Source organism: Triticum aestivum, chromosome 2D (genome assembly GCF_018294505.1).
Source record: "Triticum aestivum cultivar Chinese Spring chromosome 2D, IWGSC CS RefSeq v2.1, whole genome shotgun sequence".
Classification (NCBI taxonomy): domain Eukaryota; kingdom Viridiplantae; phylum Streptophyta; class Magnoliopsida; order Poales; family Poaceae; genus Triticum; species Triticum aestivum.
In genome coordinates, this window is record NC_057799.1 from 383,330,688 (window position 1) to 383,402,776 (window position 72,089).

The 72,089-nt window shown below is 44.7% G+C and overlaps 2 pseudogenes; one reads left to right on the forward strand and one right to left on the reverse strand.

Annotated features, from left to right (window-relative positions):
- The first annotated feature begins 8,404 nt into the window (after positions 1–8,404).
- LOC123055796 (probable methyltransferase PMT26) lies at positions 8,405–42,169 on the forward strand (annotated as a pseudogene).
- A 592-nt stretch (positions 42,170–42,761) lies between these two features.
- Positions 42,762–50,706, reverse strand: LOC123053290 (uncharacterized; annotated as a pseudogene).
- Positions 50,707–72,089: the final 21,383 nt, after the last annotated feature.

Sequence of the window (72,089 nt, forward strand, 5' to 3'; positions counted from 1 at the left end):
CGCCCTCACTCTGTCTTCCCCCTCTCTGTCTCCCTCTCTCTCGCGCGCGCCTTCCTCTCCGATGGCGGCGGCGGCGAAACCAGGCGATGGCGGCCATTCAACGGGTGGAGGTGGAAGGGGGGATGGAGGCGGCGAGTTCTCAGGGGTTGATAACTGGCTGGGGAGCGGTAGCTTTGCAACCCAGCCGGCGGCGCCGCCGCCGCCGCAGTGGACACCATAGGCTGCAGCTCTGATGCATGCTCCTACGCCACAGGCTACACCACCGTCGCCTGATGATTGCCAGTTCTCGCTTGAGTACAGAGCAGCGAGGTCTCTTGCTAGCGTTGTGTAGGCAGATCCGGCCAACTCCCAGCACTGGGCCTCTGCATTTGGAGGGGTGGAGTAAGTTTTTTTCTCTTATGAGCTCCTTCAACAGTTTCTGCATTTCTGCTTGTTCATTTCAAACAACATAGCATAATTTAGTTAGTTTTTTGACCAAACCCTAGGTTGATGTTGCTGTGATTCATCTTAGAACATGAACATGCACTGAATAAAAGTTGAGCAAACACTCTGTGGCATATTTTGGATGCAACGGTATCACTTAGCACTGAAGGATTAGTTAGATTTAGTAGAAACGCATGGTGGATTCAGAGAAGCATTTGTTGGATTCAGATTCCTTACTGTACTTTATAGTTAGTGTGCACTGAATTTTGTAGCAAAAAACACTTAGTTAGTTGGGCTTTTCAAATAACATATTATGTAATGCAGGCTGGATGAGGAAATTTGGGAGGTTAGGCTGCATTTCCAGGGCAGAGATAACATGGAAAGGAGGTTTTTTGTTTCAGACATCACTTTCCTGAACTTGATAGCACTTACTGAGACTGAAGGCTATGGGTCAGATGACTACATGTACTGGGTAAAAGAACAAGGGATTGAACAGGAAGGTTTATTGCTTCTGGACAGTCAAGATGCAGTTGAAGAAATGATAGACCACTCAGATTTCACAGTGCTCAATATCATTGTTTCCAAGGCAAATGAAGATAGAGGTGTTGAATGTAACAGGGCTCACAATGTTTGTGAAGAACAAATTCCAATAGGCAATCCAGTGGGGGGTCCTGGTTTTGTGTTAAGTCTGTCACAAGATGGAGTGGTCCACCCTCTTGAAGTTAATTTGAACACACAGCAAAGTTGCAACTTGAACATTTCAGAAGCTCATGATGGAGATGATGATGGACAGGCTGCTGGTGAAGAGGATGATGATATTGACAAATCATCCTCAGACTTTGAGATCGATAGGGGTGACTATAGAGGGATAAAGATGTCTTACAACGCTTGGAAGAGAGGTGAAGAAAATATTGGAAATGAAGAAGAAAGATATGTTGCAGAAGACAGACCACAGTTTGAAGGTGGCAGTGATGTTTCAGAGTTTTGGCAGGAGGAGAAAGAGGCTGACAGTGGAGAGGAAATAGTTGTGGAAAAATGCAAGCCTGAGAAACTCAAGCCTGTGAGAAGAGCAGCAGCAAATCCAGATCCAACTTCTAGAGCTCACAATCAGCCAGAGATCCCAAAGTTTCGAGATTTTTTACCTGAAGCTGATGAGTATTGCTTCCCTGGTGATGTGGGCATTTCTGACTCAGATGGAGAGACTCCAAGACTACCTTCTGGAAGGAAGAGAAGATTGAAGAAGAAGAAAGAGAGGAAATGGTATGACCCAAAGTTACTTGATGCACATGAGCAGCTGTGCAAGGACCTTTGCTTCACCAATGTGTATGAATTTAGAAAGGCATTGAGAAATTTTCATGTTAGGACTTTGACAAACTTTCAGTACCATAGGAATGAACCATCAAGGGTTATTGTTTGGTGCCCAGAGAGGAAGAATGGATGTGAATTTTTCATGACTGCATCCAAAGTAGCCCATGAAGATACATTCACAATCAAGAAGTTCCACATGGATCATAGTTGTGGAGCTTGTGGAGAGAGTACAAAGGTTACTGCTGAATGGGTTGCAGAAGCTGTGGAGGACACAGTTAGATCAAATGTAAAGGCTGATATAGAGACAGTTCTCAAACATACTAAGAAGAAGTTTGGGGTGCATGTACCTAGGAGTTTGGCATATAGGGCAAGACTGATGGCTGTTGATGTTGTGCAAGGTGATCATAGAAAGCAGTATCTGAGGTTGAGGGACTACGTACCTACAATGTGTGCTTGACACAAACCCTGGAAGCAGGTGCATAGTGACAACTTTTGAGGATCCTTTGAACCCAGCCCCCACACCAAGGTTCAAGTACATGTTCTATTGCCTCCAGGCATCAAAAGATGGATTTCTTGCTGGTTGTAGGCCTTTCATAGGTACAAATCAGTGATGTAATCATGTTTGAAATGTAAGCATGTTATTCAATTTGGCCCTAACTATCTCTGTTTATGCAGGACTTGATGGTTGCTTCATCAAGTTATCCACAGGCCAGCAGATATTGGCAGCAACTGGGAGAGATGGGAACAACAATGTGTTCCCAATTGCTTTTGGGGTGGTTGACAAAGAGGATGGGCCTAGCTGGACCTGGTTTCTAAACCAACTTAGAGTCTGCATTGGCACCAGCAACCAGTTTGGGAACTACACCATCATGTCTGACAGGCAGAAGGTATTTTCTCTAAATCTGTATTATTCTTATGCACATAGCAATGCTGCTATAGTTATCTCATTACTAGCTTATGTAATCAAACAACAGGTCCTTCTTAAAGCAATTAATGAAATATTTCCTCAATCCCCACAAAGATATTGCCTAAGACACATATATGCCAACTTCCAGTCAGCTGGCTTTAGAGCAGAAGAACTTAAGAAATGGGTTGACAAAGCTGGCTATTCCTTCACCGAACATGGTCACAAAGAAGGAATGGCAGGTTTGAAAGCAGCATGTGAACCAGCCTACATGTGGTTGAATGGCATCCCTAAGGAGTGTTGGGCTAGATATGCAATGGATCATGTGTGCAAGACTGACTTGGTAGTGAACAACCTTAGTGAGGTTTTCAACAAAATGATTCTAGATGTTAGGTCAAAACCAATTAAGACCATGTTTGAAGGGTTGAGGACCAAACTAATGGTTAAGTACCATGGCATCAGAGAGAAAACAGAGAGCTGTTGGTGGGAAATAACCCCACATTACATGGAGAAGCTTGAAGAGAGCAAGAAGTGGGCTAAATACTGTGAAGCAAACATGGCTAGTCCCAACATCTGGCAAGTAACTAGTGGAGAGAACACATATTGTGTGAAGCTTGATGAAGGGAGCTGCTCTTGCAGGAGGTGGGACATGACTGGATCACCTTGCCACCATGCAATATCTGCAATGCAGAAGATAAAAGTTCACCCAGAAGATTATGTGCATCCGTTCTTTAAGAAGCCAATGTATAAGGCTGGATACCAGCACATCATCTACCCTGTCCCTGGTCCTGAATTCTGGCCAAACACCAACACACCAGACATAGAACCACCAGTTTTTAGGGAGAAGAAAGGCAAGAAGCAGACAGCTAGGAGAAAGGGTGAATTTGAGGTGCCAGCTCCAAAGGATACATCAAGGATGGGCACAATAACATGCAGTAACTGTGGTCTGCAAGGCCACAGGTGGACAATGTGTGGAGATAGACTTAAGGCCAATTTTATGACAAGGAAAAACAACCACCAGGTAACTAAGCCAATTCAACAAGGAAAATCTGCTACTTGTTTTTAATGCATACATCTTGTGAGCTGCAACTTGTTTTTAATTGTAGGAAAATAGGGCATCCTACCCAGCAACTTCAGCACCACCCAGGCCACCTCCAGCTAGGGCCACATCATCAGGTCCAGCTCCAGCTTCAGGTCCAGCTCCAGCTTCAGGACCAGTTAGGGGCAGGAAACCAGCAACAGCTTCAAGTCTGCTTCAACAAGGGCAACCACATCTTCTGCAGTTTCAACAGGTGGATCAAGAAAGAGAAAGAACCCACCACCTGCTTCAGCACCAGCCAACAACACCAGGTCAAGTGCATCATCTCCAGCAAAGAACACCAGATCATCAAGAGTTGCAAGAGGTTTCAATGCTCCAAGGGCAGCATCAACATCAGGTCAAGCTGATGTTGGTTCTAAGAGGAAGAGGAAGGCCCCAAGCAAATTTGCTTTGTATTTCACAGCCAGTGGCAACCACTGAATGTGTTGCACTCAACTATGCTTTATGCCTTGAACTCTGCTTGTTAGGCATGCTTGCTATCTGTGTTATTTGCAGTGAACTCTGTTTTCATTTGAACAATTAAGTTATGTGGTCTGTGTTTGAACTGCTTGGAACAATTAAGTTATCTGCTGTCAAGCTCTATTTTGATTTGATATGTCCTAGGTTATGAATTGTTTCATATGAAATTATTTCTTATGCTGGTCATTGTTATGTAGATCAAGTGATTTATTTTGTTGATAATTGATTGATATGATTAGGTCAATTTGGTCACTTTGGGGGGGCAACTTGTCGACCAACCCCAAAGTGGCCAAATTTGGCCACTTTGGGTGGCTACTTGTCGACCAACCCCAAAAGTGGCTAGTTGTGGACCAACCCCCAAAGGTGCCAAATGTGGCCACTTTGGGTGGCTACTTGTCGACCAACCCCAAAAGTGGCTAGTTGTCGACCAACCCTAAAGCCACCCACATTTGGCCACTTTGGGTGGCTAGTTTTCGACCAACCCTAAAGCCACCCACATTTGGCCACTTTGGGTGGCTACTTGTCGACCAACCCCAAAAGTCGCTAGTTGTCGACCAACCCCAAAGTGGCCACATTTGGCCACTTTGGGGGGCAACTTGTCGACCAACCCTAAAGCCACCCAAATTTGGCCACTTTAGGTGGCTACTTGTCGACCAACCCCAAAGTGGCTATCTAGGACCAAAACCTAACATATCAAAGCTAAAACATCAAGATTTGCCCATCTAGGCACCAAACCCTAAGAGATCACACCTAAAACAACAAGATTTGGCCATCTGACCAAACCATAACATATCTAACTTCAAACATCAAGATCACCAGATCAATTCATTCATACATACAAATATAGATAAAAGATTCACTCATAAATTGCATCATAGACAGATTGATTCATCACATAGATAGATCATTCAACATTTTTCTTTCACCAGCTTCATACATTGCATTGCATCATAGTCAACTTGATTCATCACATACATAACTCATTCAACATTGTTCTTACACCAACTTCAAACATCACATAGATAGAAAGACAGATCTAGGAACATAGAAACATAACAGCAGCATCATGGGTACAGAATCCTAGTCCACCTCTGCCTAGTGACCTGAAAAGGATGGAAATTTGCCCTCCTCCTTGCCCAGTAGATGATATCATCATCACTAGGGTTGGAGCCAGGGGGAATGCCTCCAGGAACTGATCTATGTCCTTGCGGTTGCGTGCTACAAGGATCATCTCAGCAAGTAGCCTTCTCGCCCTCCTCCTTGCATCTTTGCGCCTGGCTTGCCTGGGCAACTCTTCTTCTCCATCTATGACCTCTCCAGGATCCATCTCTCCCTGGGATTCTAGGGTTTCTTTGGCGGCTGGGGGTGGAGAAGGGTGGGGATGGGGGGATTGACTGCGGTTTCACCCAAGGGGTGGGCTTTTACAGACTACTAATGGTTGGTGGTAGGTAGGTGGAGTATTAAAACAGCCCAGTCTAGGCCCACAATGTGTACATAATGGTTTTAGGCCCAAAAATATACTAGTTTAGCATTGCTAGTTTCAGGAAAACAACCTAAAGAAATAAAAAAAAGTTCTTCACTGCATTACTTAAGATAGATAGGTTCTTAACAGTACAATAACATAAGCCAGACTTAGCAAAGGTTCTCTACCACTCTAGTTACCATAACTTAAACAGTTCATATAGGACTGCACAAAATATACTCCTACCATCATCTTGCAAGGCCTGTTATATGTGTAGGCCACCTTACTTACTTAACCACCATTGTCCAAATCTTCAAGCCTCCGGTATGGCCTTGATTTTCTCAAGCTTTTCCTTGCTCCCATGGCCAGCATTCAGTAGATCAGCAACTACTTTCTCAAGCTCTGTCTTCTCTTGTGCAAGAAGATCCCTGTCCACCTTTATCTCTTTCATTGCCTTCCTGGTGTTGTGAATTATGTCTGCCTGGGCCTGAAGGATACACCTCTGTTCTTTTGCTAGTCTTAGCTTCTCCATCTTCATCTCCAGCTCTAGCTCTTCCTTCTGCTTCTCAAATTTCTCAGCATCCATTGCTTTCTGGTAGTCAATCTTGCCAACACCATCCTGCCAGTCAAACATCTTGCTAACATCATCAACCATTTTATGATACTCAGTGCAGAGATGATCATAGTCCTTCTTCAACTTGGCAACCTCATCCTCATATGCATGCTTGTCTTGAATCCTTCCAAGGTTTTTCTCGTGAAACATTTCCCACAACTTGATGAGGCAGTTCTTAAGTACATCAGGCCAGGCAGGATCAACCCATTGAACTACACCACAATTCACACCTCCCTGTAGTTTGATCAGAGAACACATACTTCAGAAAATGCATAAATTCAGTTCTAACTTCAATTCAAAAAGAGGATTGGTACACAAGGAGGACATGTAACCATAAATTCAGTACTAAATTCAGTTCAAACAGAGTTAATGTACAAATTCAGTAACCACTAGGCATAACTGAATCCACTAGGCATAACTGATTCCACTAGGCATAACTGAATCTAGACAGTAACTGAATCCACCCAACATACTCAATTACTCACCTGAACAGGGCATCCATAGAACCTCCTCCCAGCGTTAGCACCTTCAAAAGCAACACACTTCCTAGGCTTCATATCGTGTAGAGTACACTTGGCAACTTCCTCCATGGGAACACCACACCAGAGTGGCTCAGGGATGGTGTCAGGTGTGTCCTACATGCAGTAAAAGGTAGATCAGAACCAATGCATCAACTAGTTCAACTTGAGTCAAGCTTTGCCTTGCTCAAGGTCGGATCATACATCACAGTGCCATCCATACCCTAGATCAAAACTAATAGATAACCAAACCAAATGAATCCATCCATACAAATATGCAGCTCATCAACCCTCATTCCCAAATCGATTCAACCCTAACCCTAGATAATGACAGAGAGGAAGAGGATGAGGCTTACAAAGTACTCCATGTCCATCAGGTTGCCCCCCATGCTGTCGTCGGAGCTCTCATCCCCATCACTCCAAGAAGGCATCCTGGCCGGCACGAGGAACTGAGGTGGTCGGCGACGATGGCGAGCTCGGCCAGGGGAAACAGAGCGAGGGGGGAGAGTGAGAGTGAGTGAGCGCGAGGGAGACAGAGTGAGGGCCGGATCCGTTTTTACCTGGTCGGGACGGCCCGTGCGCCCTAACGGCCGTCACCCGTGCGCCATGAGCACTGTGGCCGACAAAACCCTGACGGGCGGGCCCCACATGTCATAACCCCAGTTAAAACTTAACCATTCGGCCACTTGGGTTTTTTGGAACAGCCAGCCACTTTTGTGGTAAATTTTTTTGAAAAATAAAAAAATGATAGTTTTTCAGAACGATAGCCGGTAATGTGGTAGTTTTTTGCTATTCACTCAAGAAAAGAGAAAAGGAAAACATCATGGAATGGTCAAAAGAATGCGATGTGCTTCCTTTTACACAACAATTAGTCTAATTGAGCTGGTTAGTAAGTGTTTCATGTCAGCTGCTTGGTGTGGGTTCGAATCCCATATTCAGCATCAATATTTTGACTAAAAAATCCCTGTAAATAGGGTCCACCAATAGATCTAGCGCACAGAAAAAATCATGATCGATCCAATCCAGAGAGAAAATCACGGACATCAACGTTTCAGGAAATCTTTCCACTAAATGCGTCATCAAATAAGCAACTTCTTCAGATTTTCAATCTCAAACAAAGATCCACTACGCATTAAATCAAAGTATTTGCGTCTTTAACAACGACGAAGTCTGGGTGAGATGGTTAGTTTGGTGGCGTGCCTACAGGACGTCGGGGGTTCGATTCTCATCCATTCCGAATGAGATCCAGATCGTTCGGATCTGTTACAAACTGCCAGTCGGCACGAATTTAGCATTCTCGTTATTTATTTTTGTTATTGGGCACGGTTTGTATGGGCGAGTGCTGCGGGAGGGTGCCTGACAGGCGGCGGCGGTCGCGTCCGAACACGAAGAAATCTGGATCTGTCCGCGATTCCATTCCATCGCTCACAGCAAAAAGGCCGGATTTTTCTCCCTTTGCTACTCGATTCCCTGGTGATTCTTCTTCCTTCTCGTGGCGAAATCAGTCCTATTTTGGTATCTTCTGAGCCTTCCTGGATCCACTCAATCAATCATTCGCCACTCTCCAGTCCAGATCTTCCCTCTCTCCGGATTGGATGCGATAAGGAGCCGCCGACCAATGGCGCCCGGGCACACGTGCCTCCACGTCCGGCGGCATCAGCAGCAGCACGCCTCCTCCTTCTCCTGCTCCGCCCCCGCCGTCGCCGCCTTCGTCGGGCTCTGCCTGGTCGCCGTCTGGATGGCCTCCTCGACCCTCGTCACCCTCGCCGAGTTCTCCCCGTTCCAGGCCCCATTGTTGCGCCGCCCCGCCGCTCCGGTGGAGGGGACCGCGGGCGCCGACAAGCCCCCGGTCGGCGTCAGAGAGGAGAGCGCCGACGAGCAGGAGCCCCCTATGACAGAGCGGCAGCAGGCGGATCATTCCACAGAGAAAGCAAAGGGGCTGATGAACAACAGAGTGTCCCGGAGCTCATGGGGAAGCCGGATGAGGATCCCGGCGAGAAGCCACAGGCAAAGAAGGACGAGGCCGAGGTGTTCCCGGACGCGAAGGACGCCGAGCTCCTCAACAGACGGCGATGGGCCAGGCCCGTGGCGCACCCAGGCCGCAGAGTCCAACAAGGAGCGAACCACGGCGCCAGGTGTTCCAGCGAGCCACAGCTGGAAGCTCTGCGACGTTGAGGCCGGAGCCGATTACATCCTACCTCGACAATGTGGAGGCTATGAGAAAGCTCCAGGGCGACAAGCACTACGAGCACCTGGAGAGGCATTGCCCTGAGGAACCTCTGACCTGCCGCCGGGTCACCGGAGTCCGATAAGGTGGCCGACGAGCAGAGACCAGGTTCTTTCTAGCTGGACACTGAACTGAATTATCTGTGTTGATGCTTGAGTTCAGATATCTTCAGACATGGTTTTGGTTTGTTTACCCGACTGACTAAGGTTTTGTTGGTGCAGATATGGTATAGAACGTTCCTCATACCAAGCTGATGCAGTACAAGGGGCACCATAACTGGTTTCATGTCTCCGGCGAGCACTGTTAGAGTTGTGTCGAATATTATTATACAAGGTAGGTTACAGTTGGACTTGATTTTGGACTGTGTGTAGACAGGATAGGAGTTGTGTCCTAATAGGACACGTGTATCCTAGGCCTCTCATATATATCGGGGGTAGACACATGATGTAACATACGCCAACATAATAGCACGGGCACGCGAGGGAGCCGGCGGCGTGTGCCGGCACCCGGGCGGCCGGGGTGCGGTATTGTGACGGTGTCATGGGGAGGAGCGCCCGTAGTCATGCCCCGGGAATGTAGCCATATCGGTGAACCTCGTTAACAAATCTCGGTGTCGTTCTTGTGTGATTGCTTGGTCCTCAGTAGATCGACGGAGCGCCTCGGATTTATTCTAACAAGTAGTATCATGAGCAAGGTTGCAAGGTCTGGAGGTTGCGGATCCTTGATTTAGAGGAAAGCGATGAAGACCGGCGCCTGTGGAGGTACGGCGTACGTGCGGCAGCGATCGGAGATCGGCGCGTATAAAGCAATCGGAATAAAAGAGCTATTCACGGTAGAGTCGGCGAGATTAGAAGTTGCAAAAGATCAGAAGCGCGTACGGCGGTAGCTGGGTTCGAGGTGGCAGGATCCGAGCAGAACACGTACAGGCAAATTTGACAAATTTGACCTATTGACGAAATCAAATCACAGAATGAACTGTCCGTGAAACTATTTCACACCCCTAACCCTTTTGTGTAGCGCCCTCCACGCCGGCGCCACACCCTACGATGCAGCGCCTAGCTCCGGGGCGCTGCACCTCTGTCCACCGTGGCAGCCCATGGGCCCGCACCCAGCAGTGCAACGCCTCCGAGCTAGGCGCTGCACCTGTAATGTGCAGCGCCTAGCCGCTAGGCGCTACACGTGTAATGTGCAGCGCCTAGCCGCTAGGCGCTGCACTGTGACTTATCTGCAAACGCGCCAGCCCTCTCCTCCCCCACCCTCCCCATTGGCAGTTACAGAAAAACAGGGCGGCGGCCATCTGCACTCCCCCTCTCAATCCCCTCTCCCAAATCCTTCCGATCCGACGATTTGGTCCGTGCATTTGTTCACCAATCCATCGTAGAAGGTACTCTCCTCCGATCCCCTTCTTTCTATCCATAGAAAATACTATATTTTGAAGATTTGGGGAACCCTTGTTTGAATCTTGCATGTATTAGATTTGGGCAACTTTTGTTTGAATCTTGCATATATTAGATTTGGGGAACCCTTGTTAGATTAGAATGTGGTTTGGATAGATAGGTTGACAGGTTATTTATATAGTTTGGATACATAGAATGACATGTTATTTCTATGGAGAAGTAGATTAACATGTTATTTGTATGGAGAAGTAGATTGACATGTTATAGTTTGGATACATAGATTGACATGTTATAGTTTGGATACATAGATTGACATGTTATTTGTATGGAGAAGTAGATTGACATGTTATTTCTATGGAGAAGTAGATTGACATGTTATAGTTTGGATACATAGATTGACATGTTATTTGTATGAAGTAGGCCCAAGTAGGGGGGAGCACCATATGCTTTGGATCTTGCATGTAGTAGGCCTACTTTAGTTTTTTTGAATTGAAAAGATAATCGTGTTGACAAGAATGCTTTGTTGAAATTGTTAGGATGGTTTGGCTTCTCGATGATCATTGGGACAAACAACACCGGTCGTACGCTATGTCGGTGGAGCAGCGGGTAATACTGAAAGTGGCCGGTGTTATGAATTTCGTATGTTTTTTCAAACACATATGTAATGTTATGATTTGTTTGTTTGTAGGAGCTTGCACCTCTGAAGCTTCGGTCTCACGGGATCAACCTTGGAGGGATGCGCTATGATGAGCGGTACACACCTTATGTTAGGGAGGTAGGACTTCTCCCTTTCATTGAGTTGGTCCGCCGGTCGACGCCACCCAACAATGCTGCAGCACTCACCGCGCTTATTGATCATTGGAGGACGGAGACACACACTTTCCATCTTCGGACTGGGGAGATGACCGTGACGCTGCAGGATATCGCTATGATCACCGGTCTTCCTATCGATGGCAATCCTTTATGTATGAACACCGATTCTGAAGGGTGGCGCGCGCAGATGCATGCCCTTATCGGTATGGTTCCTCCGGAGCCTCGGGAGCCAGAAAGGGAAGATAAGAAGAAGGAAAGAGTCGCAGCGGGCGCTACTTTCACGTGGATATCATCGAACTTCGCTCATTGCCCCGATGATGCTAATGAGGACCTGGTGAAGACTTATGCTCGTGTCTACATGTGGTACGTGATATCGAGGACACTGTTTGCTGATGGCACAGGCAAGAATGCTCCATGGATGTGGCTGAAGGCGTTGACCGTCTTCGATAGCAAATGGAGTTGGGGTTCGGCGACACTAGCTTACTTGTATCGACAGGTATGAAGTTGTTTCCTTTTCACTTCATTGATACATTATCAATGCGCTCTTGCGGCAAATTTGACCATGTTCTTTTTTATGTGCAGTTGGACGATGCCAGTTGTAGGCACACTGGAGGTATTGGTGGTTGTCTGCTCGCACTTTCCATATGGAGCTGGGAGCGTCTGCCGGTTGGACGACCTAAGACCGTGAAGTACGAGGATTGGGACGATAAAGACGACCCACTACGGCTCCCCACTTGGGCTTACAAGTGGGATGTGTTAAATGAGACGACGGATGATCCCTCGGTAATGTACAAGTTGTACAAGAGCGAGTTGGACGCGATCACGCCTGAGCAGGTGAACCGACCTTGCATAAGTGATTATCATGCTTGTATCTTCACTCGATATCAATTTTGCATTCAATCCCATTTTGTAGGTGGAATGGGAGCCGTATGGAAAAGGAGAGAGTTTTGGTAACCCTATAGAGTTCAGGCTTAATCCGATGTGCATTAGGGATAGGGATCTCTGGCATATGCGGTGCCCACTGATATGCAACTGGGCGGTTGAGCTTCACCTGCCACATCGGGTTTTCCGCCAGTTTGGTTTGTTCCAGCCACACCCGCCGGAGTGGGAGGACACGGACAAGTTGCTACACGCGTAAGATATAATTAACCTTGAGCACTTAGCAGCTTCTCGACGGTTTCGATGATGCTAATATTCTGTTTCTAACTTGCAGGTTGGATAGGAAAAAGCAACGGAAGATCAAGGATTGGGCCAGCCATCACAAGAAGTATGTCGTGCAGTTTGCTCTTAGTGTGGAGCAAGCAAGGACTGGAAAACGAGCCCAGCTTCGTGAGCACTGCCCGATCGCGTTCAACAACTATCTCGCATGGTTTCTTGCAAGTACCCGCGTGGAGGTATGCCAGCCGGCGTATGCTGAGGAGATTCTGGAAGAACCCACCATTTTTGATGAGGTAGCCCAGCACCAGTACAACGCATTAGTCAGGAAAGGCAACTCGGTGATCCCTTCAGCTCCAATGATGAACTTTGTGGTTAGCCCTTCTTGCTTTTCCATTCGCACTTTTCACATCTTCACTTGCCTAACACTTTGATACCGTTTCTGTTCATAGCGTGCCCAGATCAAGAAAGCAGCTGACGAGACCGAGACTATTCTGGAAACAACCCCGGCTGGCAAAAGCGATGGGGAAGGTGCACTTCGAGAATTCATTAAGGTTCAAATCTCCTTCAAACTAGCACTTAACATTTGTTGGTACGTTCCATGTCTCATTCACTTGTACATGTTGCAGTGCCAGGGCCAAAAGTTAAGGCGGCTATCAAACCTTTTCGGTTGTCGTGACCCCGAGTATGTATCACCAGAACGGTCTAGGTCGGCGACACCATCAGATCCCGCTTCGGGGCAGAGCCATGGTGAACCTTTCGAGGATGAGGATGTGGGTGCGGTCACCCAAGAGGTATGTCATGACGATATATATCCATTTGTTGATGCATTGCTAACTATATCCTCACACACGGTCTTTCCATATATTTTGTTGATGCATAGGTTGCTGATGATATGACCTTGGGGACGTACCGGGCTCGGTCTGCATACGAGTTGAAGCCTAGGAGGGGAATCAACAAGTACACACCTGAAGACTTCACCCAAAGAGGCAAAAGGACGGTCGGCACCTCGCGGATGGCGGCTTTGGATGACTATTTGGATGACGATGTCGAACCGGAGGCGGAGCCGGAGCCGGAGCGGGTTCCTCTTCCTAGGAAGGTGAAGAAGATAAGCGTCAAGAGGGGGGGAGGACCCAGCAAGCGTGGAAAGCACTAGTCATCTTAGTTTTTTTTATAATGTTGAACTTCGAGTGCGAATTGTTATGTCGTTGAACTTGGAGTGGTCGTACCTTTCGTAGTTCACAACCAAATCGAGGAGGAGACATAGTAGTTCACGGCACATAGTAGTTCACAACCAAATCACATTGGAGACATAGTAGTTCACAACCAAATCACATTGGAGACATAGCTCTATTGCGTAGAGCAAGGCCCCTTTCCCTTCTTCTTCTTCCTCTCTTCTTCCTCTTCCTCCTCCCTTTTTCTTATGAGGTGAGCCTCCTTAACCACCCTCTCCATGAATATCTGATTGTCCCTCTCTTCTTTTTCAGCTGCAATTGCCCAAAGCTTCATGGTTCTTTCTTCAAAATCCTGTTGACGCTTCTTCTGTGCCTCCTCAACTTTCCTCATCAACGCTTGCTCCCTAGCGCGCATCGCATTTGCCACACTCTGTTTCCGCTTCCTCTCCTTCTCAAGCTCCTCTTCCTTCTTCTTCTTTAGCTTGGCTGCATCCTCCTCTCTAAGCTTCTTCGCAGCCTTCTCCCACCATCCGGCCATCTCATCTTCGCCATCCTCCTTCATCGTTGGTTTGTTGGGTTGGGAAGCCGCCATACCTACAATGAGTGGAACATAACGGTTAGTAAGGACAATAAGAACAAATGGAAGCACATATGAAAAAGAAGAACATATGAAAAAACAAGAACATATGATACATTATAGTTAGTGAGGAACATACGGAAACGGTCCATCTAGGTATCCAAACATTCCTCTATAACGAACTTGCGCTTGTCCATCACCACGGCCAAGTCCACCACCAAGGCCAAGACCATCACCAAGGCCGAGACCATCACCACGGCCATTACCACCATGTCGAGCTCTTCCACCACCACGGCCGAGACCACCACCACCACCACCTCTACCACCACCACGGCCTCTTGTAAGTCCAAGTTGCCGACCTCTTTGTTGCCTAGATCCTCTTTGGCTAACACTTGGTTGGCTAGGCACTTGTTGGCTACCACTTGGTTGCCTTGGCACTTGTTGGCTACCACTAGGTTGGCTAACACTTGGTTGGTTAGGCACTTGTTGGCTACCACTTGGTTGCCTTGGCACTTGTTGGCTACCACTTGGTTGGCTACCACTTGGTTGGCTTGGCACTTGTTGGCTACCACTAGGTTGGCTACCACTAGGTTGGCTACCACTTGGTTGGCTCCCTTGTGTAGCTCCATGTTGGCTTGTGCTTGCATCATTTTTCTTGGACCTTTTCCTTGGTTTGGTACATTTTCTTTTGTTGTGGCCATGACCTTTGCACTCCCCACAACGGGAGCTCTCACGAGGCTCTTGGAATTGGTCGTTGCCCGCTTCGCGGCACCCACCATGGCCCCATCCGTCCATGTCGCCTCTAAGACGCTTTGTCTTACGTCTACCCCGTTTAACAACCTTCAACTCCGGATCCGGCCATAGTTGAACTCCATGATACTCCGGCCATTGTGATTGGTCAAAGTATGGGTGATAGCGGGGAGCCCATGTTTTCTTGACCGTCATGATTGAGAACTCCGACTCCCTCATGGTGCGTGGGTGATTGATGTCCACATTCCTAACGCGGCCGGCGGCATACAAATGTGAGCATGGGAGATGAAGCAACAATGGCCCCCCGCAAGTGCAATCACATTGTGTTAACGACACCTTGAAAGCCCGACCTCCATGTTGCCGGCCATCATTTGTGGTTCCTCCTGGCTCTTTCACTTCGTACTTCCACTCTTCATTGTCATATAATATAGCTTCTTCTGAGTCCGCCTTCCGTGATTGAAATAGCAACCATTCATCAACTTTGCGTGGGAACTTGTACTTCCGTGGGTTCTCACCCGCTATCTGTGCATCGGTTTCCATCGAGTACTTTACAAAGTACGCATTCATCTTGTCAAATGTGTATTGAACTATTGCCGTCACGGGTAATCCACGTGCACCTTTGAGCACCCTATTGAAGCATTCGGCCATATTGCTTGTCATTTGACCGTATCTCCGGCCATCTTCATCAAAAGCACGTGCCCACTTGTTCCGGTATTGAATGTGCCTATTGAGAAACTCTTGACCCCCGGGATCAAGTTTTTTGTGTGCGAGCAATTTGTTGTACAAAGTGGCGAAGCGCTTATCGGAGAAAGCGAGACAACAATCTTGAAGATCACCGGCCAACTCCTTAAGGCCACATGCCCTATAGAAGTTCGAACAAAAGTGCCTCATGCACCAGCGATGGTGCAACGGAGCATGCCCGGGAATGTCAATCTCCACGGCGTTAAGAATTCCTTGATTCCGATCCGATATGACACAAATTCCCCTTTGAGCGGGTAACACCTTCGTCCTCAAAAGATGCAGAAACCACTCCCAGTTGTCATTGTTTTCCACCTCAACCAAAGCAAATGCCAATGGCAACACCCGGTTATTGGCATCTCTTGCTATCGCAACCAACAAGGTGCCCTTGTATTGTCCGGTCAAGAACGTGCCATCAATTGCGATGACCGGCCTACAATGTTCGAAAGCCCTCACACATTGTTCGAACGCCCAAAAAGCACGGCCAAATACTCTGACTTTCCTTCCTTCATGAACCGTTGTTTGGTGCCCATGAGGCTCGACCACATGAACCATGCCCGGGTTTGTCGCGGCCATGGCTAACAACAACCTAGGGATTCGGTTGTATGCTTCCTCCCATGTACCATACAACATCTTAAATGCGGCTTGCTTCGCCTTCCATGCCTTGCCGTATTTCACCTTGTAATGAAAGATGGCTTTCACAAGGTCAATGACATGTTGGACGCTCATTGTTGGAAGTGTGGATATTGAGTTGGAGAGCCTGTAAGCGATGAACTCGGACGTGAGTTGTTTGTGGTCTTCGGACACAATCTTGCCATCCACCCTTTTGCCTTGGCACATGTGAGTTGGCACACAACTCACTACATGCCAAGTAGGACCTCCTTTCCATGGTCTTGCACGCACAATCCACGGACAACCGGCACGGCGTCTTGCCACTCCTTGTTGGACCTCCTTTCCACGACCTCTACCACCACCACGGCCTCTTGTAAGTCCAAGTTGGACCTCCTTTTCATCTTCACATGCACATGCAACCGTGTAGCGCACATTGACGTCCGAGTGCACCACCTTGTGTGGACGATAATGCGTAACCGAGTAGTTGTCGAGCCACATCTTCAAATCCAACAAGCTGTCGAACTTAGAACCTTTAGCAATCCGGTTCTTGTCGTCTACCAAATCACGGTGAGAGCTTGGCCTAACCCCAAGAGGTACACATTGGCCACCATCTACCACGGCTTCATCCGCGAGACTAACATCCTTGAACAATGTAGTCCGATGATCCCGACCAAATACCTTCTCGAAAGCTTCGGCCTCCTTCACCGTGAACCCCTCCGCATCAACTTGTTCATCGGGACCATCGTCATCCGAGTCCGATGCATATGCACGGGAAAAAGGGATGGAATGGTCCATTGTCTCTTGCAAATGATATTTGTCGAGATCACCCACATTGTTGTCATGGAGATCAACTTCATTGTCATCGTCCGCATACTCATCATTGTCCTCTTGCAAAGATTCATCTTGGTTGTTTCTATACGGGCTCAATGTTGGCCTCACTTCTTGGGTCAAAAGAGGTTCAACAATTTCATCTCGCTTCAAGGATGGGGGGCTACTAGCAACCAAAGGGGAGGGGTTCCGGTTCAAGTCCAAATTCAAACTTGAATCAACCTTCTTCGTTGCAAATAACTCAAGAGCCTTGTCTAGTGATTCGGCCACCGTCTCCTTGTATGCAACCCAACGTTGCTCCGAGTTTACACGCATTGTCTTCCAACGGATGTGCATTTCAAAACCAACATTATGCCTTCCCTCCAACTCAATGATATCACTAGGGTCCATCCAATTCAAATCTTTCCTAACTTGTTGCAAGAGCTCCGCATAGCTAGGACTACTATCAAACACCATGTCAAACTCATCCGGGTCCGGTTCTTTATTTCCTTTTAAAAAGGCGTCTTTGTCCCCATGATGAACAAACACACATGTTCTTCCCATCCCTATAAGCAATGAACACAAGGTAACATTGCTTCCATGAGTACTAATCCATGGATTAACACCGAATACAAACCCTAATATATATATGAAACAACAACCCTAACCCTAACCATAACCCTAACCCTAACCATAACCCTAACCATAACCCTAGCCCTAAACCTAACCCTAGCACCAACATAAGAACACCCATAAGAATAACCCTAGCATACTAACAAAGCCTAATCATAGAAATTGGCAAAAAAACATCTCACATCTCCATGCAAATCTCTAGATCCAAACAAAACTAGGGTTTCCCCAAACTACCAACAAATGAGCAATGGGAGAACTTTACTTCGATCAAAACAAGGGGATCGGAGATTATTACCTTGAGGGAGGGTTTGACTTCGAAATCCACGGACAAATTCTTCAAATTTGCAAGATTTGGAAGAAGATTTGAGAGGGGGGAGAGTGGGAGAGGGGGCAAAGCTCGGGGAGAGAGTGAAGAGTGTGTGGTGGGGGGGTGGGGGAGGGGGGGCCAGCCAAGTGGCTGGATAAGTCACAGTGCAGCGCCTAGCGGCTAGGCGCTGCACATTACACGTGTAGCGCCTAGCGGCTAGGCGCTGCACATTACATGTGCGGCGCCTAGCTCGGAGGCGTTGCACTGCTGGGTGCGGGCCCATGGGCTGCCACGGTGGACAGAGGTGCAACGCCCCGGAGCTAGGCGCTGCACCGTAGGGTGTGGCGCCGGCGTGGCGGGCGCTACACATAAGGGTCAGGGGTGTGAAATAGTTTTACGGGCAGTTCAGTCTGTGAATTGATTTTGTCAATAGGTCAAAATTGTCAAATTTGCCACACGTACAGCCAGCGGCAGCAGGGAGGCGGCGCGCGAGGCTCGACACACGCGTGGCCGACGAGCTAGCGTGCTTTCCAGGCCGATCGCTCGATGGAGGCTGGGGCTGGGCTGGATGCAGCAGCAGGCCCATGGCACTCAGATGGCCCAGGCGCAGCAAGCTAGGCACGCAGACGGTCGAACAGGGAGCAGCTTTGGTCGCTATAGGTCTACAGAAGAAGCTTCGGTGCATGCAGGCGACAGGAGATTTGCTAAAAGGAAAAGAGCAATCAAAAGTCAAGGGCAGGATTTAGGACACGTTGCGTATTGGGTGCTGTTTGTGCTAGTCGAAAGTACATGGAGTGCATGCATCAGGAAGAACGTCCTACCACAGAGACGACAGTAAATTGGTAACGTGCGTATAAGGCTCGGAGGAGCCTGGAGCGCGTCGTGGATCATGCATACACAGGGCGTTAAGCAAGGCATGGAGATGTGCGAGCGGACACGACGCAGGGTGAAGCATGGTTGCAGTCGGATAATTTTGGCTGGGTCGGACTGGACAGTCTGATGGATCGACATGGATGTTGGTCAAAGTAGAAGACGGCGGTGATTTCAGCGACGACGACATAGGAGTGTGATGCTGATGGTGGACGACTTCTGGGGCGTGGAAACACGTGATGCAGGCCTGAGAGCTTGTGCGGCTTCGACAAGACAATGGCGCAGGGTTGATTCAAGGCAGTGTACACATGAGAGTTTGAAGTTGACAAGGCACAGGGTGGCACGTACAACCACTATGGAGTCATGTTGAAGGTGGAGTTGGGGTCTGGTGGAAGACTTCACTCTGTGCTGACCGAGGGGCTACGGTGTAAGATATCGGAGAATCGAAGCCTATTTCAGCGGGATAGCGAGAGACACGTGGATCGGACTGGGGCCCAATGGTTTGATGGAGACGTGATACTCGGCATAGGTCGGTGATGATCGGTGGTTCTCTGCAGTGGCGGTTGAGGTAGTGTGGGCAAGCTACCCGGGAGACTCGACCAGGACAGTAGAGGCTCGACGCGGTGATAGTGGCGAGGCGTGCGGTAAGCACGGGACACAGCGACAGGCCAAGGCACTGGTCATCAGACATGTGGTCAGATAAAGTGTGCAGAGCGTGCTGAAGCAGTGTTGACGAGTACCAGATTCAAGTTGGTGACTGGGTCTATCAGTGCTAGTTGATGGACAAGAGTTGACTATGGAGAATCTGAGAAAGTGGCGGAAAGTCTGAAATTGTCAAAAGCTGAGAGAGTACACGACCGTATATTCTGTGGTGTTCAGTGCACATGGCAAAGTGCGGATGACAAGTATAGAAGGAGGTGGAGTACTATAGCCATGGGACATGTCAGAGACTATCCGGGAAAACGGTGAGACAACTGTGAATTTGACTCAGGGTGACACAGGGCGGCGGTGAAATTCCTTCAAGTTTCAGACAGGCGGTCAAGAAAGAGCGGTGACATTGAGTTCAGGTAACTCTTATATGTGGCGTCCAACATGTGAGTTGTTCACTTTCACGCAGACAATGGTCGGTGTGTGATAGCGTTGAACGGACTCTCCGGATGTTGGGAGCACAAAGTAGAGTAATGAGGAACTTAATGTTGCTCGAGTGTTGACTGTGAAGAAGACGAGAAGGGACTACAGTTGCAGGTGGAGTCACATGGAGTCTGGGAGTAGCAGCGGGGCTCACGGCGTATCTCAAGTCCAATGTACATGGAGGTTCGGCGCATGGATGAATTCAAGGTGGTGAAGAATATTCGTCAAGGTGGAGTTTGTTAGAGTTGTGTCGAATATTATTGTACAAGGTAGGTTACAGTTGGACTTGATTTTGGACTGTATGTAGACAGGGTAGGAGTTGTGTCCTAATAGGACACTTGTATCCTAGGCCTCTCATATATATCGGGGATAGACACACGATGTAACCTATGCCAACATAATAGCACGGGCACGCGGGGGAGCCGACGGCGTGTGCCGGCGGCCGGGCGGCCGGGTGCGGTATTGTGACGGTGTCATAGGGAAGAGCGCCCGTAGTCATGCCCCGGGATGTAGCCATATCGGTGAACCTCGTTAATAAATCTCGGTGTCGTGCTTGTGTGATTATTTGGTCCTCGGTAGATCGACGGAGCGCCTTGGATTTATTCTAACAAGCACCTCATCTTTCTGGGAGGCAGAACTCAGTTCAAGCATGGTGCTCTGCATCACATTGATATCATTCAGGAGGTAACACTCAGACATGCTACCGTTCCTCAGAGTATCATTCAGAAGTTGACAAGTTCAGAGCCTTTGCACTGTGAAATAATTATTGCAGGAGTTTATACACAATAAGTTACTCTAGTCATGCTATGATCAGATAATGCAAATGATTCGTTGAGTAAGTACCGCGCACAAGTTTTTGTAGAATTAAATTATACTTCCTCCATCCCATAATATTAGAGCGTTTTTGACACAATATTAAGCGACTCAGGGAGTACATAATAGGATTATTCTTTCCTTGTGAAAAAAGCATAATGCATTGGATTTAGGAATTAAATGTAGTTAAAACTTAAATATGAGGTTCTCTGTTTGACATGTCTGATGCTACCACGAAGGCACAGAAAGATGTGGCATGGGGAAAACGGACCCGGGTAGACGTTGGCTGTGGAGTTGTTGCTAGCTTTGGAGGATATCTGTTTGAGAGAGATGTGCTTACGATGTCGTTTGCACCTAAAGATGAGCATGAAGCTCAGGTGCAGTTTGCCGTCGAGAGAGGAATCCCTGCTATATCAGTGGTTATGGGTACGAAAGGCTCCCATTTCCCAGCAGGGTCTTTGATGCTGTACACTGTGCACGCTGTAGAGTACCATGGCATATTGAAGGTACTTTCTTCTACAACAAGCCTCCTTTTGTACAATATCATTCCTCTATGTTGCTGTTGTCTGAATTTATCAGTGTTGTCTGGCAGGCGGTAAGCTCTTGCTAGAATTGAACAGACTATTACAGCCTGGTGGTTACTTTGTGTGGTCTGCTACTCCTGTATACCCGGAGCTGCCAGAAGATGTCAAGATATGCGAAGGTAAATTGTTTGATGATTACATCATTGATTTTTTATTTTTTACATTGTGGACATACCATTGTTGCTACCAAATGCTATGTCAACTCGACTGTTGTGATGAAATGGTGAATTACTTATCTAATATCTACTCCCTCCGTCCCATAATGTAAGACGTTTTTTGACACTACACTAGTGTCAAAAAACGTCTTGCATTATGAGACGGAGGGAGTATTTTGTTTTGCACTTTGCCAACGATGTCTGCTCTAACAAGGTCAATGTGCTGCAAATATTTCAGGATAAATCGAGTAGGTGTAGCGATTTTTCGGAAACTAATGGACAACCGCTGCTACGACGGAAGGTCTACTGCAAACCCTCCACTGTGTGGAGATTGTGATAATCCTGATGCTGCCTGGTGAGTGTTCTCATTCTCAACAGGTTATATCTTTAATGCTGGTCACTGAATCTTGTACCTAATTTTAGGTTAATATATTCTCTTATTGCCCTTCAGGAATGTTTCACTGGTAAAAAAAGAGGCTTTCGTTCGGGCCTGGCCAGCCCATTAGTCCCGGTTCTTGTACGAACCGGGACCAACGGGTGCATTCGTCCCGGTTCGTGAGCCCAGGTGGCCGGCCGGGGCCTCGCGGGCTTTGGTTTCAGATCGTCTGGACCCATTTGTCCCGGTTCTAGGCACGAACCGGGACCAATGGGCCTCGCTCCTGACCCATAACCATTGGTCCTGGTTCCAGCCACGAACCGGGACAAATGATTTGCCTATATAGCCCATCGCCGGCGAGCAGAGCACTCCACACTGCTCTGTTTTTTGCTGGCCGGCGAGGGGAGGGCATTTAGGTGCTTTAGCTCACCTCCTATGCACATGAGGTGTTCGATGAAATGTCCGAGCCACACTAGTTAATATTTCTTCTCTCGAAACTCGACCTCCGAGCTCCATTTTCCCCGAGATTTTTCTAAGTTTAGCGGTCCGTCACGTCCCGTCCCCGTCTTCACCGCCGTCGATCGCCCGCGCCGATCTCGTCGCCGGCACCACCGTGGTGAGCCTCTTGTTCTTATCTTCTTTCTGAAAGAAAAAAATTCTTACTTGAGATAGATACTTGTCTAATTTTCTTACTTTTATTATTCCTTATTATTATATAGTGCGATGGTTCTGGTATCCGCCCCCGTTGGCCCTCGTCCTGTCTATGATTTGGATGTGGTATATATTATCTTTTTATAACTATTTGGTTCATTTATTGTTTATGACAAATATGCCGACCAACGTGACATAGATTTTATTTATGTAGGAGGTGGTTGAACCGGAAATTCCAACCGACCCTATTGTCGAGAGGTTAAATTTAGTCGAAGAAGAAAACAATTACTTGAAGGAAAAATAAAAAAATTGAGGAGGAGAAGATGATATTGGAGTTGCATGTTGCGGATGTCGTCGATGATCACAAGATCAGGATGGATGCAATGCGGTCGAAGATTAGAAAGATTAGAAAATATGCCATTCATACCGAGGCTTGGTATCATTATGCCGTTGGATCAATTGTTACCTTAGTTGTGATTATGATCGCATTTGTTGTTGCATTGAAAGGTTTTACATAGTTTTAATGTATGGTTTAACTAGATGCTCTGGAGAGCTATATGTTGTTTAATTTGAACTATGTATGTACTTTGGTTTTAATGTGATGATGAACTACTATTAATTTGGTCACTTATCTATCCATGTTCATTTTTAGTGCTTTTCAATTTCAGGGTCTTATAGCTGAAAAAATCAGTAAATGCATGAAAAAAACAAATGAAGTCAGAAAGGGTTGAAAATTGATGATGTCGCTTTGAATGGTGCATTTTGAACACAGAAAAATTATGGAGTTTAAATAAGTTCAAAAAAATGAAATCCTTTTTTAACAGACGAGTTTCCGTATGAAACCCTGATACTTCGAAAGAGATTGTCTGTTTTGTACACGAAGTGTATCCAGTTTTTGCCGTAAGCCTCTCTACTTTCTTGCACATGCTATGTGGGTGAAATGATGATACCATGCCAACTTTCAACCTTTTCAGAGTTCATTTGAATGCTTTTCAATTTCAGGGTCTTATAGCTGAAAAAATCAGTAAATGCATGAAAATAACAAATGAAGTCAGAAAGGGTTGAAAATTGATGATGTGGCTTTGAATGGTGCATTTTGAACACAGAAAAACTATGGAGTTCAAATAAGTTCAAAAAAATGAAATCCTTTTGTAACAGACGAGTTTCCGTATGAAACCCTGATACTTCGAAAGAGATTGTCCGTTTTGTACACGAAGTGCATCCAGTTTTTGCCGTAAGCCTCTCTACTTTCTTGCACATGCTATGTGGGTGAAATGATGATACCATGCCAACTTTCAACCTTTTCAGAGTTCATTTGTAGTGCTTTTCAATTTCAGGGTCTTATAGCTGAAAAAATCAGTAAATGCATGAAAAATAACAAATGAAGTCAGAAAGGGTTGAAAATTGATGATGTGGCTTTGAATGGTGCATTTTGAACATAGAAAAACTATGGAGTTCAAATAAGTTCAAAAAAATGAAATCCTTTTGTAACAGACGAGTTTCCGTATGAAACCCTGATACTTCGAAAGAGATTGTCCGTTTTGTACACGAAGTGCATCCAGTTTTTGCCGTAAGCCTCTCTACTTTCTTGCACATGCTATGTGGGTGAAATGATGATACCATGCCAACTTTCAACCTTTTCAGAGTTCATTTGTAGTGCTTTTCAATTTCAGGGTCTTATAGCTGAAAAAATCAGTAAATGCATGAAAAATAACAAATGAAGTCAGAAAGGGTTGAAAATTGATGATGTGGCTTTGAATGGTGCATTTTGAACACAGAAAAACTATGGAGTTCAAATAAGTTCAAAAAAATGAAATCCTTTTGTAACAGACGAGTTTCCGTATGAAACCCTGATACTTCGAAAGAGATTGTCCGTTTTGTACACGAAGTGCATCCAGTTTTTGCCGTAAGCCTCTCTACTTTCTTGCACATGCTATGTGGGTGAAATGATGATACCATGCCAACTTTCAACCTTTTCAGAGTTCATTTGTAATGCTTTTCAATTTCAGGGTCTTATAGCTGAAAAAAATCAGTAAATGCATGAAAAATAACAAATGAAGTCAGAAAGGGTTGAAAATTGATGATGTGGCTTTGAATGGTGCATTTGAACACAGAAAAAGTATGGACTTCAAATAAGTTCAAAAAAATGAAATCCTTTTGTAACAAACGAGTTTCCGTATGAAATCCTGATATTTATAAGAGATTGTCCGTTTTGTACACGAAGTGCATCCAGTTTTTGCCGTAAGCCTCTCTACTTTATTGCACATGCTATGTGGGGGAAATGATGATACCATGCCAACTTTCAACCTTTTCAGAGTTCATTTGTAGTGCTTTTCAATTTCAAGGTCTTATAGCTGAAAAAATCAGTAAATGCATGAAAAATAACAAATGAAGTCAGAAAGGGTTGAAAATTGATGATGTGGCTTTGAATGGTGCATTTTGAACATAGAAAAACTATGGAATTCAAATAAGTTCGAAAAAATGAAATCCTTTTGTAACAGACGAGTTTCCGTATGAAACCTTGATACTTCGAAAGAGATTGTCTGTTTTGTACACGAAGTGCATCCAGTTTTTGCCGTAACACTCTCTACTTTCTTGCACATGCTATGTGGGTGAAATGATGATACCATGCCAACTTTTAACATTTTCAGAGTTCATTTGAAATGTTTTTCAATTTCAGGGTCTTATAGCTCAAAATAATCAGTAAATGCATGAAAATTTAATAGCAAAAAGAATTATCATAAAATAAAATAAATAAGTAATTTGAAACAAAATAATATAAACTTTAATAAAATATATAAGTAGAAACAAAATAAAATAAACTTTAATAACATAAATAAAATTTATGAAACTAAAATTATCAAAGTATTTTCTGTTCAAAACATTATAAGCAACCTCTAAAATTTATGAAACTAAAATTATATAAAATTGATGCAACTAAAATTATAAAAGTATTTTCTGTTCAAAATCATTAAAAGCAAAAAGAATTTTCATAAAGAACTTTGTTTGTTAGAAACTTTAATAGCAAAAAGAATTTTCATAAAATAAAATAAATAAGTAATTAGAAACAAAATAAAATAAAATAAATAAGTATTTTGTTGTAAGTAGAAACAAAACAAAAAAATAAAGCAAAAAAGAAAACAGAAAAACTGGAAAAATAAAAAATTTGCCACCTACTGGGCCACCACAGCCTGAATACGACTAGAAACCCATCCATGGGCCAGGATTCAGGCCCGCATAAGGCCCATTAGGCATAGCAGTCACAATTAGGCCCGTAAGCCTGCAATGGAGAGGAGCTTGAGAGGGGTGCGGCAGTGGGACTTATAAACCACTGCGCGCCCCTCTCAACTAGCGAGGTGGGACTAAACTTTCGACGCGGGCGCAGCAGCACAAGGCCTTTGGTCCCGGTTGGTGGCACCAACCGGTACTAAAGGGGTGCATTGGTACCGGTTCGTGGCACCAATCGGGACCAATGCCACCCCTTTAGTCCCGGTTGGTGCCACCAACCGAGACCAGAGGCCGCCGCTTCCCGCCCTTTCGGCTGCTGAAAAGAGGCCTTTGGTCCCGGTTGTTGGCACCAACCGGGACTAAAGGTCGCATTCGTCCTGGTTGCTGTCACGAACCGGGACCAATGCCCTGGGTATATAAGAAAACACTTAGCAGTTTCGACCAAATCCATCACTTCTTCCCCCGACGCCCCTGCTCCTCCTCGCCGTCGCCGCCCGACACCCCTGCTCCACCTTGCCGTCGCCGCTGCCACCGACACCGTCAGGCTGCTCGACGTCGCCGTCGCCGCCGCCACCGACGCCGTCAGGCTGCTCAACGTCGCCGCCGCCGCCGCTGACGCCCTCTGCCCCGACGACGGCGTCGACCCTCGCGCCCCTGCCGGCCCCGACGCGCCGCCCACCTGCCCCGCCGCCCCATGTGAGCACCAGCCTGCTCCCGCGCCCCTCCCCTGTCCCGCCCCCTGCGCCCCTGCCCTGCCCCGCCGGCGCCGGCCCCTCCGCCGTGCCCCTCCGCCCCTGCCGGGTGCTAGCTATTAGATTTTAGATGTTTTTTAGATGTTTTTAGATGCTATTTTTAGATGTTTTTACATGTTTTTTAGATTATTTTAGTTTATGTTTAGTTTAGTTTTAAGATTAGGAAAATTTCAGATGTATAGTTATATTTATTTAGATGTATAGTTAATTTAGATGTTGTAATTTGTTCATAAAAATTGTGCACTTTTGTATAGAAACTTTAATTTTTTCATATGTACGAAAATGTAGAATGAAAACGAAAACAAACATATACGAAAAAACAAAGGAAAAAATGAAGAAGGACCCGCGGCGAAGCAAGTCTTTTTTTAAGGTAGTTCTTTGTTAAAGTGAGGGGGACGTCCGGAGCACCCCCCGGCCCTCTCGCTCGACCAAAACTCTCGAGGACACCCAAACCCTAGAAAAAAACAATGTCGGTCTCCTACCCCCTCCCGCCGCGCCCCTACCCGATCGATAAACTCTCTTGAGGCCACCCAAATTTACCAAGTTAAAAGAGCATTGTCGTCAAGGCCACCCCGAACCCTTGAAGCGTTGTTGAGGCCACCCCAAACCCTTGAAGCGTTGCCGAGGCCACCCCAAACCCTAGAGAAGCGTCGACGCCAGGCCACTAATATGATTCCTTATTGTGCTTAGCTAGCTAGTTCAACGTTTGCCACTAATATATCCATCTGTCATGTTTGAATAATAATTGCCATGTTGTAAATATTTGCAGAAACTATGGATCCGCACCCCCGAGACGAAGCAAAAGAAGCGGTGTTGGGGGAGATAATCGCACACGGAAGTGATGCCGTCTTGTCGTTTCTCAACGACACATGCACCGATGGTCTGGAAAGACAGGATGAAGAAGCAGGCTACGACGATGATCAAACAATGGAGGAGGAAGGACACCGTGATGACGGCTCCGGTGACCGAATGGAGGGGGAAGGACACCGTGATGACGGCTCCGGTGACCGAATGGAGGGGGAAGGACACCGTGATGACGGCTCCGGTGACCGAACGGAGTCCGGCCAGGTATATATATTAATTAATTAAGCATGTGCTGACTATAGCTAATTGATGCATTAATTGTTTTTGGTATGTACACATATTAACTCTCTTCTTTTTCTTCTTTTCTAGCCCTCCGGATCGAGCAACACTTCGGTAACGAGACGAGGCCCGAAGAGAAAGTTGCGCGCGGATGAAAGGTACACGATCATCGAAATTGATCGCGCTGGCCAACCGATTGAACCCCTCCGGACCAAGCAAAAATTTAATGCTCAGTGCGGGGTTCTAGTTAGGGACATGATCCCGATCAGCATCGAGCAATGGTTGAAGCCTAAGGACAAAGACTCTCAGGTGTCTTATGTCAGCGATAGGCAGAAAGCTGATCTTTGGACCGCGCTGCAGGAAAATTTCACCTTCCCGCCAGAGGAGGATCCGGAGAATCCAGTTAAAAAGCCAATGATCAAGGCTTATGCTCTTAAGAAGATGGCTGAGCTATTCAGGAGGTGGAAGAATGAGCTGAAATCATCGTTTGTCGACCAAGACAAGACTCCAGAATTCATCGGCCGATTTGAGAAGATCAAAGATCAGTGGCCCGCATTTGTCACCAAAAAGAAATCTGAGAGAGCAGCGAAGATGTCAGCGACAAACAAGAAAAATGCTGCAAAGAAGAAGCATCACCATCGCACGGGGTCAGGTGGCTACCTGAAAGCCCGGCCGTTGTGGGACAAGGCTGAGAATGACCTCATTGATAAAGGGATCGAACCAGAGACGCGACGCTGGCCAGACCGTTGCAGGACTTGGTTCTTCGGGGTTGGGGGAAAATTGGACCCTGTAACAGGGAAGTGCGTTTGGACCAACGAGCAGCTGAACACACCCATCGAGAAGCTTCAGGAGTATATCGAAAAGGCGCAGCAAGGGACGTTCGTTCCGGACAGAGAGAACGACGAGCTCACAGAGGCCCTCGGGAATCCTGAGCACCCCGGACGGACACGAGGCACGCCAGGCTCCCTTTCGTGGAAGGCTGGATTTCCCGACGCAGGCGGTTACAAACGCCGGGAGAGGAAGAAGAAAAAGGAGTTGACCCAACTACAGGCGCTGCACGCAAGGGTACAAGCGCTAGAGGAACGAGAGGCAGTTAGCAGCATGCGACCTGCCGAAGCTACACCCGAAGCTACCCCGCCATCTCAGCGGAGGAGCAGCGTGGCTTCCACGGAGCTGCTTCAGGAGCCTGTCTTCACGGCTCCTGCTAGCTATCCCGTAGATGCTATCACGGAGTCTCAGCATTGCCACCTTATGACGAAGTGGATGGAATTGAAAGTCAAGGCGGCTGTTGACTCTGTTGCACCTCCTGAACCTGGCGCAACTTTTCACTGCCGGCCAATTCCAGAAGGATATGCTAGGGTGATGGTGGATGAAATCACAGAAGGATTTGAGGACCTCCAGCTTGACCACCCTACGGGTGATGGGGAGACTCGGCTGGGTTCTTGTCTGAAGACTCCATGCATATGGCGGAAGGAGCTCATCAACCTTCCGAACTGGACGCCTCCGCCTCCTCCTCCTCCTCCTCCGGCGAGTCAGGGCACTCCGCCTCCTCCACCGCCTCCTCCTCCGGCGAGTGACGATCAGGGCACTCAACCTCCTTCTCCGGCGCGTGGCGGCACTCCGCCTCCTTCTCCGCCTGCGCCGGCGCGCCCGAGCAGCCACCAGCCTCCTCCTTCTCCGCCTCGCCAGCAAGGGCGGAAGAGACCCGCCGCCGCCCCGGCTGCTTCGGCGCGTCGTAGTCCTTCTCCTCCGCCTCGTAAGCAAGCACGAAAGAAGACAGTCGCAGCCGCTCCGTCTGCTCCGGCGTCTAGCAGTACAGCTAGAGGCGGGAGGCAATACAGATACGGTTCACCTCTCAAGCCTCTAGAAAAGTTGCCGTACGAGATGACCGTGGAAGAAAACAAGAAGATTGTGCAAAAAGAAGTGAAGGACTTCTTTGAAGGGGCGAAAGCAGAGAGACATCCACCTCCGGAGGAGAAGGTAGATCCGGTGAAAGCAAAGCGCACTATGCTGCCCTGAGGAAACCACCAAAGTCTCCGCCGAAAACCAACTATGAGCGTTACTGAAAAGGTATATCTCGAAGCGGAGCGGTCGGGAAGTACTGTCAGTGATCAAAGGTTAAAAGAACGACGAGTAGCTGGGAAAAAAATTGCCCAGCTCGGCGAACAAGCGAACCAATCGTGCCCCCCGCTCAATGTGTCTAGCGACATCGTCGCTAATGCTCCGGGGATGGTACCCGGTTATAACAATCTTGGAGATTACCTGCCCGACGATGTACATTGTGATTTCTTGGAGGTGGATGAACACAGATACGAGTACGGGAAGCCTCTCGTCAAAGATGAAAAATCTCTAACAACGATGATGCGAAGATTCCATGATCGGTACATGAAAACCTGCAGAGAGTCTGGGGGGACGGATACTTTGTATCTGAGAGTTAAAGAGGAGCACGACCTCGTCGGAATTGATCTGTTGTGTGTTCCATTTGAGGTGTTCTTCCAGTTCTTCAATCAAAAGGCCCTCGATAAATTAACGGTCACTTGCTACTGTCTGTAAGTACTACTTCTGTCATTAAGTCTCTATATATAGCTCAGCTCTTTCATTGCATGTATTTATAATTATCCTCACTATATTATGCAGACTGAAGATCGTCGAGTGCAGAAAAGCAGAAATGTATGATATTGGGTTCATTAACACAAGTCTCATAGATGAATTTCAGGTTAAAAAGAGCGCCAAAGATGCCGAGGCCAACTTGCTCAAATCATTGATAATAAATCAAAACAAAGATTTAATACTCTTTCCTTACAACTTCGAGTGAGTGATACTGTCGTGTGCATATTCGGTTTCCCTTATTACTCGAGCGAGGTTATAGTAATGTAATTGATGAGTTATGCATGCGTGCGCAGCTTCCACTATATTCTCCTGGATATTAAGCTTGAGCGGTGACTAGTAACCGTCTTAGACTCGAGACGAAAAGATCCCGGGACCTATGCGGACATGACTAAAATTCTCAACAAGTAAGTTCAATCGATCATTATCGCACCATATCGGCAACTTTTTGTTCATTTCCTGATATCTCAAGTAATAATTATTTTCTTTGTCTTGCAGCGTTTGGAAACAGTTCACCGCAGAAGCTCCGGGACTGCCGAAGGAGCTGCGATATACATACCAGAAAGTAAGTACTACTAGATAGCTAGTTGCGCGCATCTCCCGTTGATTCTAGCTACTTTCATCAATGCCATTTATAATGCTTCATTATCAGTTTGATTGACCTCTATTTATCGTAAAGTGCTTGTGGCAGGAACAAGGGAATGATTACTGTGGATACTACGTGTGCGAGTTCATCTACAACGCGACTTGCAAAGATAAGCGGGGCTACTCTAAAAGACAATATGAAGTGCGTAAGCAATAATATTCACAATTTCATTTTATTACACCATCATTTCTGTTGAGTTTCATTCATATATATGTATTAACCCCCTTCTCCAAATTAGACGTGGCAGATGCGGAATGAACTCCTACCACAAGATCGCATGAAAGCAATTCAAGAGGAATTGGCGGGATTCTTTCTTGACCACGTCATCAATAAAGCCGGAGAATACCATGTGGAAATTGAGTTCAAATGGTAGGGGATTGTACCAGATCTTACATATTGTATATGTATGTAGCCAGTAGCGTCGGATAGATAATACGAAAACTTGTTGTTCGACCAATCTCTCGGAGAAGGAGAGGTCGATCACTTCCCTCGGTATGCATGACGAACTTCTGTACTTAATGGTTTCCTTCATTTTCTTACTAGCTAGCGTGTCGAGGGCCTCTCTATACGTATAGTACGTAGCGTCGACCAAGCACAGAGATAAGAGAGGACACTTCTCTCTATTAATTAATTAGCTACCTAACACAATATATGAAACTGTTGGGGAACGCAGTAATTTCAAAAAAAAATCTACGCACACGCAGGATCATGGTGATGCATAGCAACGAGAGGGGAGAGTGTTGTCCACGTACCCTCGTAGACCGAAAGCGGAAGCGTTAGCACAACGCGGTTAATGTAGTTGTACGTCTTCACGATCCGACCGATCAAGTACCGAACGCACGGCACCTCCGAGCTCTGCACACGTTCAACTCGATGACGTCCCTCGAACTCCGATCCAGCCGAGTGTGGAGGGAGAGTTTCGTCAGCACGACGGCGTGGTGACGATGATGATGTTCTACCGACGCAGGGCTTCGCCTAAGCACCGCTACGATATAATCTAGGTGGATTATGGTGGAGGGGGGCACCGCACACGGCTAAGAGATCAAGAGATCAATTGTTGTCTCCATGGGGTGCCCCCCTCCCCGTATATAAAGGAGTGGAGGAGGGGGAGGGCTGGCCCTCTCTATGGCGCGCCCTAGGAGGAGTCCTACTCCCACCGGGAGTAGGATTCCCCCCTTCCAAGTAGTAAGAGTAGTAGTCAAGGAAAGGGAAGAGGGAAGAGAAGGAAGGAGGGGGCGTCGCCTCTCCCCCTAGTCCAATTCGGACTAGTCAATGGGGGGCGCAGCCTGCCTCTCCCTCTCCCCTAAAGCCCAATAAGGCCCATATACTTCTTCCCCCGTATTCCCGTAACTCCCCGGTACTCCGAAAAATACCTGAATCACTCGGAACATTTCCGATGTCCGAATATAGTCGTCCAATATATCGATCTTTACGTCTCGACCATTTCGAGACTCCTTGTCATGTCCCCGATCTCATCCGGGACTCCGAACTACCTTCGGTACATCAAAACACATAAACTCATAATATAACCATCATCGAACTTTAAGCGTGCGGACCCTACGGGTTCGAGAACAATGTAGACATGACCGAGACACGTCTCCGGTCAATAACCAATAGCGGAACCTGGATGCTCATATTGGCTCCCACATGTTCTACGAAGATCTTTATCGGTCAAACTGCATAACAACATACGTTGTTCCCTTTGTCATCGGTATGTTACTTGCCCAAGATTCGATCGTCGCTAGCTCAATACCTAGTTCAATCTCCTTACCGGCAAGTCTCTTTACTCGTTCCGTAATACATCATCCCGCAACTAACTCATTAGTTACAATGCTTACAAGGCTTATAGTGATGTGCATTACTGAGTGGGCCCAGAGATACCTCTCCGACAATCGGAGTGACAAATCCTAATCTCGAAATACGCCAACCCAACAAGTACCTTTGGAAGCACCTGTAGAGCACCTTTATAATCACCCAGTTACGTTGTGACGTTTGGTAGCACACAAAGTGTTCCTCCGGTAAACGGGAGTTGCATAATCTCATAGTCATAGGAACATGTATAAGTCATGAAGAAAGCAGTAGCAACATACTAAACGATCGAGTGCTAAGCTAACGAATGGGTCAAGTCAATCACATCATTATCCTAATGATGTGATCCCGTTAATCAAATAACAACTCTTTGTCCATGGTTAGGAAACATAACCATCTTTGATTAACGAGCTAGTCAAGTAGAGGCATACTAGTGACACTCTGTTTGTCTATGTATTCACACAAGTATTATGTTTCCGGTTAATACAATTCTAGCATGAATAATAAACATTTATCATGAAATAAGGAAATAAATAATAACTTTATTATTGCCTCTAGGGCATATTTCCTTCAGAAACACCTTAATTAACCATACAAAACCCCCCAAATCCACCCCCCCCCCTTCAGGAAAAAAAACAAAAACCCTAGCCCCTGAATAGCTGACGCGTGGATGCCTATTGGTCCCGGTTGGTGCCACCAACCGGGACTAAAGGGCCTTCTGCCTGGGCTCGCAGTACCGGCCACGTGGAGGCCCATCTGTTCCGGTTCGTGTAAGAACCGGGACTAAAGGCCTAGGCATTAGTAACGACCCTTTAGTCCCGATTCCCCAACCGGGACAGATGGGCCTTATGAACCGGGACAAATGACCCTTTTTCTACTAGTGTTTCATTGCAGTCTTGTATGCATAAATTGCCCGCAGACCCCGCCGTCTGTGGTTTACGGTGGCCGGAGGAATGGCCATTGAGGGTGGAAAGTCCTCCTTACTGGCTGAAAAGCTCTGAGACTGGAGTATATGGAAACCCGCCCCTGAGGATTTTCAAGCGGAGTATGAGCACTGGAAGTGGGTGTAAGCAATTCTTATATGGAAGGCCTGGGTATTGATTGGTTTGCTGTCAGAAATGTCATGGACATGAAAGCTGTGTACGGAGGGTAAGAACTAATAACACAGCATGAATAATAAACATTTATCATGAAATAAGGAAATAAATAATAACTTTATTATTGCCTCTAGGGCATATTTCCTTCAGTCTCCCACTTGCACTAGAGTCAATAATCTAGATCATATCGCCATGTGATTTAACATCAATAGTTCACATCACCATGTGATTAACACCCATAGTTTACATCGTCATGTGACCAACACCCAAAGGGTTTACTAGAGTCAATAATCTAGTTCACATCGCTATGTGATTAACACCCAAAGAGTACTAAGGTGTGATCATGTTTTGCTTGTGAGAGAAGTTTAGTCAACAGGTCTGCCATATTCAGATCCGTATGTATTTTGCAAATTTCTATGTCTACAATACTCTGCACGGAGCTACTTTAGCTAATTGCTCTCACTTTCAATATGTATCCAGATGAAGACTTAGACTCATCTGGATCAGTGCCAAAACTTGTATCGACGTAACCCTTTTACGACGAACCTTTTGTCACCTCCATAATCGAGAAACATATCCTTATTCCACTAAGGATAATTTTGACCGCTGTCCAGTGATCTACTCCTAGATCACAATTGTACTCCCTTGCCAAAATCAGTGTAGGGTATAGAATAGATCTGGTACATAGCATGGCATACTTTATAGAACCTATGGCTGAGGCATAGGGAATGACTTTCATTCTCTTTTTATATTCTGCCGTGGTCGGGCTTTGAGTCTTACTCAATTTCACACCTTGTAACACAGGCAAGAACTCTTTCTTTGACTGTTCCATTTTGAACTACTTCAAAATCTTGTCAAGGTATGTACTCATTGAAAAAACTTATCAAGCGTTTTGATCTATCTCTATAGATCTTGATGCTCAATATGTAAGCAGCTTCACCGAGGTCTTTCTTTGAAAAACTCCTTTTAAACACTCCTTTATGCTTTGTAGAATAATTCTACATTATTTCCGATCAACAATATGTCATTCACATATACTTATCAGAAATGTTGTAGTGCTCCCACTCACTTTCTTGTAAATACAGGCTTCACCGCAAGTCTGTATAAAACTATATGCTTTGATCAACTCATCAAAGTGTATATTCTAACTCCGAGATGCTTGCACCAGTACATAGATGGATCGCTGGAGCTTGCACATTTTGTTAACACCTTTAGGATCGACAAAACCTTCTGGTTGCATCATATACAACTCTTCTTTAATAAATCCATTAAGGAATGCAGTTTTGTTTATCCTTTTGCCAGATTTCATAAAATGCGGCAATTGCTAACATGATTCGGACAGACTTAAGCATAGATACGAGTGAGAAACTCTCATCGTAGTCAACACCTTGAACTTGTCGAAAACCTTTTGCGACAATTCTAGCTTTGTAGATAGTAACACTACTATCAGCGTCCGTCTTCCTCTTGAAGATCCATTTAATCTCAATGGCTCACCGATCATTTGGGCAAGTCAATCAAAGTCCATACTTTGTTCTCATACATGGATCCCATCTCAGATTTCATGGCCTCAAACCATTTCGCGGAATCTGGGCTCATCATTGCTTCCTCATAGTTCGTAGGTTCGTCATGGTCAAGTAACATGACCTCCAGAATAGGATTACCGTACCACTCTGGTGCGGATCTCACTCTGGTTGACCTACGAGGTTCGGTAGTAACTTGATCTGAAGTTATATGATCATCATCATTAGCTTCCTCACTAATTGGTGTAGGAGTCACAGGAACAGATTTCTGTGATGAACTACTTTCCAACAAGGGAGCAGGTACAGTTACCTCATCAAGTTCTACTTTCCTCCCACTCACTTCTTTCAAGAGAAACTCCTTCTCTAGAAAGGATCCATTCTTAGCAACGAATATCTTGCCTTCGGATCTGTGATAGAAGGTGTACCCAACAGTAACTTTTGGGTATCCTATGAATACGCACTTTTCCGATTTGGGTTTGAGCTTATCAGGATGAAACTTTTTCACATAAGCATCACAACCCCAAACTTTAAGAAACGACAGCTTAGGTTTCTTGCCAAACCATAGTTCATACGGTGTCGTCTCAACGGATTAGACGGTAACCTATTTAATGTGAATGCAGCTGTCTCTAATGCATAACCCCAGAACGATAATGGTAAATCGATAAGAGACATCATAGATTGCACTATATCCAATAAAGTACGGTTATGACGTTCGGACACACCATTATGCTGGGTGTTCCAGGTGGCACGAATTTGTGAAACTATTCCACATTGTTTTAATTGAAGACCAAACTCGTAACTCAAATATTTGTCTCCATGATCAGATCGTAAAAACTTTATTTTCTTGTCACGATGATTTTCCACTTCACTCTGAAATTCTTTGAACTTTTCAAATGTTTCAGACTTATGTTTCATCAATTAGATATACCCATATCTGCTCAAATCATCTGTGAAGGTCAGAAAATAACGATACCCGCCGCGAGCCTCAACACTTCATCGGATTGCATACATCAGTATGTATTATTTCCAATAAGCCAGTTGCTTGCTCCATTGTTCCGGAGAATGGAGTTTTAGTCATCTTGCCCATAAGGCATGGTTCGCAAGCATCAAGTGATTCATAATCAAGTGATTCCAAAATCCCATCAGCATGGAGTTTCTTCATGCGCTTTACACCAATATGACCTAAACGGCAGTGCCACAAATAAGTTGCACTATCATTATTAACTTTGCATCTTTTGGCTTCAATATTATGAATATGTGTATCACTACGATCGAGATCCAACAAACCATTTTCGTTGGTGTGTATGACCATAGAAGGTTTTTATTCATGTAAACAGAACAACAATTGTTCTCTAACTTAAATGAATAACCGTATTGCAATAAACATGATCAAATCATATTCATGATCAACGCAAACACCAAATAACACTTATTTAGGTTCAATACTAATCCCGAAAGTATAGGGAGCGTGCGATGATGATCATATCAATCTTGGAACCACTTCCAACACACATCGTCACTTCACCCTTAACTAGTCTCTGTTCATTCTGCAACTCCTGTTTCGAGTTACTACTCTTAGTAACTGAACCAGTATCAAATAACGAGGGGTTGCTACGAACACTAGTAAAATACACATCAATAATCTGTATATCAAATATACCTTTGTTCACTTTGCCATCCTTCTTATCCGCCAAATACTTGGGGCAGTTCCGCTTCCAGTGACCAGTTCCTTTGCAGTAGAAGCACTCAGTCTCAGGCTTAGGTCCAGACTTGGGCTTCTTCACTTGAGTAGCAACTCGCTTGCCGTTCTTCTTGAAGTTCCCCTTCTTCCCTTTGCCCTTTTCTTGAAACTAGTGGTCTTGTCAACCATCAACACTTGATGTTTTTCTTGATTTCTACCTTCGTCGATTTCAGCATCACGAAGAGCTTGGGAATCACTTCCGTTATCCCTTGCATATTATTGTTCATCACGAAGTTCTAGTAACTTGGTGATAGTGACTAGAGAACTCTGCCAATCACTATCTTATCTGGAAGATTAACTCCCACTTGATTTAGGTGATTGTAGTACTCAGAACATTCTGAGCACATGCTCACTAGCTGAGCAATTCTCCTCCATCTTGTAGGCAAAGTACTGTCAGAGGTCTCATACCTCTCGACACGGGCATGAGTATGAAATACCAATTTCAACTCTTAGAACATTTTATATGCTCTGTGGCGTTCAAAACATTTTTTAAGTCCCGGTTCTAAGCCGTAAAGCATGGTGCACTAAACTATCAAAGTAGTCATCATACCGGGCTTTTGTCAAACGTTCATAATGTCTGCATCTGCTCCTGCAATAGGTCTGTCACCTAGCGGTGCATCAAGGACATAATATTTCTGTGCAGCAATGAGGTTAATCCTCAGATCATGGACCAAGTCCGCATCATTGCTACTAACATCTTTCAACTTAGTTTTCTCTAGGAACATATCAAAATGAAACAGGGGAGCAAAACGCTAGCTATTGATCTACAACATAGAGATGCTAATACTACCAGGACTAAGTTCATGATAAATTTAAGTTCAATTAATCATATTACTTAAGAACTCCCACTTAGATAGACATCCCTCTAATCCTCTAAGTGATCACGTGATCCATATCAACTAAACCATGTCCGATCATCACGTGAGATGGAGTAGTTTCAACGGTGAACATCACTATGTTGATCATATCTACTATATGATTCACGCTCGACCTTTCGGTCTCCGTGTTCCGAGGCCATATCTGTTGTATGCTAGGCTCGTCAAGCTTAACCTGAGTATTCCGCGTGTGTAACTGTTTTGCACCAGTTGTATTTGAACGTAGAGCCTATCACACCCGATCATCACGTGGTGTCTCAGCACGAAGAACTTTCGCAACGGTGCATACTCAGGGAGAACACTTATACTTTGATAATTTAGTGAGGGATCATCTTATAATGCTACCGTCAATCAAAGCAAGATAAGATGCATAAAAGATAAACATCACATGCAATCAATATAAGTGATATGATATGGCCATCATCATCTTGTGCTTGTGATCTCCATCTCCGAAGCACCGTCATGATCACCATCGTCACCGGCGCGACACCTTGATCTTCGTCGTAGCATTGTTGTCGTCTCGCCAATCTTATGCTACTACGACTATCGCTACCGCTTAGTGATAAAGTAAAGCATTACAGGGTGATTGCATTGCATACAATAAAGCGACAACAATATGGCTCCTGCCAGTTGCCGATAACTCGGTTACAAAACATGATCATCTCATACAATAAAATTTAGCATCATGTCTTTGACCATATCACATTACAACATGCCCTGCAAAAACAAGTTAGACGTCCTCTACTTTGTTGTTGCAAATTTTACGTGGCTGCTACGGGCTTAGCAAGAACCGTTCTTACCTACGCATCAAAACGACAACGATAGTTTGTCAAGTTGGTGCTGTTTTAACCTTCGCAAGCACCGGGCGTAGCCACACTCGGTTCAACTAAAGTTGGAGAAACTGACACCCGCCAGCCACCTTTGTGCAAAGCACGTCGGTAGAACCAGTCTCGCGTAAGCGTACGCGTAATGTCGGTCCGGGCCGCTTCATCCAACAATATCGCCGAACCAAAGTATGACATGCTGGTAAGCAGTATGACTTATATCGCCCACAACTCACTTGTGTTCTACTCGTGCATATAACATCAACGCATAAAACCTGGCTCGGATGCCACTGTTGGGGAACACAGTAATTTCAAAAAAATTCCTACGCACACGCAGGATCATGGTGATGCATAGCAACGAGAGGGGAGAATGTTGTCCACGTACCCTCGTAGACCGAAAGCGGAAGCGTTAGCACAACGCGGTTGATGTAGTCGTACGTCTTCACGATCTGACCGATCAAGTACCAAACGCACGGCACCTCCGAGTTCTGCACACGTTCAACTCGATGACGTCCCTCGAACTCCGATCCAGCCGAGTGTTGAGGGAGAGTTTCGTCAGCACGACGGCGTGGTGACGATGATGATGTTCTACCGATGCAGGGGCTTCGCCTAAGCACCGCTATGATATAATCGAGGTGGATTATGGTGGAGGGGGGCACCGCACACGGCTAAGAGATCAAGAGATTAATTGTTGTCTCCAAGGGGTGCCCCCCTCCCCGTATATAAAGGAGTGGAGGAGGGGGAGGGCCGGCCCTCTCTATGGCGCGCCCTAGGAGGAGTCCTACTCCCACCGGGAGTAGGATTCCCCCCTTCCAAGTAGTAGGAGTAGGAGTCAAGGAAAGGGAAGAGGGAAGAGAAGGAAGGAGGGGGCGCCGCCCCTCCCCCTAGTCCAATTCGGACTAATCAATGGGGGGGGCGGCCTGCCTCTCCCCTAAAGCCCAATAAGGCCCATATACTTCTTCCCCCGTATTCCCGTAACTCCCCGGTACTCCGAAAAATACCCGAACCACTCGGAACCTTTCCGATGTCCGAATATAGTCGTCCAATATATCGATCTTTACGTCTCGACCATTTCGAGACTCCTCGTCATGTCCCCGATATCATCCGGGACTCCGAACTACCTTCGGTACATCAAAACACATAAACTCATAATATAACCGTCATCGAACTTTAAGCGTGCGGACCCTACGGGTTCGAGAACAATGTAGACATGACCGAGACACGTCTCTGGTTAATAACCAATAGCGGAACCTGGATGCTCATATTGGCTCCCACATATTCTACGAAGATCTTTATCGGTCAAACCGCATAACAACATACGTTGTTCCCTTTGTCATCGGTATGTTATTTGCCCGGGATTCGATCGTCGGTATCTCAATACCTAGTTCAATCTCGTTACCGACAAGTCTCTTTACTCGTTCCGTAATACATCATCCTGCAACTAACTCATTAGTTACAATGCTTGCAAGGCTTATAGTGATGTGCATTACTGAGTGGGCCCAGAGATACCTCTCCGACAATCGGAGTGACAAATCCTAATCTCAAAATACGCCAACCCAACAAGTACCTTTGGAAGCACCTGTAGAGCACCTTTATAATCACCCAGTTACATTGTGACGTTTGGTAGCACACAAAGTGTTTCTCCCGTAAACGGGAGTTGCATAATCTCATAGTCATAGGAACATGTATAAGTCATGAAGAAAGCAGTAGCAACATACTAAACGATCGAGTGCTAAGCTAACGGAATGGGTCAAGTCAATCACATCATTCTCCTAATGATGTGATCCCGTTAATCAAATAACAACTCTTTGTCCATGGTTAGGAAATATAACCATCTTTGATTAACGAGCTAGTCAAGTAGAGGCATACTAGTGACACTTTGTTTGTCTATGTATTCACACAAGTATTATGTTTCCGGTTAATACAATTCTAGCATGAATAATAAACATTTATCATGAAATAAGGAAATAAATAATAACTTTATTATTGCCTCTAGGGCATATTTCCTTCAGAAACACCTTAATTAACCATACAAAACCCCCCAAATCCAACCCCCCCCTTTCAGGAAAAAAAACAAAAACCCTAGCCCCTGAATAGCTGACGCGTGGATGCCTATTGGTCCCGGTTGGTGCCACCAACCGGGACTAAAGGGCCTCCTGCCTGGGCTCGCAGCACCGGCCACGTGGAGGCCCATCTGTTCCGGTTCGTGTAAGAACCGGGACTAAAGGCCTAGGCATTAGTAACGACCCTTTAGTCCCGATTCCCCAACCGGGACAGATGGGCCTTATGAACCGGGACAAATGGCCCTTTTTCTACTAGTGTTTCATTGCAGTCTTGTATGCATAAATTGCCCGCAGACCCCGCCGTCTGTGGTTTACGGTGGCTGGAGGAATGGCCATTGAGGGTGGAAAGTCCTCCTTACTGGCTGAAAAGCTCTGAGACTGGAGTATATGGAAACCTGCCCCTGAGGATTTTCAAGCGGAGTATGAGCACTGGAAGTGGGTGATAAGCAATTCTTATATGGAAGGCCTGGGTATTGATTGGTCTGCTGTCAGAAATGTCATGGACATGAAAGCTGTGTACGGAGGGTAAGAACTAATAACATAGCATGTCATCATTGTTCTTTTTCTTAGCACTGTAAAGGAATACTTCTGCCATCCAGTCTGCAGTTTTCTTCCACTGCAATTTATGTTAGCAGCATTGACATCAACTGTTCTTTGCAAGTCTTGGAGCAGGAAAATGCAGCGTACTGCACTACGTGATATTAATCCGTGTCATCCCCTTCCTGTTGTAGGTTTGCAGCAGCTTTGCAGGACATGAAGGTGTGGGTCATGAATGTAGTTCCAATCGACTCACCTGACACGCTCCAATCATATACGAGTGCGGGCTGTTTGGACTCTACCATGACTAGTACGAGTCGTTTAGCACCTACTCCCTCCGTTCGGAATTACTTGTCACAAAAATGGATGTATCTACAACTAAAATACATCTAGATACAACCATTTCTTAGACGAGTAATTTCGAACTGAGGGAGTACCTGAGAAGCTACGATATTGTCTACGGGAACCATCTCTTCTCGAAGATTAAGAAGAGGTAATGGTCTTTTCACTAGGGAAACCGACATGGCATGAAAACCACCATGACTGATCAAATGATGTTTAACCTGCTAAATTTATGCATGAAAAAAACATGTTGTTATGGTTGTTGATAGAACAAGAGTTGAAGTCTGACTCGAGTGCTGAATGATGTTGCTGTAGGTGTGAACTGTTGGGTGTGATTGTGGAGGTGGACCGGGTAGTGAGGCTGATCGTCAGGGACAGATATGGAAACGATACGCGAGGTGGAGTCAATCGTCAAGTCGCTGCACTGGGAGGTCCGACTGTCGTTTGTGCAGAAGACCATGTGGCGACCAAATACTTCTTGGAGTTGATCGGAGCTAAAAAAGGGGGATCTGGATGAACCGTGCATCCATTGATATAGACACTGTGTTTGTGTAGCATATCATAGAATGAGATGATATTGTTACTGTCAATTTTGTTCTTAAATTAGCAGAGCAGGCTAGGCATTGTATGTGATGTGATGTATGTATGCAATGCATGATGATTATTGTTCATGTTGTTACGGGTGAGTAGGCTCTGCAAGATTGAGCCTAACATACATACATAGCTGGTAATAAGATGAACAAAGTCGCTGATGAGGTGCATGCATTTATATATTTGTTTTGTTGAAAATCATTTCACAAAGTTGAGACATTTATTTTTGTTTTTCAATCTCAAGCAGTGCCTGGTTTTTATCATTATTTTTACTTGTAGTAGGCCTGAGAACATATTATGGGCCATTTGGTTCGTTTCCACAGCTCCTGGGAGCTTCCCTGAGAGTTGCCTCGTTCATGTTTGGTGCATGTCCTGAGGCCTGGAGAATAGGAGCAAGTAGTTAGCCTGGAGAATAGGAGCAAGTGGTACTGCTGGTGAGGCAAGAACATCAATTTTCTCAGGCACAAAAAATTCACAGGCATAATGTCGAGGAAGCCAACCAAATTACAGTAGCTCTCAACCCACAGAATCAAACCATGGACAAAGTCCTCAACATGCATAGTTTTTTAGTCATCAGCAGTACTACCATATGATAATTCTCGTCTTTCAAACTAGACATCATCACGATTCAACATTCTAAACTAAGGAACCACGTCTTCATGCCACCACCAGCTCCATTCTAAACTAAGGAATTAACTAACCATCGCCTGCCACTCGACATCACACAGCACCACCAGCTCCATTGTTCCTTTGTGCATCCTCAGTTCCTCCTACAAGACCAAATGGCAGGCATGAGAGAAAAGATAAATGGAGCCAGTCAAATCTGCCATAAAAATAATTATGCTTTGCCAAACCTATGCCTAACAAGAGGTTCCTTTTTGTGCACAGGTTGACAACTAACTACATGCTCAAATATAGTATATATGCAAGAACAAGAGCTGTTACATAAGATTTGACAAACTAGCAGCAGCAGCAACAAGCTAGGTCGACGCACCTTCAATAACCATCGAGTACAAGATCATCCTTGTCAATGACAAGGCGAGACCAAGCAACAACTATCTTCAATGTGGAGCCGTCAACTGAGCACTCACGACTATCTATCTGACTCTGCTGGATAGGAAATTCAGCGTGATATTTTCGAACAATATTGAGTCCGGACTCTGAGTATGCTTCTGTGACGACTCGGAGTGTGCCCTGCAATCCCACTGACACGACATTTCTTGACAAAGAAAGATACCCATCTGATCCCGCACGCATCCTTTTAGCATGGCGGTCAAGCAAAACGACTTCTGCCTCGCATCCCTCCGTTGCATCAGCAGGAGAAAAGAAGCAAGAAACTTTACATCCATACTTAAAAGGCCACTCCCCTTTAGTCACACAAACACCTACAATTGTGGCCTGGATTGCTGGAGCAACTCGCCCGAGGCTTATCTCTGCTGTACAACAGCGGTTATAGATCTGCATGGTATCATATGGCATGATGGAGCGATAACTTTGGTTGGAAGTGAACGATGCTGTATCTTTGAAATTTGCTCCATACTTCAATTTCAGTTCAATTTGAAACATCACAGGTTCTTCAGCTACAATTGCACGAGACGGGCCAATCAAGTGCAAAAAAGGGTCCTGCAAGCGCCGTGTTCATCAACATCAGTCACACACATGATGCAAAATAACAATTCAGTTCAACTAGTTTAACTAGACATAGACTAACAGATATTACATGGCCAAAATCTGGAAAAAAAATACTCCGTTCGCAAACAGATCCTAATAATCTGTACCACTATAATACACAGGTTTTGAATTTGGATTTAGAACCGACACCTTCTGCTTTTACACCCAAAGAAACAGCAGGTCAATATCCATAGTCGATTTTACAACCTTTGCATATCTCTACCCTCCTTCAATCACACAGCCACCCAATCAGGCGGCCAATGTCAGCCATATTCGCTCGGCCTTTGCCCATGTGCCGCATTATTTGTGTGATATACAGAAATAAACATAACAGTGGCATGTGCCCTGCTATCATCCAGAAACAGCCTCGGCAAGTGCGAGACTACTTTAATTGCTTTTCTTGCTGATTTGCTCTATGCTCACTAAATATGGCAGAAAAATTTCAACGGTGCAGGTCAGTACATACTCCCTGGCCTGCATGACTTGCCTAAAGCTGATACCGACTAGTTTGAACCTTAAACGAATCTGATTACACAAAACAATTCCAAGGTATGTAGGTAACCAAACAACTAAGTTTAAACTACAAACATAACGCAACAATTATAACTTAATCCTTTGTCACACAACAAATGCTCTACACATAATCCTTTATAACAATTAGACGAGAAGATAGACATTATACAAACCTCTTGGTTAATTCTTTGGCAGTCTGCACTTGACCGGCAGAAGAGAATGTTGCGGTTGTGGTCAAAATCATCCCGTGCAGCGACCACACCATAGACATCAATGGGCCAACTCAGATTAGGATTCAGATTAATGAGCTTGATTGAGTAGATCTCCAAGGCAGGACCAGCCACGGACGATGATGGGAAGCTTCCAGGCGTGGAAGCCGTAAACTGCATAGGACTCAATGTTGCTGCAGCACAAAATTAAGAGATTGCGGACGGTTAGAGATCGAGCTATTAATAAAATTAGCAGATTAAAATCTATGCATATATAAGAAGAGTTCTACTTTGCTTTGCAGTGACATATACAAAAAGGAAAAGTGCATTGAATTGACTGAGGCCCAATTAAAGAGAGGAAAAGATAGCTAGATGACAGTATTTATTTTTGCTTACTTATGTCGTCAAAGCAACCATGTCTTCCTGTCGAGCTTCCCCATGTAGCCTCCCAGCCGGCACAGTCCAAACGATCTTCACCATCTTGCTTGTCAGCAGCAACAGATTTGTGCCTCTTGATAAGCTCCGAGATGCCCACAAGTGCATTGGATATGAGACGCAGCTTATCAATCTTGTCGGAAGATATGGGGATTCTGACTTTTTGTAGAATGGATGCGAGAGAGTTGAAGCGGTAGAGCAACTGCTGCGTCTCGACCAGCAGAAAATCCATCACCTCCTCAGTGTTGGAACCTAGGTAAGGCAAATTCACCTTCTTGAGAAGATTTTCATCGAGGGGCCCTAGGTTAGACATGATCTGCTCTTGACAAGCCCTGTTTCCAGCCAATCCCCGGGACTTGACCTCTGTCCTCAGGAACGAGATCTCCCTCTTAAGCATCCCAAGGTGGCCGGAAAGAACACCAACCAGGTCATTGGCCATCTGCACCATCTCCTTGCTGCCGGCATCCCTCACCGGCTCCTTGCTGGAATCCCTCTCGTCCATCTCATGGCCGGAACCGGAGCCGGAGCCAGAGCCAGAGTCAGAATCAGAATCAGAATCCATCTCCATCCCGGACTGCCTCATCACCGTCAAGAGTGCTTGCTCCTTGGTCCAGAGTATCTGCTGCTGATTCAAGAGCATCCTCTGCATCGCCGGGTCCTTGTCGGACTCGCTCCTCATCTTCTTCTTGAGTTGGTACAGAACCTTCCTGAGTCTCTCCTGCTCCTTCCTGAGTTGGCCCTCCATCAGGGACTGGTGCTGCGCCGAATCCTTGTCCATCTCCTCCTCGCCGGAATCCACCACCGTCTCCTGCTTCTTCTTCTCCTTCTCCTTCTCCTTAATAATCATCAACTCCTTGTCCAGCTCCTCGGCTTCCCTGAAAATCCCCATTACACTGGTGCGGCCGAGCGAGAGGCACGCTTTTTCCTTCACAAGCAACGACCAGCCTACAGCAACCTCCACCGTGGAGTCGCCAACTTGACACTCAATCCTTCTTGTTTGGCACTGCTGAACAGGGAAGTTGATGTGACCTTCTCGAGCAATACAGCGACGAGATTTTCCATATGCTTCTATGGACACTATCAGCGTCCCATATGATTCAACTGAAACGACTCTCCTTGAGAGATGAAGGTACTTGTCTGGTCTTCTGTGCATTCCTTTACCACGGTGATCAAGAAGCACAACTCGCCTGTCGCCGCAGCAGGAGACCAAGAACACACAACTCGGCATCCATGCTTAAAAGGCCAACGCCCTTTGGTAACATGTACGCCCACGATAGTAGCCTGGAGTGATTTATCAATTTGGTCAAGGGTTACCTCAACTCTACAGCTCTTGTTGGAGAACGACAAGGTACATCCATCATCACCATCAGTTACGCTGGCCAAGCAAGAGAAAAAACCATCTGTACCGCCATAACAACCTCTACAGCTCATCAAGGTTTGAGACTCTGCTCCATTGGCTACTTGGAGATCAACTTCAAACTCAACATGGTCCGAGGCAACAATAGCACGAGACGGACCAGTCAAGCATAAGCAATCATCCTGCAAGCATCATATCATTATTATAAACACCTAATCATAATGTGCTACATAGTCAGGAGGAAGAAACAAAGGAAAATAGAACAGAAAACTGAATACTCTACATACTTCTCCATTGAGTTCTTGATAGTCAAACCTTGACCGAGAGAATAGAATGTTGCGGTTGCGGTCCACAGTGTCTCGAGCAGCAACCTTGCCATACACTCTGAGTGGCCAGTTCAAGCCTTTTATACTCTTTATCTTGATTGAATAGATTTGCAAGGTACTGCCGGTGATGGCAGCAGGGGAAGGGTTGCTACCAGGTGTGTAGTGTGTAAACTGCATACTGCTCAATATGGCTGCAGCACCAAAGATAAGTGTCAAATGTCAGAATTCTAATATGAATAAGCAAATAAAGTAAGCAAAGTACAAACCCCCTATGTTGCTGAAACTACTGCCCAGATTTTTACCACTAAAGGTGTTTGCCAACGGATGTTTTAGATTGATGTTCCAGCGGATCCAATGAAGGAGCTAATCAGACTAATATCCATAGATTAAAATCGCGGGAGAAACGATTTCGCGGCGGCCTCTCCCAGCAGCTATAGCGGCAGCCATAGCGGGCAATCGCGGCAAATAGCGGAAAATTTTCTGGTGGGACAGATGATTTCTGAAGGGTTTTGCTGATTTTTGCGCCATTTAGAGGGATATGTGGAGGTTTTCGCGGCAGCAGCCATAGCATAGCGGCGAGGCTCCCGGGCAGCTATCGCGGCTATTTCGCGGGTTATTTTAATCTATGCTAATATCTGAGCGAAAATTTGACGAGGCGCTTACGATAGCTCTTCAAACAAGTCATGTCTTCATGGTGTTTTGGTTGTGCTCTCACCTCTCATGTATTAGACACATTAAAAAATTGAAGTGTAGTTTTGTTTGCTAATTCCCTGTTCTCTTCTTGCCACTTGAGCAAATCAAGATATGTCTACAAAAAGACAAACTTGCATCACCTAGTTAGTCCATTCCGTTATATATACAGTTTTGAATTATTACGACTAGGGTGACTGTTACGCAAACAAATAACGAACTCCTTTATTTATTTACGTGTTATATACATTATTTCTATATTATAGGACATATTATACAAAATCTGCATCTCATAGTTACTCCACACAAGTAACACACAAAAAACTATAGGATATGTACAGTTACACACATCCCCCCTACTGTTACGCGTGTTTGCCTCATAGTTAGAGATTAATATGCATGCTAAACTTTGTTAGTAGTGTACTAATTGTTTGAATTATTATTCAAAACAAGATAACTATACACATAGTGTACAGGTTAAGAATGAAAAAAATAAAGCAGTTTAGGTTAATTGCCAGTTGTGGAATTCTGTTACTCCTACCTATTTAGGTTGATTGCCAGTTATGGAACGGCCACTTTCATAGGATCATGTAACTAAGCAGTTATACACATGGATGCTCATAGTTTAGCAGAGTATGGGAAGTGACAAACTTCGACACAGCGACGTTTACAAAATTTACTTGGTGTTATTGGAGCGTCAGGTTGTTACCCTATGTATGTCATGTTCCATATAACAAGAAGAAAACACATTTTTTGTTTTGCATACACATAGTTGAAAACTTAAGCTTATATGATGCTAGACAAAAGCACGGGCGGTTGGATCGCCCTCTTAGGCTATGCTTTACATACCAAACTAGGGGTGAACAAACCCCAGCCAGAAAACTTTCCTCTGTTTCCTCACAATGCTCCTTGCTGGAGGCTTGAGCTGAGCAGACCACTATACTTTCAGGTTGATAAGCAAAATTATTTTTCATCACATTTATGTCTAACCTGTGCTTGCTATTTTTTTTTATATCCAACAGATGTTTGTTGGACTAACCGTTGAGGTTACTGACAAGTAAGCGACATCATCTAGCAGTCAAAAAGAGACGCACAATGTCTACATAACAGACAGCAGGTAAGCAATATAGGTTTTCAGCTCTAAACTAAACAAAAATATTACTGCATTTTAGATGGAATTATAACATGTTTACCTATTATGTGCAGTCGTGTTGCTGTGGTCATGCTCTGGGGAGCACATGCCTTTGCTGTCCAAGCTACTGGATTACGGGATGCCTCTTAAGAGAGCCAATGGTACCGCTCTTTGTTGGCTTTACTGTAGGTTATTTCTTAGGAGGGTCATTTTTGCTCTACTAAGGATGGAGTTATTACTTCTTTGTTGATTATCAGTGTGAGCTGTGTTAATCTGTGTTACACCACTGGCTTGCTTGCTTGCATTTAAATCGTCGTCAGCTACTAAATGGAACATTAATATTCCTACTCCAAAAATTGCCACAGTGCTTGAAAGGATAGTTTCATCTTCTACAATTAGAACTTGTTAATTTAGCAGGCTGTTGACTGATTCACAAGTATAATATGTAGGAGTTTACTACTATATATTAATGCTGCATACAGTGTTTCTAATTAATTCGCGATAAAAAAATTCTGCTTTATCCGTAAAGGGAGAACGCTGTAAGTTCAAGATTCGAATTACTGAGGTGATTTTCGCGTACGACTTGTGGCACAGAAGTTGCAAGGATTGCTGGAAAAAGGTTCAAGCAGAGGGGGACACTTATAAGTGTCCATGCTGTCCTGTTAATAAACCAGTCCCAAGGTATCGCAGTATTACAATTGATAACATTTTTTTCAGTCAATTATTCAACATTACACAACTCACCTGACAGTTTTATCCTGGCAGGCACAAAATATCTTTAAATGCGACAAGACAGCGAGCCTAAAGATCCAATGGGTTCAGCATTTGCACAATTTAAATTTATCATGGCAGGCACAAAATATCTGTAAATGCGACAAGACGGCGACCCTAAAGATCCAATGGATTCAACATTTGTGCAACTAACATTTGAGGATCACAGCGAGAGAATATCACAGAAAAGGAAGCATTGTGGTGCATGAAAATATTACGAAAACTAGTAGATACGAGCAGAAAGTTAGTTACTTAATTGTATCCATAAATTCACCGCACCGTCCAATCCTGCTGCCCCACACATTTTCCCAGGATTTTCGATGCTTGGCTAAAAATTGTTGATCGATGTCCATCCTTTTCTTGAGATACTCCTTTGAGGATACATCCTTCTCCTTGTCCTCCTCTTCCTTGGTCTTCTTCACATGAACATCCTCACATTTGTTCTCCTCATGCTCCTCCATATCTAACCGGGCCAAGGTGTTGTTGTAATTATCAGGAAATCGACAATATTTTCTGAAAAGACTCGACAAATCGGTCTGCCCCGGCTGCTCCTCTGGCTCTGGCTCTGGCTCCGGCTTCATGCTGAATCCCTTGATGTGCATATTCAGTTTGGTTGCTGCATTGCACAATTCGGTGGCCTTGTAGGAGCAGACGGAGTCATCGGATTTATTGAGAAAATATAATGTGGAAAGCATCCGATGACCCAGGTCCTCCATACCTTGGAGGATCAGGTTGAAGTAGTCTGCAAGTGGATTCTCATTGTTGTCCCTAGAAAAAGTAGCAGACTCCGTTGTGGCGATCGTCCAGGTTGTTTGAGAATCAATCTCTTTCCAGAGAGAAAAGGTAGGAGTAAGTGAGCCAAAGCAGGTCTTTGCGCTCCCTCTCCACGGATATGATCTCCTCCATCAGGGACTGGTGCTGCGCCGAATCCCCGTCCATCTCCTCCTCGCCGGAATCCACCACCGTCTCCTGCTTCTTCGAGAGTTGCTTCTCCTTCTCCTTCTCCTTAATAATCATCAACTCCTTCTCCGGCTCCTTGGCTTCCCTCAACATCCCCATATACCTCTCCAGGTACCTACGATTCTTACTGAGTTTTCTGTGCTGCTTCTTCAGATCCCGCACCGTCTCCTGCTCCTTGCCGGAAGCCTGCTCCGTCCACTTCCCTAACTCGATTTCCATCTTCCCGAGTTTCCTCCCCAGATCCAACAGCAAATCCTGCCCCTTGCCGGATTCCCCCTCCGTCTCCATACCGGACTCGCTTTCCATCTTCTTTCCTCCTTCCCCTCCGCCTCTTTGAACTCGATTTCTGGCTTTGGTGTCCTACTAGGGTTTCAACCAGACAGACGCCCGGGGGCAGTGCTAGTTTCATATACATATCCCGTCTCACGCTCGGCCCAGCCCGGCACCGGCCCACTGGATCGCTTTTTCTTTATACTAAAACGGAGAACGACTCTTAATCGGACGAGAAATATGTTAGTTTTCCTATATATACTTATTATTATTATATATTCCGTTTTTTCACCCCTCAAGTTTTTTTTAACAATAATACGACTTTTTTTTGCAGGGACAATAATACGACTTTATTTCTCAAATAATAGATAGGTCATTTACAAGCATATGAGAAATAGAGTCAGGAGCTCAAGGTTTTCGTGTCACAGCCCTAGAATAAAATAGTGTACATAGTTTTTTTTCAGACAATAGTGTAAATTGTTGCATTTGAACAATATATACATGCATCATTTTGTTTTTTCGGCGGATCGATGCATCATGTTTTAATTCAGTTAAATTTGAGTTGGTGAAATTCAAAGCCTCAAAATATAAATAAAGGGCTAAAACTCTAAAAAAATGTACTCAATGAACCCAAATTGCCCTTCATTACTATTTGAGAATTGTTTCAAGGGTTATTAGTCAAACCAAGATTTTTGAACATTTAAAAGGGTATTAAATTTAAATAAATATTGTATTTGAATTATGTTTATATTCATAATAATATAATAGAATATAAAATTAAAATCCCTGAAATATATTATGCAGCGTTGGAAGGGTCCAGTAAAGTCATATAAAATTATTCAAAGCAATTTGAAACTAGCTTGAATCAGTTTTGATTTTTAAATAGTGTCAAATATTTAAAACATGAACTAAAGAATAAAGAAAAGAAAATGAGACTAGATAGTCTCTACCTATTAGCTTGCTTATCTTACATAATGTTTGTTTGCTGTTGGGAACCGATCGAGCAATCATACATAATGTTTTAATAGCTAGCTTGATTGCTTGCTCCTACATTGGAAGGAAGCTTGCCATCACGATAGCGTGCACGTGTAAGTCTTATGGTGCTCTTGATTTTACTTCCACATTATTCCCGCCCGATTGCAAAGATATCCAAATTCTTCTTCTAAACGATTTTACCCAAATGATTAGCAAGATTTAGCCCAAGACAATCAAGTGGAAGAATTCCACAAACACACAGTCATCATTTTTCACAACTGAATTCCTCTGCAAAGGAATCACTAGGAGAACAATGCTCTCCATGCATATTTAAGCCAAGAATTTCTCAGCATCTCGATCAATCACAAGTATCATTTCGCAGCACCCAAATTGTCAACAGGCTCCCCAAGAACGTTGAAAATTCGTCCGAGAGTAGCTTCTCTCTATCTCTTTGCCTTTGTAAACAAACAAACAGACTGGTTGATTTTACAATTTCGACAAGTCAAGTGCAGATAATAAACTTCCAAATTTACATTATCCTGTTTTGAAACACAGCTGCAACAAGCATGTTTTTTCCTGAATTCCAAAATGCACCTCTCCTATGCTGCGTGCCAGCACTTGTGTGGATACAAAAACAACATAAGACCGAGACCACTAGCACTCGCCACAATATCACATTAATTCTACAGCAACCCAAACGACAAGCTCAGATATACTACAGACTTTATACTGCAATAATACAAGACACCAACCAAGCTTGGTTGCAGGGTTGCTTGAGAGAGACCATCTTCATCCTACACCTCCCACGGATTGATAAACCTTAGGTCATCCACTTGAGGGAAAATTTCTACTGTCCTACAAAACTCTGCGCTTGGAGGCCCAACACGAGTCTACAAGAATAAAGTTGCGTAGTAGACATCAAGCTCTTTTCTGGCGCCGTTGCCGGGGAGGTGAGTGCATGAAGGTATATCTTTAGATCTTGCAATTGAATCTTTTATTTTCTTGTTTTATCACTAAGTTTGGTTTATAAAGGAAGACTACATAAAAAATGGAATTGAGGTTGCATCATGTTATTGATCATCTTTATAACATCTTTCTTGGAAATGATGGATCGAAAAATTATGCTCAATAGTTAGAAGAAGAAGTAAATAAAATGTTTGGCACAAAATATTTGAATGATGAGCATGATTGCAATGTTGCTAGTATGAATTCTTTGAATATCCATGATGCTAGTGATATGCAAAGCCATAAGCTTGGGGATGCTATGTTTGATGAAGATGATATTTTTACTCCCCCATGTTTTGATGAGAAAAATTATTATAATGATTGCATGCCTCTTATTATGATGATTATAATGATGAAAGTGGATTTGGAGAGGTCATTGATACGTCTCCGTCGTATCTACTTTTCCAAACACTTTTGCCGTTGTTTTGGACTCTAACTTGCATGATTTGAATGGAACTAACCCGGACTGACGCTGTTTTCAGCAGACTTTCCATGGTGTTATTTATGTGCAGAAACAAAAGTTCTCGGAATGACCTGAAACTTCACGGAACGTCTATTTGGAAATAATAAAAAATCCTTGCAAAAGATGAAGACCAGGGGGCCCACACCCTAGCCACGAGGGTGGGGGACGCCCCCCCCCAGGGCGCGCCCCCTACGTCGTGGGCCCCCTGGAGCTCCTCTAACCTCAACTCCAACTCTATATATTTGCTTTCGGGGAGAGAAAAATCAGAGAGAAGGATTCATCGCGTTTTACGATACGGAGCCGCCGCCAAGCCCTAAAACCTCTCGGGAGGGCTGATCTGGAGTCCGTTCGGGGCTCCTGAGAGGGGGATTCGTCGCCGTCGTCATCATCAACCATCACCAATTTCATGATGCTCACCGCCGTGCGTGAGTAATTCCATCGTAGGCTTGCTGGACGGTGATGGGTTGGATGAGATTCATCATGTAATCGAGTTAGTTTTGTTAGGGTTTGATCCCTAGTATCCACTATGTTCTGAGGTTGATGTTGCTATGACTTTGCTATGCTTAATGCTTGTCACTAGGGCCCGAGTGCCATGATTTCAGATCTGAACCTATTATGTTTTCATGAATATATGTGAGTTCTTGATCCTATCTTGCAAGTCTATAGTCACCTACCATGTGTTATGATCCGGCAACCCTGAAGTGACAATAATCGGGACCACTCCCGGTGATGACCATAGTTTAAGGAGTTCATGTATTCACTATGTGTTAATGCTTTGGTCCGGTACTCTATTAAAAGGAGGCCTTAATATCCCTTAGTTTCTGCTAGGCCCGCTGCCACGGGAGGGTAGGACAAAAGATGTCATGCAAGTTCTTTTCCATAAGCACGTATGACTATATTCGGAATACATGCCTACATTACATTGATGAATTGGAGCTAGTTCTGTGTCACCCTATGTTATGATTGTTACATGATGAACCGCATCCGGCATAATTCTCCATCACCGATCCAATGCCTACGAGCTTTTCACATATTGTTCTTTGCTTATATACTTTTCCATTGCTACTGTTACAATCACTACAAAACACCAAAAATATTACTTTTGTTACCGTTACCACTACTATCATATTACTTTGCTACTAAATACTTTGCTGCAGATATTAAGTTATCTAGGTGTGGTTGAATTGACAACTCAACTGCTAATACTTGAGAATATTCTTTGGCTCCCCTTGTGTCGAATCAATAAATTTGGGTTGAATACTCTACCCTCGAAAACTGTTGCGATCCCCTATACTTGTGGGTTATCAAGACTATTTTCTGGCGCCGTTGCCGGGGAGCATAGCTCTATTCTTTGAGTCACTTGGGATTTATATCTGCTGGTCACTATGAAGAACTTGAAAGACGCTAAGACAACAATTTATCCCTCAACTACGAGGGGAGGTAAGGAACTGCCATCTAGCTCTGCACTTGATTCACCTTCTGTTTTGAGTAAGCTTGCGACACCTAAACCTGCTTCTGCTATTCGTTCTGATATGTCGCATGTTATTGATGATGCCACTTCTGCTATGCATGATACTTATGATGAAACTACTTCTATGCTTGATACTACTGTGCCACTTGGTGAATTTCTTGATGAACAAATTGCTAGGGCTAGAGAGAAAGAAATTATTGAAACTGATTATATTGATGAAAGTGATGATGAAGATTTGCCTGTTATTCCTGAGGGTTATGTTTTTGATAAAGAAGCTTCTCTAGCTATTTTAGCTTGCAAAGATAGATATGAGCTCAAGAGGTTATTAGCTAAATGGAAGCAGCAATCTCTTAATGATAGAATGAAACCTGACCCTGCTTTTGCTACTTCACCTATCTGTGTTACTAATAAGGATTATGAATTCTCTGTTGATCTTGATATAATTACTTTGGTTGAATCTGATCCTTTTCATGGCTATGAATCTAAAACTGTTGTGGCACATCTTACTAAATTAAATGATAGAGCCACCCTGTTCACTAATGATGAGAGATCTCGTTATCTTTATATCCTTAAAATATTTCTGTTCTCATTAAAGGGTGATGCTAAGATATGGTTTTAATTCTCTTGATCCTGGTTGTGTGCGTAGTCCCCAGGATATGATTTATTACTTCTCTGCTAAATATTTCCCTGCTCATAAGAAACAAGCTGCTTTGAGGGAAATATACAACTTTGTGCAAATTGAAGAAGAGAGTCTCCCACAAGCTTGGGGGAGGCTTCTCAAGTTACTTAATGCTTTGCCTGATCATCCTCTCAAGAAAAATGAAATACTTGATATCTTTTATAATGGACTAACCGATGCTTCCAGAGATTACCTGGATAGTTGTGCTGGTTCTGTTTTCAGGGAAAGAACACCGGATGAAGCTGAAATTCTATTGAATAATATGTTGACAAATGAAAATAATTGGACACTTCCTGAGCCAGCTCCTGAGCCGACTCCTGAGCCTATTCCTAAACCAACTCCGAAGAAGAGAGGTGTTCTATTTCTCAGTCCTGAAGATATGCAAGAGGCGAAGAAATCTATGAAAGAAAAAGGTATTAAAGCTGAAGATGTTAAGAATTTACCTCCTATTGAAGAAATACATGGTCTTAATCTACCACCTGTTGAAGAAACTCATGGTCTTGATAACCCGACACAGGTAGTAAAGGTAAATTCTCTCTATAGATATGATAAAGCTGAAATCCCTCCTACTAAAATTGCTAGCCAATGCTTGGATGAGTTTGATAACTTTATGGTTAAGCAAGAAGATTTCAATGCTTATTTTGGTAGACAATTAAAACAAAATGCTTATATGATTGAACACTTGGGTGATTATATGTCTAATGTTAAGGGTGAACTTAAACTCATTACTAAACATGCTTCTATGGTTACCACTCAAGTAGAACAAGTACTTAAAGCTCAAAATGATTTGCTCAATGAAATGAATAGTAAGAAAAATGATTATGTTGTTAGAGTGGCTACTAGAACTGGTAGAATGACTCAGGAACCTTTGTATCCTGAAGGCCACCCTAAGAGAATTGAACAAGATTCTCAGAGAAATAATATTGATGCACCTAGTCCTTCTAAAAAAAGAAAAAGAAAAATGATAGGACTTTGCGTGCTTCTAGTGAACCTATTGCTGAACCACCTGAGAATCCAAATGATATTTCTATTTCTGATGCTGAAACACAATTTGGTAATGAACATGAACCCAATGAAAATGTTAATGATGATGTTCAACCTAGTAATGACAATGATGTAGAAATTGAACCTGTTGTTGATCTTGATAACCCACAATCAAAGAATCAACGTTATGATAAGAGAGACTTTGTTGCTAGGAACCACGGTAAAGAAAGAGAACCATGGGTTCAGAAACCCATGCCTTTTCCTCCCAAACCATCCAAGAAAAAGGATGATGAGGATTTTGAGCGCTTTGCTGAAATGATTAGACCTATTTTTTTTGCGTATGCGATTAACTGATATGCTCAAAATGAATCCTTATGCTAAGTATATGAAAGATATTGTTACTAATAAAAGAAAGATACCAGAAGCTGAGATTTCCACCATGCTTGCTAATTATACTTTTAAGGGTGGAATACCAAAGAAACTCGGAGATCCAGGAGTACCTACTATACCATGCTCCATTAAAAGAAATTATGTTAAAACTGCTTTATGTGATCTTGGAGCCGGTGTTAGTGTTATGCCTCTCTCTTTATATCGTAGACTTGATTTGAATAAGTTGACACCTACTGAAATATCTTTGCAAATGGCTGATAAATCAACTGCTATACCTGTCGGTATTTGTGAGGATGTGCCTGTTGTGGTTGCAAACGTTACTATTTTAACGGACTTTGTTATTCTTGATATTCCCGAGGACGATAGTATGTCTATTATTCTTGGAAGACCTTTTTTGAATACTGCAGGGGCTGTTATTGATTGCAACAAAGGCAATGTCACTTTTCATGTTAATGGTAATGAGCATACGGTACACTTTCTGAGGAAACAACCTCAAGTTCACAGTATCAACTCTATTGGAAAAATTCCATCGATTATTTTTGGAGGTTTTGAATTTCCTCTTCCTACTGTGAAGAAGAAATATGATATTCTTATTATTGGGGATGTGCATATCCCCGTTGAGGTAACATAGTGTTATTCGAAATTTCTCCGGTTCCATGTTATTCGGAATGAGTTTGTTAACAAGACTTGATCAACCTTGTTAGTGGATTCCTTTTGATGAGCATGAGATGGATGAAACTAGAAGGCACAACCTTCTGTACCCTCTTTCCACTTTCTGTTATTTAGTTGAAATAAAGTAAAAATAGTATTTTTCTGTCTGTTTTTTGATTTATCCGTGCAATATAAAAATACCCCAAAAATAAAAGTTCTCCAAATGCCCTGAAAATGGGATATGATTTTTTCTGGAATATTTGAGAATATGTGGCACTGAGAACACAGCAGGAGGGGCAAGCACCTGGCCACGAGGGTGGAGGGCGCGCCCTACCCCCTGGGCGAGCCCCCCTGCCTCGTGGGCCCACGGTGGCCCTCCTTCACTTATTCCTGCACCCACACACTCCTTCTTCCTCCCACAAACACCAATATCCAGCTCAAGCACGAGTTCTAGCTCATTTTGCTGCGATTTTCGATCTCCTTGCTCAAAGCACCTCTCATAAAACTGCTTGGGGGGATTGTTCCTTGGTATGTGACTCCTCCATTGGTCCAATTAGTTTTTGTTCTAGTGCTTTATTCATTGCAAATTTGTGCTGCCTAGGTGACCATGTTCTTGAGCTTGCATGCCAAATTTATATGCTTCCAAGTATTTCTAATGCATGATATAGGCTCTAGGCACTTGTAGGAGTAGTTGCTATCAATTTTGTTGAATTTGGTTTACTTTTGTTTGAAGTTACTAAAAATTTCAGCATTTTTTAGAAAATAATGAAGAGATTTTTGAGGGGCTCATCGAGCTGAAGCTCGAAGGAAAAGCAAAATGAAGAAGCACAGAGGCCCAAATATAATTTGCCTCGCACCGCGGAGGTCCGGCCGTGTGAATGGCCTTCCGATAATTTCTTGAGAGAAGCCGGGATTTATGATGATTTCTATTCATTGGCTGAGAATGCTGGCCTCACCGACTTCCTCCGCGACCAACGTCATCAGTATCTCTTACTCACTAATACTTTTGTGCAAAACTTCTACTATTTTCCTAAGGAATCACCTCCTTCAGTAGAGTTTCATTTATATGATGTTGTTAAGAAGATGCCACTAGATGAATTTTGCAAGGTTTGCAAAATACCCTTCGAGGGTACCTTAGATGAACCACATCGTAAATATGTGGACGGGTTTATTGACACCATTACTGTGGGGGAAACCAGGAAGGTTTCCGATGCAAGAATCACTAGCATACATTTTCCTGTTTTACGCTACTTTGACATATTTGCTAGTCGTTGCTTGATTGGTTGTGGAAACTGTGGAAACCTTAGTGTTCCTGATATTATCATTTTGTTCCATGGTTTATTTTCTGATAACACTGTTAGTATGGGCGGTATTATTGCTAAATGGTTAAGTCTGAACCGTACAAAGGGCCCCATCTTTGGACGTATTTATGCTTCACGCCATGTTGCACATTATAAAATACCTATTAGGCTCTATGAGAAAGAAGAAAAATTGTTGCCCAATGCTTATTTAGATTATAAGAGTATGTTAGCGCATGACTTTATTGTTAAGAATAAGGAAGGGGAGCTTAAATACAAATTGTTCTTTGATAAACATCACCCTGAGACTGTTACCTTGCCTGCTCCTTCCTTGTTTAATTTATCTGAAGGTCCGTATCTCGTTCCGTGGGTGGCCATTTACGCTTACCGGAACCCTACACCAGCCCCGGAGCCGGAACCACAATTTGAGCCTCCACGACAGTCTGATTACTTTTGGGATCCGGAGATGACTGCCAGCCAGTGGCAGTCAGAGTCCTCTTCATCTTAGTACGACCCCGGCTACAACTACGGATATCCGCCAGGCCATCCTTGGCAATGAACCAACTTAGGCTAAAAGCCTAAGCTTGGGGGAGTACGTATTTCCCACCGACATTACATTTATGTTCACACACACTCATTGTTAGATGTCGGTGCTCATACTTTTTTACTATAATATCCATGCTAGTTTATTTTCTTTTTCGTGCTTTCTTCTTGTGTGTTTAATAAACCTTAAGAAAAACAAAAAAAATTAGTTGTAGCTTTTAGCTAGTTTACCTTTCTTGTTGTAGTAGTAATAATTAAAAAAGAAAAACCCAAAAAGATTTCCCGTTCTTCTTTTGCTTGTTGGGAGCTTTCCCGTGTAAATAATTTTATTTCTTTTCTTTTCTTTGGGGGTCGATAGGAGAATACCATGATTAAATTGTTGAAGTGGCTCTTATATGCATTATTGTTGATTTAACCAAGAGCCCATATTGCCTTGTCTTCTCCTGTTTATTGAATGCTCGCAGATTCCAGCTTAGTCCAATGCACGTGCGCTCTTATTATTATTCACATCGTTCGGTCGTGCAAGTGAAAGGCAATTATGACGATATATGATGGACTGACTGAGATGAGAAAAGCTGGTATGAACTCGACCTCTCTTGTTTTTGTAAATATGATTAGTTCATCATTCCTGATTCAGCCTATTATGAATAAACATGTTTGCAATGACAATTAGAGATCATAGTTGCTTGTGCCATGCTTGATTAGCTATGAGTTATAATGGTTTACCTTGCGTGTCAACATGCTATTAAAATGGTTGTGATGTGGTATAGTGGGGTGGTATCCTCCTTTGAATGATTTAAGTGACTCGACTTGGCACATGTTCACGCATGTAGTTGAAACAAATCAACATAGCCTTCACGATATTTATATATGTTCATGGTGGATTATATCCTACTCATGCTTGTACTCAATGTTTATTAATTTTAATGCATGTTCATGACTGTTGTCGCTCTCTAGTTGGTCGCTTCCCAGTCTTTTGCTAGCCTTCACTTGTACTAAGCGGGAATACTGCTTGTGCATCCAATCTCTTAAACCCCAAAGTTATTCCATATGAGTCCACTATACCTTCCTTTATGCGGTATCTACCTGCTATTCCAAGTAAATTTGTATGTGCCAAACTCTAAACCTTCAAATGAAATTCTATTTTGTATGCTCGAATAGCTCATGTATCAACTAGGGCTGTCCGTATCTTCCATGCTATGCGGGTTATTCTCAAGAGGAGTGGACTCCGCTCCTCATTCACGAGAAAATGGCTGGTCACCGGGATGCCCAGTCCCATGCTTTATGTAAACTAAATCAAAATAATTGCAAACAAAACTCCTCCTGGGACTGTTGCTTGTTGGAGGCACTCGTTGTTTCGAGCAAGCCATGGATTGATGCTTGTTGGTGGAGGGGGAGTATAAACTTTACCATTCTGTTTGGGAACCGCCTATAATGTGTGTAGCATGGAAGATATCGCCATCTCTTGGTTGTTATGTTGACAATGAAAGTATGCCGCTCAAAATATTATTTATCTCCATTTCAAAACCGAGCTCTGGCACCTCTACAAATCCCTGCTTCCCTCTGCGAAGGGCCTATCTATTTACTTTTATGTTGAGTCATCACCCTCTTATTAAAAAGCACTAGCTGGAGAGCGCAACTGTCATTTGCATTCACTACTATTAATTTATATTGGGTATGACTATGATTGGATCTCTTTTACCATGAATTACAATGTCTAGTCAGTCCTTTATCTTTAAAGGTGTTCTGCATTTATGTTTTGCGGTCTCAGAAAGGGCTAGCGAGATACCATCTTGTTATATCATATTATGATTGTTTTGAGAAAGTGTTGTCATCCGAGATTTATTATTATGGCTCGCTAGTTGATTATGCTATTGATATGAGTAAACATGAGACCTAAGAGTTATTGTGAATGTGGTTAGTCATAATCTTTGCTGAAAACTTGAATGCTGGCTTTACATATTTGCAACAACAAGAGCAAACAGAGTTTGTAAAAGTTTTTCTTTATCACTTTCAGTTTGTCAACTGAATTGCTTGAGGACAAGCAAAGGTTTAAGCTTGGGGGAGTTGATACGTCTCCGTCGCATCTACTTGTCCAAACACTTTTGCCCTTGTTTTGGACTCTAACTTGCATGATTTGAATGGAACTAACCCGGACTGATGCTGTTTTCAGCAGACTTTCCATGGTGGACCGCACAGTCCGATAGAAATAGAAACTTTTGGGCATCCAGAAATTGTACTACCGGACAGTCCGCTTGGGGGACCAGACTGTCCGGTAGTGCAATTTCTGCACAGACGAAAACTGCTCTCTGGATGGACCGGACAGTCCGGTAGTGCAAATTTTGCACCGTCTTCTTTCGTCGTTGCTTCCAAGCTTCCCTCACGGATGGTGTAGGCATACACTTGCGCTTGCACTCCTCCTCGTCATCCGTGGTGCTCCGATGATACCTATGCATGCACATGAGAGGAGTGTCAAGTAGTATACCATCCTCGATGGGGTCAAGTGAACACGTGTAAAGGAGATGATTCACTTTTGTGTATGTGAAGTAGATGTCGCGCGTGTCACTCGCCAAACGGACTCTTGACATGGTGATGTCTGTAGGATGCTCTGCATCATCCCCTCCCCCTTCGGAAAGATCCGACCTTGGATCAAAAACCAAATCACCACGGGAAAGAGATGGCGTCGTCGTGTAGAAGTGGACATTCACCAAGTAGTCATCATCTTGAAGCTCATAGTGGTCACTCTCCAATGTCGCACCATCATGTGGTTCCTTGAAAAGGAGTAAGGACAACAAACACTTGGAAAAACAAATGTGGTTAGCATTAGTGAAAAAACAAGTATTCAAGTGGTGATTCACCGAACAAGTATCGTCATCATGCATAGCATAAGGTGTGACAAAGGATTGTGGCATGGCATGCAAGCATATGAATTGAGCACAATCAAGGTCATCATGGAAACAAGCATGTAAATGTGAGGTAGTGATGCAAATATGTGTGACAAGAGAATAAGCATCTACCTCAAGTTCATAGCAAGCATGCATAAAGCCCTCAACATATGGTCAATGGTATGCATATGAACCATTCACAATGCCAAAGAAAAAGAAGTGTCGAAAGTCTAAACACATGTGGCAAGACAGGCCAAGTATAATATGCATAGGGTGTAGTGAAAATCGAGTGGCACTCAACACAACAGAAAGAGAAATTGTTCAACATGTGTGAGGCAATCAAGGCAAGCATGTAACAATCAATGGGACATGGCATATGTGAATAAATGAAATTGTTGCAACCAAACATATGATAGGAGCAAGTAATCCAAGAATTGGATGCAACACACAAGGTATATATGTCATGAGGCATGGAAAGGCGAAAATGACAAGTCGAAGCAAGATCTCTAACATGTGCGCAATCAAGTGATCCAAGGTGAACAATAAGTGTCATTGTGCAAGCAACACAAGTAGTATGATCCATAGTATCCATGCTCATGGTTTGGAGGTTCTCAAAAGAGAAGGATATCACCTTGAAAGCATGTCCTTGTGTGTCCTTCACAATGTCGAAGCACAAGCAAGTACGATGTAGAAGCGTCATGAGAGAAGGTGGTTCGCTCCCAAGAGCTTGAATGATCAACTCACGGGAAGTGAAAGTTGACACCAAGTCGAGGTATCCTACACATGCACAAAAGAAAGCAAACAACATATATGCATGGTAGATAAAGACATCATCCATCATGATGGTTCTCTTCTTTTGCACATAACCATTAGAAGCACAAGTGCACGAATAATATGATGCAACAATGGCGATATTCATAGCACTAGGTGTATGGTGCAAAGAAGGAAGACAAGCATGCTTCACAAGAAATATGTCAAAATCTCCAAATATATGCGAGAATGCTATGGGGCCGATCTCATAAGCAAGACTAAAAGCATTGTTGCACTCAATGCATGGCAAATAATCTAGCATGAGAGATGCAACATATGGAGACATATGACACGAAGCAATAGCAATCATATGCAAAGCATGTAGATGTGATAACCCACAATTATAGGGGATCAATTGTAGCCTCTTTCGATAAGTAAGAGTGTCGAACCCAACGAGGAGCTAAAGGTAGAACAAATATTCCCTCAAGTTCTATCGACCACCGATACAACTCTACGCACGCTTAACGTTCGCTTTACCTAAAACAAGTATGAAACTAGAAGTACTTTGTAGGTGTTTTGGATAGGTTTGCAAGAATATAAAGAGCACGTAAATAAAAAGTAGGGGATGTTTAGATGAAGACACAACTAAGTTAGTTTTAGTAGAGAGCTTTTTGTCACGAGAAAGTTATTTGTCCCTAGGCAATCGATAACTAGACCGGTAATCATTATTGCAATTTTATTTGAGGGAGAGGCATAAGCTAACATACTTTCTCTACATGGATCATATGCACTTATGATTGGAACTCTAGCAAGCATCCGCAACTACTAAAGATCATTAAGATAAACCCAACCATAGCATTAAAGCATCAAGTCCTCTTTATCCCATACGCAACAACCCCCTTACTCGGATTTGTGTTTCAGTCACTCACGCAACCCACTATAAGCGAATCATGAACGTATTGCAACACCCTACAGCGGGGATCCCTCACGCTTGCGCGACACGAGAGCACCATAGGACAGCACCAATAATAAAACATGCAACTCAGACCAATCACGATCATCAAATAACCCATAGGACAAAACAGATCTACTCAAACATCATAGGATAGCCATACATCATTGGGAAATAATATATAGCGTTGAGCACCATGTTTAAGCTGAGAGTATAGCGGGTAAAAGAGGGGTTACACCGCTGCATGGAGGGGGAAGAGTTGGTGATGATGGCGGTGAAGTTGTTGGTGAAGATTGCTGTGGGGACCCTGACTCATAAGTCGTGATCACCGAATGCATGTGTACAGTGATCCCAGAGATCAATGCTCACTGAACACATAGAAGCTGAATAACAAGGGTCTTACATCCATACATACCGTATTACACAAGTAGGACCATTATGGTCAAGTCTTGAGTATAACTTCGCAGCGGAAATCTTCATCGATAACTTGGACCCATGCCATCTGCCTTAACCCTACAGGCATTCTGACTGGGAGGCGTCCTAGCTCGCATGTTCGTCACCGAAGTATTCTTCATCATATCCTGTTCTTTCATGCCTGGCCAATAAAATAACCAGTGGCAAGCCAATGAGTACTTTGAATGTACTCGCAAGCAACCCAAGGGTGATAACAGAATAATTATGCAAGGCACTACTGCTAAATTGGCATTTTTGCGGAACGCTAGTTTTTCTCATGCAAGTATGATCAACATTTATCAAGGATATGAATGCATCTGCAACAAGTACCAGGAGGTTACAGACATCAACATCGAGAGAGAGTTGTGAACAACTCATGCTCAAGCTCATCGTGACTTCCTCACGAATCACGTCAACAGATTTACGAAACCGTGTTGTTTTCTAGAAGCATATGGACGTAGTCTAAGCAGCACCACCCAACTGTCCTTGACCGTGGACACGGCTATTCGAATAGTTTTACACTCTGCAGAGGTTGCACACTTTACCCACAAGATCCGGGAAACTTCCGTGTCATCCATGACCCGCGGTACCTCAAGTACCCGGGGTAAGCACCCGATCACTATCTTTCCCTAGACGACACTAACATAGAGTCCACTCGATTGGTAGTAACCCCCGTGCCCAACATTTCACATCTTAAAATTGTGGAGCCTCCCTCCCATATTCATCACATACCACAACCACGGGGTACCAACGGTGTGTCCGGTGCCATGTGAAGACAGTCATGGCCGCCCTACCTGGCACGACCCCATCCCGAGAGAGAGCACAAACTCTCCCCCGTCACTAGTAATGCGGGCTCCAAGCTAGTATCGGCCTAGGTAATCAATAATGCCCTTTCCCATATAAGGGTAGAGTGGTTGCGCATGTAAGGTTGGGACAGTCGACAAATCTTAAATCTAATCCGTCTCGGTAAACAACACTTTTATCAAGCCTCGGTACAATACTTCTCCACCAAGTAGTGACCTAGTTCATCATCATCTCCCAGGGGCATCAGTGGCACCCACTGGGGCTGTTTGCAAGTATGTCAAACCACACTTGTTTCTTTCCATGCATATCCCTGACCCACTTGCGTAGCGTCTACTTTAGCATCCTATCTACTCCCACCGGCATAACCCTCATAAGGAGGTAGGGTCATGCATAATGCAAGTATCAACGAGAAAGTAACGGAGGCAACCCATCAAGGTGGTTACCACCTCATCATGATTCCGTTGCAACAACAATATGGTGCTATATGACATGCATAAAAAGGGTTTCATAGACATGGTCAAAGGGCTGCTTGCCTGGTTCATCAGAGTCTTCAAGTCTTCAAATATCTCTGGTCCAACTCCAAGCATTGCGTCTACTTCGTCAACTATCGTCGAAAGCAACCATAATAAGCAACACAACAAGGTAGAAAATAAAAGTGCTCTAAAAATATTAATTTGACTTTTCTAGGATATCTCTAGTTATATGAAAAATAACCAGAGTGGTTTCATTGGGATTGGATCAATGAGTATTTCTGAACATTTCAATATGGTGGAATCAAGGGGTTTATGGATTTGCAAGAAGTGTACAGAAATATATTTTTGAAAAATGAGCAAAGGCACCCATTTAACAAAACATGATTTTAGAAGCATTTAGGAGTTGGTTTCACTGGATTTGGAGTTCAAATGAATATCCTATGGGTTTGCAAAGTTGACAAATATGAAGAAATGGCTCAGCATTTGGTGTGGCACAGAAAGTATTAAGAAAAATGTTCGTAAACCAAGTACGAACTTAGATGCATCTAGAAATTTGAATCACTTTATTTGATCAAATCTGAGCCCTTTGTGATTTTCTAAAGTTTATGACATAAATGGAAAAGTAGGATTTCATAAACATTTGTGAAGGAAATGTTCCTGGAAAAATGTGCAAACAGCACCATGTGATAGATAATGAATTTATAAACTAATAAAAATTTGAATCATCAAATTTGGATTTGATTTGAATATTCTATGGATTTTACAAGTTGTACAGAAAAGAAAAAGGAAAAAGGATTTTACCCAAACGGGCTGGATCTGAGCGGCGACCGCGTGCACTGAGCGAGACATAGCGGGGCAACGCACTGGGCCTGGCCCAGCCGCACGACCGCACGGGGCGACAGCGATGACGTCGAAGGCGCCCGCCTAGAATATGCCTTGGCCTCGGGCAGACGGCTCCCGAAGAAACCGTGTCCACTTAACCTGCGGGCCCGGCCCTCAGGGTCGCCGACACGCGGGACCCATCTGTCGGGTTCATCCCCAACCTCCCGCTCGAACACAGTAGGGGCAGGGGCGGTGTCGACGGCGGCTTGCCGGTGCCACAGGCCACCGTTTCCGGTGAGCTGACCACCGGCGTGCTCAGGGTACCCGGCCGCGTCCAACCGTGGGTGGCTCGGTCGCCCAGGGGCACCGGGTTGAGCAGGGCGTCGGCCGCGGCGGACGAGGCTGACGGTGACGATGGAACTTGACGGCAAGACCACGGGGAGGAGAGGGAGAAGAGCGGGATGGCTTGCGGTGATGGTGGAGATGCTCTGGTGCAGTCCAGAGGGGAGGAGGAGGAGTGGTGAATCCGAATTTTGGCGGAGGCCGAGGGCAAGGCTCCGGCCATGGAGGTGGTTGGAGGGCACGAGGAGGGAAGTGGGTTGGTCCAGGGGGTGAACGGGAGGGAGAGAAAGCCAAAGGAGTAGAGAGGGGGCTCGGGGGTGGCTTTAAATAGAAGGGGGCGAGGTGCACCGTGGACGGGTGCGCCGGCGAGGTCGTTGCCGTTGCTAGGGGTCACGGGGGCTCGCGTGTGCGTGTCCGGGGCATTTGTAGAGATGGTCTACGGCCAGGGGAAGGGAGAGAAGGAGCTGGGAGAGCTCCGGGTGGAGCCATGAGCTCGCACGCGCATTGGCGGGCTCGGGCGGCTCTGGGCACGCGCGGCATGGGCAGGAGAGAGAGGGGAAGGAGGGGGCCAGCATGGTGGCGTGTTGCGGACGTCGAGGCACCTGGACTGGCGCAAGGGTGAGGCTCGAGGTGGTGGGGGGACGCGGTGTCAACGCTTGGGTGCTCTGCCACGCGCTCCAGAGCATGCAAATGGCCGGCATACGCGGCTTTTTGCGCGCACCCGCGCGCCCACTTGTGTCTGGCGTCTGCAGGGGGTATGGGCAAAAGCTGAGGAGAGATTTGGATGCTCTGGAATGTCAAGGAGGGAGAGAGAGGCTGAGAGAGAGGGAGAATGCTGCTGCCCAGAGAAGAAAAATGGGGTTCTACCCCCCTTAATCATGGCTCCTCTGGCAGGGAAAGATGCATGAGGTAGAGGAGGAGCAGGTGAGGCCGTGGGATAAAGTTCAGCTCATGGAGATTAGTGGAAGAGGTCAAAAATGGAATTTTGGTAAAGTGGCAGAAGGTGTTTGATGCTTGATTGGTTAAGCAAATGATCTACATTTGGCATGAGACTCAACAGGGTGAAATGGAACATATAATTAGTTCCTTCAACCAATTTTGAGCTCATTTGGGCAAAGTTTCCAATGCAACTTTTGTAAACCCTAGAAATTAGCAGAAATGGACTTTTCAAGATTTAGTCATGAAACTCTATTATCCTTGATGCACCACTTGGTGTAGTGTCATCATTTGAGGTTCCTAACATTTCCACAAAAGTTGAGATCAAAAGGAGAAAGTTGCCAATGTAGAGTTGTTCGAATTTGGTTCTGGACAGGAAGGGTTTTGGGGCACTTTGATCAAGTTAACTTGTTCTCCAACTTGTGCCACCTGGAATAGATGAATAATTATACCGTTTTAGCATGTGGACCAAGTATGGGAGGATTTGGACAAGTTTGATAATGTAAAGTTGTTCAAACTTGAAAAAGCACAGAAATGGTTTTGAGAGGGTTTCAGGGGGTTATACTGTTCTCCATGACATGAGACATGGCAAGATCACCAAATAGAGCATTTGTGACATGATGGAATTTTCTTGGATTTTTATGAAAATATTTCCTGTAGAAATATTTCAAATCCTTGAAATGGTCAGAAATGGTTTTGGGAGGTTTATCCAATATTTTGAACATGACCATGTTCTGAAACTCTTATATATGGAAAATATATGTCCACTGAGTTTCCCTGATTTTTCTCAAATATTTTTGAAGCTTTAAAATAATTTTAACCTATTAAAGACCATTTCTGGACTTAATAAAAAGCCTTTAAATAAAATAGGAAAATAACTTTTAAATTTATATTTTTGTGGTTTATTGGCGTACTATATCTAATCGGAGTCAAATATAGTTTTGGAAAGATTTTTACTGCCTTTAATTAAGTACTTGCAGTGCAAATCTCAATTCAGGGGTTTTTGGAAAACTAATTTTTGAAAAATACTATTTGGCCAAATTATTTTTGTAAGAAAATATTTTTATGTCCTATACACATGGCATGATCATTGGTTCAAGAGTTTGGAGCAAGGAGAAGGAGTATAAGAGTTGGAGGATTTATTTGATTTTTAGAGCACTAGCAAACAACACTCAAACATTCAATCAAAGCAAAGACAAAAACACTCAAAAGTTTTTGTCAAACCACATTTTAGCATGATTTATTGACTTCAGTGTTGTGGCATGAAAATCAGGGTGTGACAATTGCGGTGATGATGATGGCTTCCCGGTGGCACTCCGGTGCCACCGGAAGCGAGGGAGAGAGAGCCCCCCTCCTTCTTCTTCTTCCTTGACCTCCTCCCTAGATGGGAGAAGGGTTTCCCCTCTGGTCCTTGGTCTCCATGGCATGGGAGGGGCGAGAGCCCCTCCGAGATTGGATCTGTCTCTCTGTCTCTCTCTGTTTCTGCGTTCTGTTCGGCTGCCCTTTCACTGTTTCGTATATATATGGCGATCCGTAACTCCGATTGGACTGAAATCTGTTGGGAATCGTAGCATAATTTTAAAATTTTCCTACGTTCACCAAGATGCATCTATGGAGTATACTAGCAACAAGGGGAAGGGAGTGCATCTACATACCCTTGTAGATCGCGAGCGGAAGCGTTCCAATGAACGTGGATGACGGAGTCGTACTCGCCGTGATCCAAATCACCGATGACCGAGTGCCGAACGGACGGCACCTCCGCGTTCAACACACGTACGGTGCAGTGACGTCTCCTCCTTCTTGATCCAGCAAGGGGGAAGGAGAGGTTGATGGAGATCCAGCAGCACGACGGCGTGGTGGTGGATGTAGCGGGTCTCGTGCAGGGCTTCGCCGAGCTTCTACGAGAGAGAGAGAGGTGTTGCAGGGGAGGAGGGAGGCGCCCAAGGCTGTTGTGTGCTGCCCTCCCTCCCCCCCTTTATATAGGCCCCCTGGGGGGGCGCCGGCCCTGGAGATCAGATCCAAGGGGGGGGGGGCGGCGGCCAAGTGGGGGGGAAGGGGTGCCTTGCCCCCCAAGGCAAGGGGGAACTCCCCCCTAGGGTTCCCAACCCTAGGCGCATGGGGGGAGGCCCAAGGGGGGCGCCCCAGCCCACTAGGGGCTGGTTCCCTTCCACTTTCAGCCCACGGGGCCCTCCGGGACAGGTGGCCCCACCCGGTGGACCCCCGGGACCCTTCCGGTGGTCCCGGTACAATACCGATAACCCCCGAAACTTTCCCGGTGGCCGAAACTGGACTTCCTATATATAATTCTTCACCTCCGGACCATTCCGGAACCTCTCGTGACGTCCGGGATCTCATCCGGGACCCCGAACAACTTTCGGGTTTCCGCATACATATATCTCTACAACCCTAGCGTCACCGGACCTTAAGTGTGTAGACCCTTCGGGTTCGGGAGACATGCAGACATGACCGAGACGCCTCTCCGGTCAATAACCAACAGCGGGATATGGATACCCATGTTGGCTCCCACATGTTCCACGATGATCTCATCGGATGAACCACGGTGTCGAGGATTCAATCAATCCCGTATACAATTCCCTTTGTCAATCGGTATGTTACTTGCCCGAGATTCGATCGTCGGTATCCCAATACCTTGTTCAATCTCGTTACCGGCAAGTCTCTTTACTCGTACCGCAATGCATGATCCCGTGACTAACGCCTTAGTCACATTGAGCTCATTATGATGATGCATTACCGAGTGGGCCCAGAGATACCTCTCCGTCATACGGAGTGACAAATCCCAGTCTCGATCCGTGCCAACCCAACAGACACTTTCGGAGATACCCGTAGTGCACCTTTATAGTCACCCAGTTATGTTGTGACGTTTGGCACACCCAAAGCACTCCTACGGTATCCGGGAGTTGCACGATCTCATGGTCTAAGGAAAAGATACTTGACATTGGAAAAGCTCTAGCAAACGAAACTACACGATCTTTTATGCTATGCTTAGGATTGGGTCTTGTCCATCACATCATTCTCCTAATGATGTGATCCCGTTATCAATGACATCCAATGTCCATAGTCAGGAAACCGTGACTATCTGTTGATCAACGAGCTAGTCAACTAGAGGCTTACTAGGGACAGGTTGTGGTCTATGTATTCACACATGTATCACGATTTCCGGACAATACAATTATAGCATGAATAATAGACAATTACCATGAACAAAGAAATATAATAATAACCATTTATTATTGCCTCTAGGGCATATTTCCAACAGTCTCCCACTTGCACTAGAGTCAATAATCTAGTTACATTGTGATGAATCGAACACCCATTGCGTCCTGGTGTTGATCATGTTTTGCCCTAGGGAGAGGTTTAGTCAACGGATCTGCTACATTCAGGTCCGTATGTACTTTACAAATATCTATGTCTCCATTTTGAACACTTTCACGAATGGAGTTGAAGCGACGCTTGATATGCCTGGTCTTCCTGTGAAACCTGGGCTCCTTCGCAAGGGCAATAGCTCCAGTGTTGTCACAGAAGAGAGTCATTGGGCCCGACGCATTGGGAATCACCCCTAGGTCGGTAATGAACTCCTTCATCCAGACTGCTTCCTGTGCTGCCTCTGAGGCTGCCATGTACTCCGCTTCACATGTAGATCCCGCCACGACGCTTTGCTTGCAACTGCACCAGCTTACTGCTCCTCTATTCAAAATATACACGTATCCGGTCTGTGACTTCGAGTCATCCAGATCTGTGTCGAAGCTAGCGTCGACGTAACCCTTTACGACGAGCTCTTCGTCACCTCCATAAACGAGAAACATATCCTTAGTCCTCTTCAGGTACTTCAGGATATTCTTGACCGCTGTCCAGTGTTCCTTGCCGGGATTACTTTGGTACCTTCCTACCAAACTTACGGCAAGGTTTATATCAGGTCTGGTACACAGCATGGCATACATAATAGACCCTATGGCCGAGGCATAGGGGATGACACTCATCTGCTCTATATCTTCTGCCGTGGTCGGGCATTGAGCCGTGCTCAATTGCACACCTTGCAATACAGGCAAGAACCCCTTCTTGGACTGATCCATACTGAACTTCTTCAATATCTTGTCAAGGTATGTACTCTGTGAAAGACCAATGAGGCGTCTTGATCTATCTCTATAGATCTTGATGCCTAATATATAAGCAGCTTCTCCAAGGTCCTTCATTGAAAAACACTTATTCAAATAGGCCTTTATACTTTCCAAGAATTTTATATCATTTCCCATCAATAATATGTCATCCACATATAATATGAGAAATGCTATAGAGCTCCCACTCACTTTCTTGTAAACATAGGCTTCTCCATAAGTCTGTGTAAACCCAAACGCTTTGATCATCTCATCAAAGCGAATGTTCCAACTCCGAGATGCTTGCACCAGCCCATAGATTGAGCGCTGGAGCTTGCACACTTTGTTAGCATTCTTAGGATCGACAAAACCTTCTGGCTGCATCATATACAACTCTTCCTTAAGGAAGCCATTAAGGAATGCCGTTTTGACGTCCATCTGCCATATCTCATAATCATAGTATGCGGCAATTGCTAACATGATTCGGACGGACTT